At 37.4% G+C, this 72,089-nt stretch overlaps 3 protein-coding genes and 1 pseudogene across 6 annotated transcripts in view; 3 read left to right on the top strand and 1 right to left on the bottom strand.

Annotated features, from left to right (window-relative positions):
* The window catches only part of LOC131538760 (gastrula zinc finger protein XlCGF8.2DB-like), a 25,621-nt gene extending 233 nt beyond the window's left edge, over positions 1–25,388 (top strand). The window contains exons 1-5 of one of the 4 annotated variants that reach the window (XM_058772858.1): positions 4,135–4,217; positions 13,723–13,764; positions 19,897–20,007; positions 20,404–20,511; positions 23,564–25,388. In XM_058772858.1, coding sequence (XP_058628841.1) covers positions 20,427–20,511; positions 23,564–24,474 — 996 coding nt within the window. In that variant the 5' untranslated portion in view covers positions 4,135–4,217; positions 13,723–13,764; positions 19,897–20,007; positions 20,404–20,426 and the 3' untranslated portion in view covers positions 24,475–25,388. Of the gene's footprint in view, positions 1–4,036; positions 4,218–13,722; positions 20,193–20,403; positions 20,512–23,563 lie in introns of those variants that run through there. The other 3 variants (XR_009270670.1, XM_058772856.1, XM_058772857.1) reach the window with 3 other exon arrangements.
* An 11,050-nt stretch (positions 25,389–36,438) lies between these two features.
* LOC131538832 (gastrula zinc finger protein XlCGF49.1-like) lies at positions 36,439–38,609 on the top strand. Its single transcript, XM_058772982.1, has one exon. It carries the CDS (start codon positions 36,960–36,962, stop codon positions 37,488–37,490), a length of 531 nt encoding a protein of 176 aa, XP_058628965.1. The 5' UTR covers positions 36,439–36,959; the 3' UTR covers positions 37,491–38,609.
* Positions 38,610–39,445: 836 nt separating this feature from the next.
* LOC131538732 (gastrula zinc finger protein XlCGF57.1-like) lies at positions 39,446–71,717 on the bottom strand (annotated as a pseudogene).
* LOC131538739 (gastrula zinc finger protein XlCGF57.1-like) lies at positions 45,121–50,495 on the top strand. The gene is made up of 3 exons (XM_058772814.1): positions 45,121–45,483; positions 46,177–47,428; positions 47,637–50,495. The coding sequence occupies exons 1-3, from the start codon at positions 45,426–45,428 to the stop codon at positions 47,662–47,664; spliced, it is 1,338 nt and encodes a 445-aa protein (XP_058628797.1). The 5' UTR covers positions 45,121–45,425; the 3' UTR covers positions 47,665–50,495.
* Positions 71,718–72,089: the final 372 nt, after the last annotated feature.

The following is a 72,089-nucleotide window of genomic DNA, read 5'->3' as shown; positions in this document are numbered from 1 at the left end:
GAGCTTTTAACTCCGAGTCAACTGAATCAACTGCATCGCTAAATGATTCACTGATTTGAATCGCTCGAATCTGCTGCTCGAAACAGTCTAAATGCAACAAGAAAAACAAACGCAAACATGTAGCACAACTTCTTCAAAACAACTGCGAATGTTTTCATGAAAGTAGAATCTAATTAAATATAAACAGTAAATCAGTAAATACCAGATATCTTTACACAAAACTTTTATATACTTTTAATTATATATAATTTGTATTCTGAGAGCTAGTTTTGGTTGTTTTTGTCTTATCAGGTGATTTAAGGCCATTATCTATCACTCTGACTGACTCTCTTAAGCTGGGGACACACTACACGACTAGCGGAAACATCGACTACGTTTACATACGCACGAATAATGCGATTATTTCCAATAATCAGAGTAAGGACTTAATCGCATTTCCATTATTCACTAAGAATTGTGGTTAATTTTTTTACTGCCATTATTCGCCTTTTGTGGATGAGGATAAGGAACAGAGACTGGTGGCAGCGAGTTGTTTTCCCCATGCTTTCTTCCCCGCCATCGTTTGTAATCTCCGTATTATTACAGGTGCGTGTCACGTTCCTCATATATGTCACAAGCGCATGCGCACTTTGGTCAGAGCGGCAATACTGCGATTAAAGTGTTTACATGCCTGTATATTTCCATTAAAATCGGTGTACGCCACCTATGTTAATACGATTATGCTTGCTGCGATTACGAGCTTAATCGCATTATTTAGATCGAAGTATTGCGTTTACATGAGGTAAAGATTAATCGCAATATTGTCAAAATCGCATTAAGAGGGTGCATGTAAACGCACTCATTCAGTATGTTTACATGGACATCGATACTCCGATTTTAATACGATTAAGACAATACTCTGATTAAGAGTCTACCATGTAAACAGAGATTTTTGATGACCTTAATCCGGCTAAAGTCATAATCGAAGTAAACAGAAATCGAATTAAGACATGTGGAGTATTCCTATTTTAGTCGCATTATTGAAGTGCAGTACAGACATGTAAACACCTTAATCACACTATTATAGTCGTGTAGGACTTTTCGCCGCATTTTGCGACAGGAAACAACAACACGGCAGCGATCAACCGTTTGACAGCAAATAAAAGAGCTTCAACACCGCCGTCGTCTGTATGCACGTAAAATAATTAACTGCACTTGAAGCTTTCATAAAATTAAAAATGAAACACCCAAAACTGTATATGGCATCATCACGAAGACGAACGATATGTTTGTACATGAAATTCTGGAGGGGATGTCGGATAGCATCGCGTGGTGACGTAATGACGCATGCCATTAATCGATCTATGAACTCTTAACGTGTAAAACAGGAACATGAAAGGATTATTCTAAAAGCAACTCATGTAAACACCTTAATCATAATATTGTCTTATTCAGAATAAGGTAAATAATTAGATTACTGATGTCCATGTAAACGTAGTGATTGTAAGACTGACCTCAACACACTTTCCATCGTGTTTGACAGTCAGAGAGGAGCACAAACCTAATGACTGAGTCATTACACGACACACTTAACGACTGCAGGATACGACTGGATAAATTCTGCCGAAACCTAAAGAAAAAAAAAACACTCACGAAAACTGCAGCATCTACCCGCGCTTTTATGCACCTATGTACCTATACAAGCGCTTTTACCTATTGAAACGTTAGGGTTTGTTTTACTTTTCTTAGTTTGTGCTTAATATAACAGAAATTTTATTTCGTCATATTTGTGATTAGTTTTTTTTTTTTTTATGAAAACTTAGTTTCGAAAAAATAGAAGAATAGGCTATTCGTTATGTTCATATATTTGTCATGAAGAAAATTCGTTAGTCTAGCTCTAGCCTCTTCAGCTCTGGTGCAAATTTTGGATTTTTTACTGATTTTGGCATACCTGGATTTAAAAGAGCACCTACTCGCATACATTGGAGTAAATTGATAAAAATTGTCTCATTTAATAGGATGTTTTCTAAATTTTAACACATGGGTGGAATTATTAATATTTTTTATTGTAATATTTTCATAATTTTATGATGAACACAAATAAAAAATCAAATTTATTTTATTTATTTATTTTTTTTTTTATTAAGTTGTTATTTTAAAGTATGTTATTTAAGATCTGTTTGGTCCATATCCATGCAGAAAGTTTCTTTTGATTCCACTAGGTGCCAGTAAACAAGGGAAAAAAGAATTTTCTTTGTATCATTTATTTTTTTAAAGTTATGGATATTTAATTGAAGAGAGGCAATATGTCCACAAGGGATCTCCATTCTGCCAGATCAGGCACACCTGCATTTGACGTAATGGTCGCAATTTCGAGCCTTGATTATATAATTTTTAAAATCTCTTGCTACGTGTACTGCGTTAGGGTAAATGAGACTTGTTATAGCATTTGCATATCATTGCTCTTTTGTTGATTTTGATTGCTTCCATTGTCCTCATTTATAAGTTAATTTATTTCAATAAATTCTGGTTTAAAATTCAGTTTTCTTGCAAAGAAGACTTGTGTCTGTGTGAGACTTCAGTTAATTAGCTGCAGCGCTTCATGTCTGATGTGCTGTTTGTTTGCATCTGTTTGTTTGATGTTTGAATCAGGTCTCCTCTGTTGGAATAGATAGCGCTGTCCCAAAAAATAGGGTCTTATGCAGTCCTAGAACTGCAGCCTCCAGTATTACAGGAACATTGGGTTGTTTTTGTTCAGACCAATGTGAAAATCGACCCATGTTTTTACCCTGCAAACACGCAGAGCTGTAAATGTGAACTGGTGGATCGATAAAGAGATAATTCATTATAAAAATCTAAACAGTAAAATGTGTTTGTATGTTATTTAATTAATATAATAATTTATTGATAATTGTTTAAATTAATATAATAATACTTTTGACTCATCCATTTACAAAATGGTTTAAAGGCTGAAATGTGAAGTGTGTAATTTTATAAAACTTTTTGTTTTTGTGAAAACTTCTATCTGAACTGTAAATCATGCTTTTTACAGTAATTTTACGGTTTACAATAGACATTGCCCTACCCTGCTCATATGGTATTAATTTTATTTGTGCAGGTCTTAAAAAAAGGTCTTAAAAAGTCTTAAATTTGAGCTTAAAAATCCTGCAGCAACCCTGTGAGCTGTGGCGGTCTGACTGGGCGCGATGAGCTGCCAATATCTAATTCTATTCATAATCGGCCTGACAATCATGTAGTGTGTTCTCCGCTTTACTAGTGCACTGCCTACTGAACTAGGGATCTGATTGAGACACACCCACAGATTTAGTTTGGATTTAATTTTCTTTGTTAATTATTCTGCAAAGTGTTCAAACACAGAAAACTCCTGATGAACCATTTATTATAAAGATGGTGTTTATTAAAGTCCATGTAAAGTCAATATTAAATGTGTTCTGAGTTTGTCACACCACCGAAAAATGTGTTATTAACCACCCAGCCAAATTTGAATGCTAAAAAAAAAACGCAAAGTAAATAAAATAAGGTATCAAAATCTTGAAAAAATAAGCCGTATTCTCTGCTCTCAAACGCTGGGGGCGTGTCCACTGGCGGCACTGAAACCACGCCCACTCACGGGAAAGTTGCCATCTCTCTCAACTGTCTTTCTCTGCAGATTATTTAATAAGGAGACCGAGCTGTTTTGTAAATGATCGCAACCAGGTATTATGCATTTACATGCGCTGCAGAACGATCAGTGTATGACATCAAAGTACCGCGAGAGCGATTCGAAAGCATCAGGAGCGTCTGTTCTCTGTAGCTCTCACTGTACAGGTCTGCAGCGCTGCTTCAAGTCGAACACACCTAATAACTAGTGCAGTGGCTCGATTGCGTCATCGAGTGATGATTCAGCCCCACCCAAAAAAATCCTGATCACGAAAATAGTAAAAAGCTGTTTAACAGTCTAACTCCACAAATAAGTACTGCATACTTCACAGTCTTTGTAACATGTTTCAGCAATGCATTTCTAACATTTATAATGTGTTTACAAACAATTTTTCAGAATTGACTTTACACGGACTTTAAAGAAGAGAGTGAAAACATGAAGATTGAAGAAACATTCAGAGTCAAACATGAAGATACTGAGGAACAAACAAAGATGGCGTTTATTAAAGAGGAGAGTGAAGACATGAAGATTGAAGAATCATTCATAGTCAAACATGAAGACAGTGAGGAAAAAACAGGTTGGTTTCATTCTCAAAGCTGAACTCACTCATTTGATCCTTATTAAAATGTCTACTCTACAGAAATGAATGATATTGTTGAAGAAACTCATATGACTGTTGTAACTTAAGAGGTTTAATTTGTCATGGAGCGATGTTGAGATCACGTGACTACACAAAAGGTGTGTTCGACTTAATGCGGTGCTGCGCAAATCGATCGAAATCTGACTTGAAGCAGTGCATGCCGGTTAGAAATTTTGTCCGACCTGAGATCGCGCCGAAGTCACGTGTGACATCAAAGCACCGCAAGAGCAGTTTCTCCAGAGCGACTGCAGGAGCTCTGATGATGACACAGCTGTTTCACGATTGGTCAAATTTACCGCATAACAACGATCACGTGTGTTTGGGGTTTATTCTAACCTTTTCAATTCCAATAATGCTCACAAATCTGTGTTTTTCGAACAGTAAAATATTTTTCTACTGTAGTCGCAATGTTATTTTGAGTCACGTTTATCAAAACACTGTTAAAAAAATATATCCCCCACTTTTAGTATTTAAATAGTATATGTTTATGTTGAACTTTATTCTTGAACAGATGGTGCTGTATTTTATTATGGATGCGTGCACTTTATTTTATAGTCCAGGTGATATGTGAAAAATAATCTTCACTTTTTCATAAAAGCATGGAACATGGTATACTTGTATAGTTTGTGGCCCTAAACATTTTCGGAAATGGAGCCATCGCAAAAATACCTTGTGGTTGCCATGGCGACCATTTTACTTTCCGCCATAACCAAATTATGTATCTTGTGTCATATCTCCTGAACCAAACATGATAACACAGAAAATGTGATGTTTACCCCTATGTTTTGATGGTGAAGGATTACAGTGATAACATATACATCAACATAAGCTGTTCAGGTGTAGAGTTAATGGTGAAATCAGCAATGTGAGAAGGAAATCACAGTATCTGATTATCACAGTATCACAACATTTACAGTAGTCCATTTTTATTTTTATTTACCTGCATGCCATGTGATCATTAATCAACATCAAAGAAACCGTGAACATGCAAATGTGACGCTTAATTATTGAAATATTTATTTTAAAATCTCAGGGGTACTTAAAGCAAATATATTTGGTGAAGAAAGTTTAGATGACTGCATTACATGTAACTAAGAAATAATGTTAATATGTGCATTTTAATTAGTTAGACTATAATTAATAATACATGGTTAAAATAATAAATGTAATAATTCAAATAAAAATTAATTAATGTTTATTAGTATTACAAAACGCAGACGTCAACGCAATCAGGTGACAGTTAATGGTGAACTCAGTGACTTCATGAGAAGGATTACAATGAAATCTCAGAAGATGCAGAGTAAAATTTCAAACATATTTCATGTAAACTTAATTTACAATCACTCTCTGGGGCCAGAGTTGTATATTATGTTGTCCACAAGGAGGAAGCCAGAGTCCTGCATGCGGGCGGGTAAACGCAGGTGAACCACTAATATTTGATGTAACAGGTGGAATAATATTTATGTGTAGGTTGTGGTGCGAGTGCAGGCCGGATGGTGACAAGCACGGTCAGGTTGCCGGTCCAATAACCAAGTCTATTTCGATTCGGTCCAGTACATGCTAAGCAGTGTAGCCAGTCACACTGCCACTGATTGACAGCTGTAGTGATTATATTAAAGGGAGTGCTCTTTGCTTGCTTTCTGAATTTAATCTATTCACAATTTGAATAAAAGTTTTAATAAATGAGTTTTATCTGCCTCATGCAGGAGATTTAATGCAGGTGCGGTTCGGGTCCCAGTTTTTATCTCAAATGGGTTGGGTATGGGATTAAATTAGTGTTGCTGTTAGTGTTGTCAAAAGACCCGGTACTTCGGTACCAAGTCGGTACTAAAAAAGTGAAAATGTCACGGTACCAGGTTTTTTTAAGTACCGGTGGTACCGAGTACCCGGTCAACCCGGTTCTTGACGCGTACGGCCCGATGATTTCCGCGATGCAGAAAACGCGGACGGAATCTCGGAATCCAGTTATAAAAACGGAATTTACAGTTTAGCACGGAATGTCACGGAATTTGTCAAAGTTTGGATGAATGAATCAAAAGTAGGTCATTGCACTTAAATCAAGTCGCGACGTGGACTAGTATCTGTAAATATTAAGCCGCAAAAGTCGATTCAAATATGAATCCCGCATGTTCTGCGAGTCTCTGTGTGAGTGAATGAATGGCAGAGACGCGCATTTTTTTTTTTCTTTTTTTTACTACATACACTGAAGCGCGCCTGACGCTCGCGGTGATTCAGCATCTGCCGTCTCAATGAGGACATAAATACATAAACAACATCTACAGAACTGCTCTGAGAGTCCCCTCGCGAGCATTTTACCGTTTCATTGAGTAAAACCAGCGTCATATCATATAGCTACACACAGAAATGTAAAGGTATTCACAGCAACCCGTCAAAATAAAAGTTCATCTTAAAGACATTGTGCCAGAAATATAATTTTATATATAATTTTTTTTTTTTTTAAAGAAGTCACAATATTTCTTCCATATTTTAATTTTAATAGTAAATCCCCTTTATTTACCAAAACAATACAATGTGTTTAAATTTAATTAAAAGACAAATTAAATTTGGGTGAAACTTGTTTACTGTTTTTCATACTTTTATTACTTGCAGAAAAAGTTGAAACACAATTTAAATAAAGTATAAAGAATGGCATTGATTTTTGTACATTTTTATTTTTGTTTGACTTTACTAAAAAGTGTGTTTTTTTTAATTAGCATGTGGTACCGAAATTGGTACCGAGAACCGTGGATTTTGACTGGTATCGGTACCGAATACTGAAATTTTGGTACCGTGACAACACTAGTTGCTGTCAGATAATGTGTCGGGGGTTCTGTTAATTACTGCGGGTGTGGGAAGACCATTTCAACAGCCAGGAAAGGTGAGCGAAAATGCCTCTCTGTGATGTTACCACAAGGCATCGCTTACTTGCCGCAACCGGGAGCCAGTGCAGGGAAATAAAGAGAGGTGTGAAGTGGGCCCTTTTGGGCTCATGGAAGGCCAGTCGTGCCGCTGCATTCTGAAACATTTGTCAAGGTTTGATTGTGCATGACGGAAGTTCAGCCAGAAGAGCATTACAATAGTCCAGCCTAGAAATGACAAGGGCCTGGACAAGATTTTGGAAGGGCCTGATCCTCCTGATGTTGTGCAATGCAAACCTGCAAGATCGAGCTGTCTTTACAATATGGTCCTTGAAGGTCAGCTGGTCACCAAAGAATAATTATTGATGAACCTAGCAGGATGATGAAATCATGCTGTAGAGTTGGAGTGGCAGGGAAATGAGAAGCTCAGTCTTTGCCAGGTTGAGCTGCAGGTGATGTTCCTTCATCCATGCCGAGATGTTCGCCAGGCAGCCTGAGATCCGTGCAGCTACTATTGGATTTTCTGGTTAAAATGAATGAAAGAGCTGTGTGTCATCAGCATAGCAATGGTAGGAGAAGCCATGTGCCGGTATGATGGGTCCCAGAGATATAGTGTATGGTGAAGAGGAGAGGTCCAAGAACTGATCACTCAGGAACCCGTGACCAGTTGATGTTCTTTTGATACCCCTCCTCCCCAGGAAACCCTGAAAGACCTACCTGTGAGATAAGATTCAAACCAGTGGAGTGCAGATCCTGTGATGTTAGACAGGAGAATCTGATGATTCACAGTATCAAAAGTGGCAGATAGATCCAGAAGAATAAGAACTGATGATGTGGAATCAGCTTTTGCAATCTGTAGGGCTATACTGACCGATAGTAAAGCAGTCTCAGTTGAATGGCCGCTTCTGAAACCTGATTGGTTAACGTTCAGTTGGTCATTCTGTGAAAGAAATAATGTAACTGTGTCTATAAATTGTGAACCGAATGGTACATTCCATTAGAATGACAAAGGAACAGCATTCCTCATGAATGTCTTGTAGATTGCAGGATCTCCAGTGGGAAAGTCCTAACAGTATCTGTTGTTTCTAGCCCTTTTGTCTTCAGATATAAAATTCTATTCCACAGACAGAACTTTGGGAGAAGCTAGGATTCATACAAGGGTTAAGATTGTTTGAAGGAAGACATGCTAACATCGCTATTGAAGAACTGCTAAACTACCATTTTCATTAAATTCTTCTCCCCACACAAATTTTGGTCAAGCCTACTTAAATATTTTGTATTAGAGAAATCTAGTACATTGGTGAGCCCCCCAAACGACTGCTCAGCAAAAATATAGTAAAGATGATGATACATGGGGCAACTTTTTAGGTTAGAAGGAGTAGTATGCACTGGCTTGTCTAGACAGATATTGTCTTGACAAGAAGTTAAAGTGGATCATAAAGTGTCAGTTACTGTATTTACATCCAGAGATGAGAAATGGGTGGGTGAGGGAAGAGAGGATGACACTACAGAGGAAAGATGAAAGGGTGAGAGGGAGCATAGGTTTCGCCTAAAAGTAACTGGTAGAGGAATTAGTGGAACACAGGTAGTAATATGTGGGTTAAATGTAATAAAGAAATGTGCAGAGATGTCTAGAGGTTTTACCAAAATGTTGTCTGTTATATAATATCGTGTGTAAATTAAGTCAAGTTGATTGAGTGATTTGTTAGTGCTTGTGGTGGTAAGCCATTTGAGATCAAATGAAGCTAGGAGTGGAAGAGGAAGTCTGCAGTGTAAGGCTTCTCCAGATGGATTTTGAAGTCACCAACGACTGCAAGTGGACTGCCATCCAGAGAATGAGATCAACATCCCATACAGCTCATCTATAAAGGTGCCCAGTTGACCAGGAAGTCGATAAATCATTACAATATGGAGTTTAGCAGGAGCTGTTATCATAATAGCATGAAACTCAAAATAATTTTTAGGGATAGGGAAGAGTGGGTTGAGTATTTCCAATTATTAAAAATGAGAAGACCAGTACCCTTCCAACCTGATTGGGGGAGTTGTTAGAGAGAACAGCAGGGGTTGCTGAGTCTTCTGGACGAATCCAGGTCTCAGTCAAGCCCAAGATACTAAGAGTAGACTGAGAAGCAATGGCCAGAATGAAGTTTGTTGACAGCTGACTGACAATTCCAGAGACCCAGAGAAAATGACAGAGGTGCAGCAGAAGAGGTGCAGATAGGACGCAGGTTAGCAAGATTTTGTTGCCGTCTGCGTGTGATGTTACAGCATTGTTGAGAGAGAACAAGAATTATTGGAAACACACTACCGCCTGCCTGAGAGGTAAGGAAAAATGCACTTACTTGAGATGATTTTTTAATATATCTCTGTTTATATGATCTTTTTTATATGGCTGTATTCTTGAAAACAATCTTTTATTGTACTATTGAATAAAACATTAGTTAAGCTGGTGTGTGGTGGGCGTTCTGGCTCAATATGGCTGCTGTCGCATCATCCAGGTGGATGCTGCACATTGGTGGTGGTTGAGGGGATTCCCCCTTCCATGTAAAGCGCATAAAAGCACTATAATGTAACAAATTAATAATTAATTAATTAAAACAATCTTTTATTGTACTATTGAATAAAATATTAGTTAATTATCAAAGAAAGAAAAAAAAATAGCCATACTATGGACTATTGTAAATGCTGTGATACTGTGATAATCAGATACCGTTATTTCCTTCTCACATTGCTGATTTCACCATTAACTCTTCACCTGAACAGTGTATGTTTTTGTATATAGTATCATTGTAATCCTTGACCATCAAAACATATGGGGTAGACATCACCATTTCTGTGTTATCATGTTTGGTTCAGGAGATATGACACAAAATACATAATTTGGTTATGGCTGAAAATAAAATGGACACCATGGAAACCACAAGGTGTTTTTGCCATGGCTCCATTTCTTTATGAAAAAAAGAGACAGAAGCAGCAGCTGTGAGTGGGGTGGCTCTGCCCCTGCGTTAACTGCATTAAATATTTTTTGAAAAACTGGAAAAATTAATGGCCTGCGGTAACAAGCTAATTTTGACAGCACAAAAAATAATACAGAAGTAGCCTAAATAACGTTATTTTCTGTAACATTAAACTGATTTAGCATTTCTTCTCCTGAAATCTTCTTCATGTTAAGACGCACAACAGAAATGAACAAACTTTTTACATTATCGAAATAACCTTTCTGTAGGCCGCACACACATTACATCCATAATGTACAAGAGATGCATGTCAGTTTGTTGTCATAAGCTGCGTTTCAGTTGATGGGCAGTAAGGGAGTGTGTTAGTGTGTGCCAGCGCCAGTCGTGTTTCCACTGTCACATCCAGGGCTTGATCAGGCCTCCTCTGGGCAGCAGACAGGGGCTTTTGTCCTGACTAATACCTTGGTCCAAAGCAGGCCAACTGGGGCTTGGAGAGTTTTCATGAACAAAGTTAATCTGAGTCAGATGTTCAAAACCACTGCTTATTTCCCATGTTTTGCCATTTAAGACATTTAAAACTATTTTCATTTCAAAACTCACTTTCAGACAGCAGTGACAACAACTTCCAATTGTGATCTGATGGTGATTCTGATCACTGTATGAGGAAATACATTTATATGCAATGCTAAAGACTGCTTAGACTACCACTTTTTTGTTGTTGTTGTTGAAGAAATGTTCATTCTTTCTAAAGAAATGAGTTGCAAACATGCAATTTTATCTGTAACATTTTTTTTTAATTCTAAGTATTTGCTTATATACAATCCGAATTCCGGAAATGTTGGGACGTTTTTAAAATTTTAATAAAGTGAAAACTAAAAGACTTTCAAATAACGAGCCAATATTTTATTTACAATAGAACATAGAGAGCATAAATGTTTAAACGGAGAAATTTTACACTAAATGAGCTCATTTCAAATTTGATGCCTGCTACAGGTCTTGGGGCGACAAAGGGCTGTAAAAGAATTTTTGAAAAGATTTGTAAAAATGGGCAGACGCTCTCCAATCTGTGAAAGAGTGTGTAAAAAGATTGTGTAATACTTTAAAAACAACGTTCCTCAACGTCAAATTGCAAAGGCTTTACTTTTGTATTTTGTATTTTTTTTTTTATTTCAAAGGCTTTTGCATAACATCATCAAGAGATTCAGAGAAACTTGAGAAATCTCTGCATAAGGAACAAGGCCGAAGACCTTTGTTGGATGCCCGTGGTCTTCGGGCCCTCAGACAACACTGCATCACTCATCGGCATGATTCTGTCATTGACATTACTAAATGGGCCCAGGAATACTTCCAGAAACCACTGTCGGTAAACACAATCCACCGTGCCATCTGCAGATGCCAACTGTGAAGCCATATGTGAACATGGTCCAGAAGCGCCGTCGTGTCCTGTGGGCCAAGGCTCATTTAAAATGGACTGTTTCAAAGTGGAAAAGTGTTCTATGGTCAGACAAGTCCAAATTTGACATTCTTGTTGGAAATCACGGATGCCGTGTCCTCCGGGCTAAAGAGGAGTGAAACCTTCCAGCGTGTTATCAGTGTTCAGTTCAAAAGCCAGCATCTCTGATGGTATGGGGGTGCATAAGAACATACAGTATGGGCAGCTTTCATGTTTTGGAAGGCACTATGAATGCTGAAAAGTATATAAAGGTTTTAGAGCAACATATGCTTCCCTCCAGACAATGTGTATTTCAGCAGGACAATGCAAAACCACATACTGCAGTTATTACAACAGCATGGCTTTGTAGTAGAAGAGTCCGGGTGCTGAACAGGCCTGCCTGCAGTCCAGATCTTTCACCTATAGAAAACATTTGCCGCATCATTAAACGAAAAATATGTCAAAGACGACCACAAACTCTTCAGCAGCTGGAAACCTATATCAGGCAAGAATGGGACCAACTTCCAGCACCAAAACTCCAGAAACCTCAATGCCCAGACATCTTCAAACTGCGGGGCCTGACGTTGTCCTAATGGAAGCGTGTTTAAGGCTGGTTTTAGGGTAGCACTGAGCCCCTTTTCCACTGTCGGGCCAGTGCGAGCCAGTGCTTTCATGGGCTGGGCGGGGCTAATGGCCTCGGATATTTAACACCAAGCCCAAAATCACACTGCGTTTCCACCGTCGGGCCAGAAGCTCCGCAGCGCTTCACTAAAACCTGCCCTTTACATGCCTCTCAGGAACAATGTCACGCAACCCCATCATTTCACCAACAAAGAGAGTTATCAGAAAACTAAACAGAAACAAATCACTGGAAATCACAAAACAAACTTGATAAAAGTGGCCATTCGGTATTCATCGTTACTTAAAGGAAAGATGACACATTCTGTCGCACCTGTTTCTGTTTATTTGTACACTTTTCTGCATACACACGAAACCACTGAAACCGACTCAAAATGTAGTATACATGCTAGACCAGTATGTGGCATTTCTTCAGGTTGAACGGTGGCTACTGCAGTTGAATTTTCCTATTGGACGTTGCATACCCGTGACGTATGATGGCACTTACTAACCACGCCCCTGCACGAGCTCACCACGCCCTTGGCCGTCAAAACCACTGAAGCGAGTCAGGAGTTGGTTCGTCCCCTGTCTCCGCTGCGCTCTGCCCACTTTTCCAGCATTTTTCAAATATTGCTAGTGGGTGGAGTTAGGCTCTGACCAGGGGTTTAGTTACCCTTTAAGTATTCCTAGTAAGACCTTGATTAACTGGTTTAAGTGTGTTTAACTAGGGTTGGAGTTCAACTCTGGCCACCGGCCCTCCAGGACAGAGTTTGGTGACCCCTGTTTTAAACAATTAAAATCAAATTACATTTATGCAGTTTTGCTGATAAGGTGAACATCATCTAGGATGTTTAAAGGCTAATTTAGTGGAAACAGTTAAGCATAGGGTACTTGTTTATTGCAGTTACTCAACGCATCACTGACAAAGTAGGCCTATTTCAGAGGTCTTCAACCCTGTTCGTGAGGACCCATTATCCTGAAGAGTTTAGCTGCAACCCTAATCAAACACACCTGAAGCGGCCAATCAAGCTCCTCAAGAGTGCTTGAAAATTGCAAGCAGGTGTGCTGAAGCTGGTTGGAAATAAACTTTCCAGGAGAATGGGTCTCCAGGAGCAGGGTTGAAGACTTCTGGCCTATTTTAAAAACGAAACGTGCAAATCTTTCCATTTTCTTCAAGTTGTATCTTTGAAATACAGTGGTATTTTTCATAATGTTGTGAAGATGTAAACGGAAATGTGTCCCTCTCATCTACTTGTCATTCAATAGACTGAAACGCTTCTTAATTCCAGGTGTAGACAGAGTATTGGTGTATTTATTCAGTAGAACAAACTAATTCACTGCATAATTTATTGTTTTAATCCATTTACTTCATTGTAATTCAAACTTTATTCCCTCCTGCTACCTTTGTCCATTCTCAAACTTTATTTTCTCCATTGCAGCAGCAGCTTATTTTGTCAGAGCCAATGAAGCTCCATTCTCCCCTCTGTCCAACACTGACACAGCCAAATCTGTTCACCATCATTCATCAAATATTGACATTGGGGTTAATTTGTATTTGTCTCTTTTTTTCCTCTTAGACCTGATGGTACTGAAAAAGGAGAGTCAAGAACTAAATGAAGGTGAACAGAAAAATCAGTATGAGACGCACCATGATTTCATGACTGGTGAAAAACCCAGACAAACTGAAAAGATTTCCTCACGAAAAAGAGCTCAGAAGACCAAACCTAACAGTTCTAATCGAAGACTAAAACAAAACCTTGAAACCCACAAGAGTGTTCACGCTGGAGAGAAGATGTTTGCATGTGATCAGTGTGGAAAGAGTTTCTCAGACATGAAATGCCTTGAAGTGCATGTAATAAGTCACTCCGTAGAGAAACCTTTCATGTGCCACCAGTGTGGAAAGACTTTCAAATTCAATAAATACCTTACGACTCACATGAGAGTTCACACAGAAGAGAAGCCTTTCACCTGCAAACAGTGTGGAAAGAGCTTCTCGCAAAAAGTAAATCTCAACACTCACTTGAAAGTTCACACTGGAGAGAAACCGTTCACATGTGATCAGTGTGAAAAGAGTTTCATTCGTAAAGGAGCTCTTAATACCCACATGAGAATTCACACTGGAGAGAGACCTTACAACTGCAAAATGTGTGGGAAGAGTTTCTCATTTAAAGGAAATCTTAAGACTCACTTGAGAATTCACACTGGGGAGAAGCCGTTCACATGTGATCAGTGTGGAAAGAGTTTCAGATGTAAAGAAACACTTGATTGCCACATGAATATTCACTTAAGGGAAAACTGTTTTATATGTCATCAGTGTGGAAGGAGTTTTACAGACAGAAATCATCTTGAGATTCATGTAACGACTCACACTGGAGAGAAGCCTAACATGTGCCATCACTGTGGAAAGAGTTTCACAAAACAAGCACACCTTCAGACTCACATGAGAGTTCACTCTAGAGAGAAGCCATTCACCTGCCATCATTGTGGAAAGAGTTTAAAATTTAAAGGAAACTTCAACAGTCATATGAGGTTGCATGTGTAAAATTTATTCTGCCATTACATTTAGAGATGCACCTGCAAAGTCATGAAGGAGTTTTAAATGACATAAAATTGGTAGTGATTGCAAGACCTGAATTGAGTGTGTCAGATAAGGATAAGGGAGACACAAAATGTGCAGTGCATGGGGTCCTCCAGGACAGGTTTGAAAACACCTCAAAGAAAAAATGACTATGATCGGGTTTTTTGTTTGTTTGTTGGTTTTTGTTTCGTTTCAGTGAAGCTTAGCTTCCATCGGAATTAACTGAATATACTTGCTTTGCTCCACTCACTCTGTGCCGTAAAGCATATGTCTTCAACCCTGCTTCCCCCGCCTGTTGCATGAAGCTAGATGAACAAATTCAGAGTAGGTTTAGGGTTGACAAAACGAACCAAATCCAACTTGGTTTAGATCAGGGGCCTGTACCATGAAGCCGGATTAGCTGGCTAGCCAGGTAAGTTTCAGTTTAGTTTGCACCAATCCTGGGTTTTAGGTACCATGAAAGTGGCTTGGCTTTTAGCTGTGTTCATTGCCATAGTAACTTACACTCCACAGCTAGCCTGCTCCAGGGCAGGTTATGTTCTGAGTTAGAGATCTCAAACTGAAATTGGACCAATCAGATGTGAGCGAAGTGACACATGTCTGACACAAAAAAGTCACTCCCCCAGTTTCTCTTGCTCCAAATTAAAGGTCACTTGTACTAAAAAAAATTGTCTGGCCAAAACGAAAAATTTAGCTATTTACATGAATTATATGATTTATATTATAATGAATCCATTACTCACAAGCAATTTTAGTTTAACAGTTATTATAAATCATTTATTTTAAATGAATGTTAATATATACAGATCATATATAATATAAATAAGCTGTAGAATCAATAGATAACACTTTAAAAATGACATGTTCGAGTCTCTATCGTTGTATATTTCCAACTAAATTAACTTAAGTTTCACTTGTGACTGCACTGATTAAGCAAGATAATTTCTTTTATTTGTCCTCTTTCACGAATAAGTACTATTTTCATTGTAAATGCATTTAAATTCATCTCATTCTTCAACCTCTTAACCTTCAGCAAAACCTTTAACCAAGGCTCGTGATTGGCTGTTTGCCAGTGATGTCACACATTCATGTGCACGTGCTCCACTAACTCAAGATCAAAGCCTGAGTTGTAGTGATGGAAACTTTAGCCGCTTTTCCACCCAAATTACCTGGAACAATTTGTTCCAGGAACTTTTTTTTACCCCAGACCTGTTGATGTTTCCATTGTGGTCTAAAGTACCGAGAAAAATAGGCAAAAATAGTCTGCGTGCGTTTCTCAATACCAAGTACGCAAATTTTGGACTTGCGTCCTCTGTAGTTCTGACTTCGCGAGTTCGACTTGGGAGTGTGAGCTCCTGCGGACGGGACGGCGCAAGTCCGGTAATTCTGAAAAGAGCAGCGTACTTGATAACATCAGTCAGCTCGCCTCGGCAACTGCAATTTTCCTCACTGTATTTCGTTTTCATTTAAACATAGTAATAGCCGCGGAAATGTAGTTCAGGGAATGTACATTACAATGAAACAAAATATTATATCAAACAGCATTGCCTCTTTTCATTTTCATTTTAGATTTACCCAAAGCGAATTATAGCTCATGTTTAACCACTACAGAGACATCAGAGCCAGAGGTTATGCTGCTCTCAGTGGGTTACATGAGCACTGAGCGCCCAGTGATCGCGTGGAGCTCACGTCTCCGAAATCGCCGAAGCAGATTTTCAAATAGGCGCTGTCTTTATAAATAAACTGCAGATTTGAGTTTTCAACAACTACATTCTTGCCAGAAATACTTTTAAAACTACATTTCATGACACAATAATAGTTATGAATATACAACTGTGCACTGTACATGCACAGTAATGCGCTTTGCATCTGCTTTCTGCTGATTGCTGAATGAGACTGACTCAAATAACCGACCACATTCGTTCACAAACGACATGTAGTTCGTTCAATACGTTCATGAACGAGATCTCTCTCGTGAATGAACCAGTTGTTTATCGATAATGATGGCGAACAAAGGTCGGCTCGGGTTTGGCATATTTACAGCAGAAATGTACACTTTTTCATCTCAATGGTAAAGTGTAAATTTCTTTCTTTGCTGAAAATATGCCAAACTACACGAGTCGAGCTCTACTGGTTCTTTTCATTCACAAATTAGATGTACCAGTTCATTCAACTCGTTCACGAACGAGATCTCTCTCTCGTTCAGACTCAAAAGCAAATCGGTCAGTGAAAGGGCGTATTCGTTCACTACATTCAACAAATCACATGCTCCATCTCATACTCGAAGGCTATTGGCTCGAGGTTTTTTCATTCTTTGACAGGATGAAACCGTCCACAGAGCTAATAGCGCCACACTGCTGTGGAGGGAGGGATTTCAGTGAACGAAGAAATATGAGTCAATGGATTACGAGAACGATTCGTTCACCTAAAAGATTTGTTCAAAAAGAACGATTCGTTCACGAATGTAACATCACTACTGAGTTGACAAAAGAAAGTTGATGATCAGCATCATGGTACCAACAAAGCCAGATTGGAGTGGTTTGGTTTTGTCGACTCGAAACTAATCCTGTAACTCTGAATTTGTTCATCTACCATCATGGTACAGGCCCCAGATTCAGAGGGCTCACAACAGTCAATAGGTCTGTAAATGTTTTGCCATCTCAGCATTTGATCCAGAGTATGTGATTAAATCTGGAGCACAGGCACCTGAAAGTCACGCGGAACATGGAGAGCGTCAATTTGATTCTCTTTTTCCCCTGAAGATTAAGAGATATTGTTATTAAAAATGTAATTGTGACATTCTGCCTGTGTATGCTTTTGTTTTAATGGACTTTTAGTTTGTATTTCCTTTGTTCCATTTTCCTGCCAGACATTAGTCACTGTGGCTATTCTTTAATTAGTCTCATTAACTGGTCATCTTTGAGCTCAAGCCTGTGTATTGTTTCTGTTGAGAGCTAGTGTGGTGTTCTACATGGTGTATCTTTGATGCTTTTTTCTATTGGATTTCCTGAATTTACTTTTGTTTAATAAATGAGTTTACTTTAATAATGTTCCTCTGCCTTCATCTTCATTCGACTCAAAACATTCATGACCATGAAAAGTAAGATGGAGATCGCCTCCATTAATGTGGCTCCGATGAACAATTGTCACAGCTGTGATATTTATGCCATCTGTGACGACCAGACACTCATGAGCTGCTTTTCCACTGTTGAGCATTTAAATGCTTTTATTTACATAAATGCATGGCCTAATAGTAGTAATGGCCTAATGGTTAGGGAGTTGGGCTTGTAACCTGAAGGTTGCTGGTTCGATTCTCGCACCGGCAGGAATTGAAGGTGGGGATTGTGAATGAACAGCACTCTCCACCTTCGATACCATGACTAAGGTGCCTTGAGCAAAGCACCGAACCCCTAAGCCAATCATGCAATGGCCTCCGGTCTCTTTCCTGCATACCACCAAAACTGCAGTGTTAGCATTGGCCCTGTTATGCTTTTTTGGCTTAAGGTTGCAGGCTTTGGTCCAGTGGCTTTAACAACAGCAACATGATGCCTAAGAGAATATGGATGAGATTTTGATCAGTGAATCAGTGACAAGTAGTTAGAAAACAATGCTCAAATCTTAAAGGGTCAAGTGTTTTGTTTTTTTCTATAAAAAAGAAAAAAAACTGACAAAATAGAATTAGAACAGAGAGAACTAGAGTTTCTGTAATCTGCACCATACTTAGTTATGGTAATGATATCTATAGTAATGAGCTAAAGAACAATTCAAGAAATATCATTACAAACAATAGGGTACTTATTAAGCTCAAATACCCATTAAGCACACTTCCATTTTTGAACTCCGATTATAAAAAGAAAAAATAATTTATTTTCCTGCTTGATGTCTTTGATAAGTTGATATGTTTGTTACTATATACCTCCTATAATTTCAAGTCAATCAGATCATTGTACACTGAGATATGAGTCTCCATGTGTTCACACTGTCTGGCAGCCATTTTGAAAGCTGTCTGAAAACTTTCACCAAAAGAGGAGTCCCTTAAATGGACAATTTTTAGATGTTTAAGCCTTTATTTTGGGTAAGTTTCACTACTTACTGTAAAATTAAGAGATTAATGTTCAGACTTTTGCATATTATAACATGGAACTTGAATGTGGGAAATAAGTACATTTAGATCCAAAATATAGTTTTAGCAACACAGCACAGTTGCTGCAGAACACAGTTAGCTGACTAGCTGTATAAGATTGTGTGCTACGCTAAAATATTACTTCACAGGCATTACTGGCTTGTGCTTTTAAATCCATAATATTATAAATTGACAGTTTATTGCTGGTCTGTGGTTTTACAGTGCTGTAATTTTTAAATTTTTCATATTATTTTAAGGTGAGCTTAAAGGGTGCACTACTATGAAAATCACACAGCTTCAGTGTGACATAAATAAGAAAAAGTATAATTTCATAGATATTGTTAATAATAGTTGTTCATATTAAAATACGTGTGAACTTAATACATGACCTAGATTATTTATTTAGCAAAATCTTGTCATTTTAATAATTATTACATGAAATTTATTAAAAATTGTTACTGCACCAATTAAGCTAAGTGTGCGCTAAGCTAAGTGTGTACTTTTTTTTTTTTTTTTTGAATATGTGTTACTTGGTTGAACGGACTAGTCTAGATGTTGCGATGTGCTTAAATGACACTTCATTATGAATATACTATAACTGATCAAATTGAGTGCCTTGTTGCTTGATTTTAGTGTTCTTTTTTTTTCTTTTTTGTGATTGACTTTGTACCTTCAAATTATTATTATTTTTTTTCAATTATTCTTTAAAAAGGTTGTTTAAAATAAACAATTTTAAATAAAACATTATGTGAGCTTAATGGGAACAGGGGTGTGCTTAAAGGGTACCCAGGTGAAAAACAAGTGCACTTTCATAATGTACTTAAAGTGCTCTATTTTTGTCCCATTACTTTAATTGATGGTCTTTGTTCATGCTAATCAGTCTCTGGGTTAAGTGTGATGTCTGTAGGTGTGACCTTCCCTGATCTCTGTGATAATGAGTGTTATAGTTATGCTGATTGGATTAGAGTTGCTGAAAATCTGGGTAAACTCCTGTAACTGCTTACATTCTTTATATTCTGATGACCTCCTGAAATCTGTTTAAAACTACAGTGATTCAGTGCTTTAGTCAGTCTTGATGACTGCAGCGTCACACAGTACCATCTCAATCAAGAATCTGATCTTCACTTCTGAGTTTACTACAGGCGTAAAGGGATATTGCAGGTATTTTGTCTCAAAACTATAACTTCATTAATACTGTACTTTTTTAATACCCTGTGAAGGATATACTTCTACAGTTTAAGTGTTTCTAATAAAGTGCTTAATGCATCTTATATTTAGAAACTGAACATCATTCACTCCTAACAATGATAGATGAGGAGTAACACCTGAGTATGCTGCCATATTTTTGCTGGTTGATAAAGCCAAACATGAACAGCTTTAATCAGTGAACCATATTTCTTTCTTATGAAAAAAATGTTTATATAAATATACTTGACTTAATTCTTAACTGAAAATATCACAAATGCTCTGTAGTGAATTGTGAACATGTCACACTTGCTTATATAAGAAGATCTGCGTTATTGATAATTTTAGGAATTTGTGATTCTTCTCTTACAGATCCACATGACACTATTATAAAGATGGCATTTATTAAAGAGGAGAGTGAAGACATGAAGATTGAAGAAGCATTCAGAGTCAAACATGAAGATACTGAGGAACAAACAGGTTGGTTTCATTATCAAAGCTGAACTCACTCATTTGATCCTTATTAAAATGTCCAGCTCTATATTTGATGATATTTTTGAAGAATGTCTTATCAGTCTTGTAATTAAAGTGGTTTTATTTGACATGAAGCGGGTCGACTCATGTGGACAGACATGTTGAGATCACATAACCCATTTCCTTGAAATGGAGCATTAAAACATACACAACTAAGATTATACAATTGCTCTTTTTTATCATCATCATTTCGAATAATGGGAATTATTTGAGATTAGGTTTTGAGATTACATTTAACACCTCCTTTAATAGCTTACCCTTACCAAAAAGTAGTATAGTTCAAGTTTATTTTATTAAGTATACTTAAGTTCAAGTATATTTTAAGTATACTTTATGTGGTAAGTATACAAATATCAGTGTACTAGTAATATACTTGTAAGTGTGCTATTTCAGTACTCCTTGGGACTAAATTGGACCACTTTCTAGTATATAAAAGTACACTTTTAAGTATAACAGTAGTAAACTTTGAGTACACAACTAGTTTACATCAATGTTTTTAGCTTGTACTGCAACTATACTAAAAGTGAACTTATAGGTATACTGATAGTTTACTAATTAAATACTTGTAGTTGCATTTTAGTGCACTTTTATGTATAGTCTCAGTAATCTACTAGTTTACTAGTTTTATACTGCAAGTATACTCATAAGTTTTCTTTAAGTGAACTTTATATCATACTTTAAGTATACTACTACTGTATGTCCCTATTTAGGTATTAATTTGTGTATATATTTTGTAAATGAATATCTGAACATACAAAACATCAAAAGAAAGAAAAGAGTATCTACTTGTAAACAAAAACATTTTATTCTAGATTCATGCATTCTTTTTTAAACACTTGAATGTGAGTAAGTTTCATAAATATAAAATTAAGAAATAGACTACATTTTGAAGAAAAAGCTGAAAAAAGACTATGAATTGGATTCAGAATGATAATCAAAACGTAGATGGAGCCGATCAACACCCCAAAGCTTGACAGTCATTATTACCTTCATCGGTCGACATTGTATTCCATAACTTTACACAGTTTTGATGCTGTTTTATATCTGATGATTGTGTTAGATTATATTTGGAAGCATCTGTTGTTTCAGTTTCTTCTTCACTTGAGTTTTTTTGGGGGGAAATTCTGTACAGAAGATGTGTACTAGCGCCCCCTACCATATAACAATGAAAACACGGATTCTAGGAGCACAAGTACAGGTGCTGGTCATATAATTAGAATATCATCAAAAAGTTGATTTATTTCACTAATTCCATTCAAAAAGTGAAACTTGTATATTATATTCATTCATTACACACAGACTGATATATTTCAAATGTTTACTTCTTTTAATTTTGATGATTATAACTGACAACTAAGGAAAATCCCAAATTCAGTATCTCAGAAAATTAGAATATTGTGAAAAGGTTCAATATTGAAGACACCTAGTGCCACACTAATCAGCTAATTAACTCAAAACACCTGCAAAGGCCTTTAAATGGTCTCTAAGTCTAGTTCTGTAGGCTACAAAATCATGGGGAACACTGCTGACTTGACAGTTGTCCAAAAGACGACCATTGACACGTTGCACAAAGAGGGAAAGACACAAAAGGTCATTGCAAAAGAGGCTGGCTGTTCACAGAGCTCTGTGTCCAAGCACATTAATAGAGAGGCGAAGGGAAGGAAAAGATGTGGTGGAAAAAAGTGTACAAGCAATAGGGATAACCGCACCCTGGAGAAGATTGTGAAACAAAACCCATTCAAAAATGTGGGGGAGATTCACAAAGAGTGGACTGCAGCTGGAGTCAGTGCTTCAAGAACCACTACGCACAGACGTATGCAAGACATGGGTTTCAGCTGTCGCATTCCTTGTGTCAAGCCACTCTTGAACAACGGACAGCGTCAGAAGCGTCTCGCCTGGGCTAAAGACAAAAAGGACTGGACTGCTGCCGAGTGGTCCAAAGTTATGTTCTCTGATGAAAGTAAATTTTGCATTTCCTTTGGAAATCAGGGTCCCAGAGTCTGGAGGAAGAGAGGAGAGGCACACAATCCACGTTGCTTGAGGTCCAGTGTAAAGTTTCCACAGTCAGTGATGGTTTGGGGTGCCACGTCATCTGCTGGTGTTGGTCCACTGTGTTTTCTGAGGTCCAAGGTCAACGCAGCCGTATTCCAGGAAGTTTTAGAGCACTTCATGCTTCCTGCTGCTGACTTTATGGAGATGCAGATTTCATTTTCCAACAGGACTTGGCACCTGCACACAGTGCCAAAGCAACCAGTATCTGGTTTAAGGACCATGGTATCCCTGTTCTTAATTGGCCAGCAAACACGCCTAACCTTAACCCCATAGAAAATCTATGGGGTATTGTGAAGAGGAAGATGCGATATGCCAGACCCAACAATGCAGAAGAGCTGAAGGCCACTATCAGAGCAACCTGGGCTCTCATAACACCTGAACAGTGCCACAAACTGATCGACTCCATGCCACGCCGCATTGCTGCAGTAATTCAAGCAAAAGGAGCCCCAACTAAGTATTGAGTGCTGTACATGCTCATACGTTTCAGTTGGCCAAGATTTCTAAAAATCCTTTCTTTGTATTGGTCTTCAGTAATATTCTAATTTTCTGAGATACTGAATTTCGGATTTTCCTTAGTTGTCAGTTATAATCATCAAAATTAAAAGAAATAAACATTTGAAATATATCAGTCTGTGTGTAATGAATGAATATAATATACAAGTTTCACTTTTTGAATGGAATTAGTGAAATAAATCAACTTTTTGATGATATTCTAATTATATGAACAGCACCTGTATAGCTCAAATATATTTAGATTTTTCTAAGTATGAGTCAATTATACTTTCCTATTTTTAGTTTAAAAGAAGTATACTAATAGCACACTTGAATAAACTTCTTTTTCGTAAGGGTAGTGCATATAAGATCTACATGTTGTTGGTTTTGATGTTTGTTCTTTGTGCCATTAAAAATTGTGTTAATTTGGATTTCTTTTTTTTTTTTGCATTAGACCTGAAGACACTGAAAGAGGAGAGTCAAGAACTCAATGAAAAGGAAGATAATGTTCAGCATGAGAAATATGATAGTTGCTCACATACTGAAAAGACTTCCCAAAAAAGAGCTCAAAAGACAGCAAACAGAAGTTATTTCACCTGCCAACAGTGTGGGAAAAGTTTCAACAAAAAGGGAATCCTTGAAGTCCACGTGAGAATTCACACTGGAGAAAAGCCTTACACTTGCCAACAGTGTGGAAAGAGTTTCATTCGAAAAGGAAACCTTAATTACCATCTGAGAGTTCACACTGGAAACAAACCCTTTATTTGCCAACAGTGTGGAAAGAGATTTACTGAAAAAGGAAACCTTAATCTTCACATGAGAATTCATACTGGAGAGAAGCCTTTCACCTGCAAACTGTGTGGAAAGAGTTTCATTCAAAAATCAAACCTTAAAAGACACATGACTCTTTATACTGGAGAGAAACCTTATGCATGCTCTCAATGTGAAAGGAGTTTTACAGATAAACAACATCTCAATGACCACATGAGAATTCACACCGGAGAGAGGCCGTTCACCTGCAAAATGTGTGGAAAGAGCTTCATTCGAAAAGCACACCTTAAAAACCACATGAAAATTCACAGTGGAGAGAAACCTTTCGTATGTTCTCAATGTCCAAGGAGTTTTTCACATAAACATGGCCTTGATGACCACATGAGAATTCATTCTGTAGAGAAATATTTCACCTGCCAACAGTGTGGAAAGAGTTTCAACAGAAAGGAATTCCTTGAAGTCCACATGAGAGTTCACACTGGAGAAAAGCCTTACACTTGCCAACAGTGTGGAAAGAGTTTCATTCGAAAAGGGAACCTTACAAACCATCTGAAAGTTCACACTGCAAAGAAACCCTGTCTGCCAACAGTGTAGAAAGAAATTATACTGAAAAAAGAAACCTTAAGAAACACATGAAGGTTCACACTGGAGAGAAGCCGTTTACATGTGATCAGAGTTTCAGACGTAGAGTAGCTCTTTAACGTCTACAATCACACCAGAGTGATTACTGTTCAGTGTGTCATGTGATTAATTGCTAAATTCAAATATGCTTTTGTGCTTTGGCTGGTGCTGAGCCAGAGATGGACGTGCTCAGCGCTTGTGTAACGGGTCAAAAATGTGCTTCCACTTGCTATATTTAATGTTGTGTATGGCCCTTTAATCACACTCTACCTGCACTCTCCACCCAGATCTTGATGTTTAATGAACTGGTTACAGTAGGATCATTTACATTAATACCAGCTGAGAGATTGAATGGCGTAAAATAGACATGTTTAGAAGTATATTGTATGATTTGTGTTTGTGCCACTGTTACATGTGTGGTAAAATCAAGTTTGATGTTCACTTTCATTATAGAACATGAACGTGTGATTTCCGAAACTGATCACCACTGTTGAATGTGTTGCCGACAGAATAAATGTCTCCACAAACATGAGACTGGTGTCCATTGCAGTTTCAAGTCAAGTCAAGTCACCTTTATTTACAGTACCGTATTGTCCCGAATATAAGACAATGTTTTTTTCTTGGAAATACATCTGAAAAAACGCGGTCGTCTTATATTCGGGGTCTAGACTTTGACTTGTCTGTAATACACCCACAACAATAGGTGGTGCCAAAAACGCATATAACGAGTGTGCCATGAAATATGTAATGTAATGTGTGTTGTAAAGATCGCTAGCGAAAACAAAACAAAAAGAAAAGCTTACAGCGGCACGAGTCGTGACTGTCATGTTAACCTGATGGAACCAAACTTACTCTGTAAGTGATTTTAAAACATAAGACAGTACCCAGATTTGAAGACTACAATAATATTTCACTTCTACTGATAATAAAATTTTGGTTGGCTACTATGAGATGGATAGCCTAATGTTATATAATTCAGATGGGCTACCTGTTATTTCAATGGTATATCAAAAAGTGTATATTTTTCAATGTCATTGTTGGTACATTTTACCAGTATTTACCATACTTTCAAAACAAAAATTAAAATAGGAAAAATATGCAATTTGAAAATAATTTAAGAAAAAAATGTGTTTTACAGAGAGAAAAACAAACAAACAAACAAGAAAACAAGATTTGGTACATCTGTAAAAAGGGGGGTCGTCTTATAATCAGGGTCGTCTTATATTCGGGACAATACGGTAAGATTGTGTCAAAGCACTTAACAGTATCAAATTGAAGGATAGAGTGTCAGTAATGTATGATGATAAGATTAAACACTCAATTTTCAGTTAAAGACATTTCATTATTGAGTTCAGAGATGTCATTGTCTAGCTCAGTTTAGTTTAAATAGTATCTGTGCAATCAAATCGACGATAATTGCTAGAAATTAAGTGTCCCCAACTGAGCAAGCCAGAGGCGACAGTGGAAAGGAACCAAAACTCCCTCTGACAGAATGGAGAAAAAAAAAACCTTGGGACCAGGCTCAGTCGGGGGGCCAGTTCTCCTCTGGCCAGACGAAACCCGCAGTTCAATTCCAACTGCAGCCATGTCAGATTGTGTAAAGGGCTTATCTGATTCCCGTGGTCTTGTCCCGATGGAGCATTTTAATTTATAATTTAATGTATTTGTTATATTTGTGTTTTATTCATTATTTTAGTTTCTACACAACACAACACAGAGGCAGTCCTCTTACACTTGTCATGCGCTTTAATAAAAACAAAAGGAAGTGTTAAAATGTGCCTACAAATTTTAAGTTGAATTAAATTCAGAAACGTCACGGTTACGTATGTAACCCTCATTCCCTTTCAGTCAGTCACATTCGACGTAACGTCAAGTGACTGAAGTAAATGGGATCCCTATGAAAACGCCACTATTGCTGACCCCCTCCAGTGCCCTGCGGAAGCCAGCAAGTCCCCCCACACCAGTTGGGACCGAAGATAGGACAGGGCTTAGGCAGAGATGAGAGGCACTGCAGTTCCATACAGTGGGTATGGATAACACTAGGAAAGCGTACCCAAGTAGGGGAACGCTACGGAGCCACATCCTGCATAAAGGAGGTACCATGTGGAGATTACACATATGGACTGGCCTAGGGCAGTACTACATATGGAAGTCTCTGAGGTAGACTCAGCCAGCCCGGGGTGAGATCAATACACAGCAGAGACGGCAGAAGGTCTCCTCAGAGGAATTTGCCAAAGAGGGGCTGTCGCGAGGAGCATCAGTTCTGGGAACCAAGTCCGATTGGGCCAGTATGGCGCCACCAAAAGGACTTGCTCCTCGACCTCCCTGAACTTGCACAGGGTCTGCGCGAGAAGGCTCACTGGGGGAAATGCATATTTGCGTAGGCCCCGAGGCCAGCTGTGTGCCAGCGTGTCCGTGCCGAGGGTCTCCTCGGACAGGGAGTAAAAAAGCTGGCAGTGGGACGTGTCCGGGGAGGCAAACAGGTCTACCTGGGCGTCCCCTAAGTGTCTCCAAATCAGCTGGAGTTGCCATTCTCCCGGAAGGGCGGGCTGACGTGAGAGCTCGTCAGCTGCATGATTGAGCTCGCCTGGGACATGAACTGCGCGAAGCGACCTCAGATGCCTCTGACTCCAAAGGCGGGCAAGTTGTGACATGCGATGGGAACGTAGACCACCTTGGTGGTTGATGTACGCAACGGTCGCAGTGTTGTCCGTACGATTTGAAGCGGCGCAGAGCAAGCCATACTGCTAGCAACTCGAGGCAGTTGATATCGGTTGCACATGGTACCCCAGCCCATGGCAGAGGCATCTGTTGATACAACAACATGCCTGGACACTTGCACTAGGGGCACTCCTGCCCAAAGAAAAGCAAGATCCAACCATGGGCTGAAGGTCTGACGGCAGGACGGAGTGACTGAGACCCGGTACGTGCCACGTCGCCATGCCCATCTCTGGACCTGGTTGTGAAGCCAATGCTAAAGCGGTCTCTTATGAAGCAATCCGAGCGGCGTGACAGCGCCTGCGGATGCCATATGCCCCAGGAGCCTCTGAAACTGTTCCAGTGGAACCGCCCTCTTGCGCTAGAAAGATTCCAGGCAGCTCAGCATCGACTGAGCACGCTCTACAGAGAGACGTGCTGTGAGGTTGACCGAGTCCAACTCCATGCCGAAAAAAGACATCCTCTGCACAGGGGAGTTTGCTCTTTTCCCAGTTGACCCGAAGCCCCAACCGGCTGAGGTGGCTGAGCACCGTGTCCCTGTGTTCGCACAACTGCACTCGAGATTGGGCCAGTATGAGCCAGTCGTCGAGGTAGTTGAGAACGCGAATGCCTGCTTCCCTTAATGGAACAAGGGCTGCCTCCACAACCTTGGTGAAGACACGAGGCAACAGGGATAGCCCGAAGGGGAGGACCTTGTACTGATATGCTCGCCCTTCGAATGCAAAGTGAAGAAACGGTCTGTGTCGAGGGAGGATTGAGACATGAAAGAACGCGTCCTTCAGGTCGATCACTGCGAACCAATTGAAGGGACGGATGCATTGAAAGATGCGTTTCAGCATCAACATCCTGGACGGGAGCTTGTGAAGGGCCCGGTTCAGAACGCGCAGGTCCAAGATTGGTCGTAACCCACCGCCTTTCTTGGGTACGATGAAGTAGGGGCTGTAGAACCCTGACTTCATCTTGGTTGGAGGGACCGGCTCTATCGCGTCCTTCGCCAGCAGAACCACAACTACTGCACGCAAAACAGGAGCATCTTTGTTCAACACAGAGGTGAACCGAACGCCCCTGAACTTGGGAGGATGCCGGGCGAATTGAATCGCGTAGCTGAGTCTGATGTTTCTTAGGAGCCAGCGAGACGGCCTGGGGAGCACTTGCCAGGCCCCCAGAGACCGTACCAGCAGGACCAGGGGAGCCACCGACGTACCCGCGGTGGGGCAGCGAAGAGGAGCACAGGGACCCGACTCGGAAGGCACCATCTCCTGAAGAGCAGGATCCAAAGATTCGGGGTCGCCCGTTTCAGGGACGCCGCTTGCCCTGGCACTTCACGGGCTTGGCAGGGGCGGAGACGGGCTGCCCCGCTTTCCTGCGGCCAGCTCCACACTGCGGCCATTGTGAAAGCTGCTGCTGGGGCCGAGCTGGAGGGGAGGTTTTTTTTTTTTTTTTAGGTGCACTCCAAGACCTAGTCACCTCCAGGAACTTCCAGGAAGAAAGTCATTAACTTTAAAGTCGCTAACTGTCATTGGCTTGTTTTGTAACACTCGAAGGTGATTGGGCTCTCGGGCGAGATCCCATTTACGTCAGTCACTTGACGTTACGTCAAACGTGACTGACTGAAAGGGAACTGCAAGTTGTTAAAACTTAAAAAGTTAATTTAAAACAACTAAACTGTAATTTTTTCTTTTTTTTTTTTTTTAAAAATTTTAAAATATTTGAATGATTTATTGAACAAAAAAAATTTTTTTTTTACAATAAACAAAAAAAGTAGAAACTTTGCTTAAGTGATTGTTTTGAACAAGTATGAATTTTTAGTATGAATTTAATTGGTAAGCAAGTTTGGTCCTATTCATTAAATGATAAGCTATTTCCTCACAAAAGCTGTTTATTCAGCATAGTTAAGCCTCACCTCCATTGACATCAGTTCAAACTAAACCGCCTCTATTCTCCTTCCCTGCATATTTCCGAAGCGGCAGCATTAGGTATTGCGCTTTTTTTGGCTGAAGGTTGCAGGCTTGCCTTCCAAAGGCTTTGGCCTTAGTAATCCTGAAGACCTGAACCCTCAAGCTGTGTTCAAATACTTGTGGTGTTCCCAGTCAAAAATGTCCAGGGCACAAAAAAAATTGCTTATAAATCTTTTGTTATGCATAATTATCACCTAATATTGGTATCAATCTTTTTGTCAGCTTGTTTTCTTTCAATTAGGACTGGTTTTGTGTTTATTTTTGGAACTGATTTATCGTAGGCCTCATTAATCTGAGCTTACGTACATCAGTTTTTGAGTGATGTTTGTGGATAATTTTGTCAATATTAAATAAATTCTGAAAAAATCACACTATCACACTCTAATGTTTAACCAAGAAATTTGTTTTGAAAAGCTTTTATTTTGTACAAAAAAAAAAAAAAAAAATCTAACTTGTGTTGTTCCCAGTCAAAAATTACCGGGGTACAAAAAAAAGCTTATAAATCTTTTGTTATGCAATATTATCACCTAATATTGGTATCATTCTTTTTGTCAGCTTGTTTTCTTTCAATTAAGACTGGTTTTGTGTTTATTTTTGGAACTTATTTGTTGTAGGCCTCATTAACCTAAGCTCACAAACATCAGTTTTTGAGTGAAAAAAGCATTATTTTGTGGATAATTTTGTCAATATTAAATAAAATATGAAAAAATCACGCTGTTTATCACATTAGCATGCTCTAATGTTTAACCAAGAAATTTGTTTTGAAAAGCTTTTATTTTGTACAAAAAAAAAATAAAAAATCTAACTTGTGTTGTTCCCAGTCAAAAATTACCAGGGTACAAAAAATAGCATATAAATCTTTTGTTATGCAATATTATCACCTAATATTGGTATCGTTCTTTTTGTCAGCTTTTCTTTCAATTAGGACTGGTTTTGTGTTTATTTTTGGAACTGATTTATTGTAGGCCTCATTAAATACAGAAAGACATTTCCAGAAGTCAATAGCCCACTCCAGACTGATCGTCTTTTGAAAGGATGTCTGATGTCAGAAAGTCGCCATTAATCGATATAGATATAGGCATGGTATCATGATTACATGCATCTTGTTTGTTTTGGGGTAGTACTATGTAGTTCTTTCTTGTTGTACACACGGCCGAAATGTGTTGCCAGGTTCAGTTTATAACGGTTTATACTATTGTTATTATCTGCGTCCAATTTTTCATCCTCGCAAGTCAATTATTGTCTGCAAATCTTGACGGCTTTGCGCACACATTATTTGTGTCATTTGTGACAAATTTCAGTGAATTGTTTTGTCCTGAATTTGTTACTTACAGTGTTCATGGGTTAACCCATCTTTCAAAGGATGTTCAAATGCACAAAAATCTTGACCTAATATCTGGATTTCCATTTGAGGATTTCCATTTTGAGCACTATAGCATCCACATGTTTACCTGGTTTAACCGCGAAGGGTTGAAACCTGACACGCACATCAAGAGTTGTCTACCTTAAGACATTGGCAAAAGCTCAGAAATGGGTGCGGAGGAGGCGCTGTACACTCTAATACACAAGTAATACATTTATTTCATATTATGTATAGGTCAGAGTTATTAACATATTAACTGACATATCGCTCGAGAATTATTGATATAAAAATTACAATTGAATTTTACTTGCAGTACTTCTTGTGTACAATGCACATTTCCTAATATTATGCCTAAAATGTGTTTTAATTGTTGAGGATTGTATGATCTTTGAATAATATCTGTCTTTAAATGCAAGCTATTTAAAGTGTAATGTGTACTTGCAATAGTTCCACTTTAGTTATTAGCACAATTAAATATACTAGAGTGTATCTTTAGACAGAAGTGATTTAAGTACAAAATTAGTTGTTCCAATTTAGCAGACTTTAAGTATACAAGTTTAGTATATTAAAAGTACAATTGCAGGATAATTTTATTAAGTACATAAATATGTTAATGTACAACCAAAATTCCAGAAATGTTTGGACGTTTTTTAAATTTGAACAAAATGAAAATGAAAAGACTTTCAAATCACATGAACCAATATTTTATTCACAATAGAACATAGAGCACATAACAAATGCTTAAACTGAGAAATTTGACACTTTTATGCACAAGATGAGCTCATTTCAAATTTTATGCCTGCTACAGGTCTCAAAATAGTATCTATATAAAAATATAGGTAAAACAATATATAAATGCTGTTCAGTTTCTCGCACAAACCGATTGTTTCGTGTCTTAGGACATCAATGTATCGTCACGAGCCGCAAGGTTTAATTTGGATTTGTGTGTGCATGTTTTTTTTTCTCTCAAAGATTCTGTGCCCATTGACTGGCATTATAGGACTGACAGAATGCAAAGGTTTGAGTTAAAAATCTTCGTTTGTGTTCTACTAAAGAAACAAAGTCACCTACATCTTGGATGCCCTGGGGGTAAGCAGATAAACATCAAATTTTCATTTTTGGGTGAGCTGTCACTTTAAGTATAGCAATAGATTGCCCATATACTGTGCCTGTAATTAAAACATATCTTCCATCTGGGTCATTAATCTGATTTTCTAAAATAAAGGGGAAATGCTTACTAATTAAAATAATTGTGCCTCTCTTCCTGGTGTTTGCTTTACAAGATGAAAAGAATATCTGTCCAACCCAGTCCCATTTTAGTTTTAGGTGTTCTGAATCAGATAAATGTGTCTCTTGTAGTATAGCGATAGTAGTTCTCTGCTTTTTCAGATAGGTTAATATTTTTTTCCTCTTAATCACATGTCCTAACCCTTTAATATTCCATGTAATAACCCTGGCCGTATTATACATAGTCATGAGATACAGAAAAGTAAAAACAAAAAATGCTGTAAATTTAAGACTGCATCATACCTAACCTAAGATATATACATTGGACCGACGAAACAGGTTTTTGCATTTTTTCCCAAATGACGAGGCACACCTCGAGAGACAAAACTTAGGTCACTGTACCCGACCGGCACTGAGCATAAGATAATAACACCCCATACCAAGTAGTAATACAGAGTTATAACCATAGCGCTACAGACCAGTTCCCTTCCCGTGAGTCCAATATCCGAGGCTTAAACATTTGGCCAGTAGTCTGTGTGCACAAAAAAGTAAAGATAAGATAATGCACTGTGCTCTATGCACTGCATTCACTTTAAAGCCTGTGTGACGGAGTTTGCAGGTAACACTAACAGCATTCGCCACCGAATCTACACATTTTAAACTCGAGAGCTTGGTTAAATACAGAGAGAGTGCCAAATACAAGAAACGCAGGGACAAGTGTGTGACAAAATGTTCAGGATCATCAGGTTCAATCGTTAAGGCCTTTAATCGTCAGGATGCTCACGTAGGGGTCTGTGAAAATATTGTAATTGCTGTTTTAACAATGTGCGATTTGACATTGAGTATATTGCAAATACCAAACAAAACACCTACAGAGAGTGCACGCACACATGACGTGATGAAGTCTAGTAGGTTGCAGACCTTAATGTCGATCATGGATCAATCGATCCACCATCACAAACAGTGAATATATTTGTGCTGTTTAATGCATTTGAGATATTGTGTTTTCCTCAGAGTATAACGGAGATGTCACAGTTATATTCTTCTTCTGTATATGTTAGAAAGTCATGAAAATATTTCCATTTTGCTGTCAGGAATGGGCGAGGCTTACACGAGTGCTGCTGCGCGCATGCGCTAAACAGATGGAACGCAATAGAATAATAGCGCAATAATTTTGAGTAAAATATACATTTTTCTAAAATAGTTGTTGTTGGACATTAAATGTGACATGTAGAATTTGAATCATACATATAGGCTAAGTGTAATTTTATGATAGTAGTAACTGTTAATTAAATGTAAGCCGGCTTATACAGCCCTAATTAGGCCTACTAGCTCAGATGAGTTGATGTGTATTCCTCTTAAAATGTCTGTTTTCTATAATTTATTTTCATTTTTAATTCAGTGATTTTAACTTTTAATTTACTGTTATTAATGCTTTAAAGAGCAATTTTAGATTGTAACGTTTTAATGTTCTAATAACCATAAAAGGTACAGCTCTCATAAAACCCTAGAGAAAGGCTGCATGGCTAGAAACTGCTGATCAACCGATGCTAAAATGTTTTCATATATCTTAAATAAACATAAATAATATAAATAATATAAATAATAAAATGGATGAGAACAGAGTTTATTTCTTGGGTTTATATATATATATATATATATATAATATGTAACTGTCATTTGATGGTGGATGTGGTGAATACGCTGCCAGCGATCAAACTATTAATTTTGAAGGCACTGAAATGGTGGTTTTGCGAATATGTTTGAGATTGCGAATATGAGTCAGATGCTGAATGTACTGTGGAAGTGCGCTCTGACGATGACGGCGATGGTACAATCATCTGCTCAAATCGAACCCTTCTAAGTTTCAAAAGGTAACGAAATATGCTTTATTTTATTCTTCTGTAATTGTTCTTAAAATATCAAGAGAGTTTTGTGCTATTGCAGCAGTTAGAGATCCATCCATGCTGGATATATGGGTCTATCGCCAAAGACCCGAATATGTTATAATGATTGGCGAAACATTCATGCATTAAAGGGTTAATGAAAGTAAAGATCCATGTTTAATAATATTGTTATATTAAATAATTTTTAAAAAATGTTTAAGACTTTATTGTTCAATTTATATATTGTATTATAATGTCACAAATAATAATATCAAGGTTTACAGTATTTTACATGATTCTTGTGTACTGTGGGTTTAGTGAAGAGTACTAAAAACAAACGTATGTGTCCTCCAGTTTGACCCACAACCTGATCAGTTTGTACATGAAATAAATTCATTTATCAACTCGCTTTCAGATAAACTTGATACTAAATTCCCCCTCCCATCAGGCACCATTTGTGGATCCTCAGATCCTAAATGTTGTTAAACAAAAATATTTAATAGCTCTCCGTATAGAAACATGAGATTTGTGCCTATAATATTTTAAAACTAACAATTTATGCCTGATGAAGGTCAGTGGAACGAAACGTTGCTTGTGCTTATAACAATACATTTCAATATTTAGCAAGTACTGACAGTGTGCGGGATTGCATCTTTTTATATTTTGGATTCGTGTTGTTGGACTATTTTTCCTACGCACCTATAGTTTTTTCAGGTGTGCTGAGTTTGTGTTGATTGAAAGTAAATTTCACAGCAAAACCCGCCCAATCGCTACTCAAAAGTAGCCCAATCGCTTTTCAGGGGGATTCCTGGTAAAAATAGTGTTCCACTGGGTAAAACACGTTTTTTGGCAGGGTTCCCCTGGTAAAAGTCGCATTACAAAATTTAGCCACGCTAAGCGTTTTAAAATATCCCGGCAGCCGGAAGTGCCGCTGCTTCCTTTTACACTGTAATGCCTTCCGTTTGCACTGAAAAGTTCACGCACATCCACATATGAAATCACTTGCATATAAACAACTAATGCATGCGTCTTTCTTATCAGAATTGTATACGTTTGTGAATTTTATTTTGTATGTTTGCGCGAGTGATTTATGGGTGTATGTGTGCATCGAGTTTATATGTATGTGCGAGTGTTTATGTATATATGCATGGATCAAGTTTATATGTATAGGTGTGTGTGCATGCAGCGAGTTTATATGTATATGCGTGTGGTGTTATAAGTGTATATGTATGCGTCAAGTTTATATGTATATGCAAGTTATTCACAAGTTTATATGCATTCATTACTAACATAAAATGTATTGGTGTGGATTTCATAATAATGTGCATGTGTATTTCATATATATTGAACATCCAATAGTATACATGTATATGTGAGTAATTTATAGGTGTATATGCACGTGTTTTATGTATGTGTTGATAAGCGAAGTTTGATTTAAATCCAACATGGCACCTCATAATGTTCCCTTATTCCCTATGCCGTTTGCAGTGCCCTTCCAACTGAACGTGTTTGCTCCCTTCAGAATGGAATCTCACTTAAGATGGCGGAATACACTGTGAAGTCCACTTAGCAGTCCACTTACGGTCGAATGGAACGCTCCTTTAATCTTCAGCAGAAAAGTGAATTGCGCTGACTCTCACGAGAAATGAATCCAGCTGATGCTTTGCTGATGCTCTCCACGTTCCCTGTGATTGGCTGTTTGCTTCACGTCACACTTTCAGATGCACGCACTCCAGACTTAATCACAAACTCTGGTTCAAAGTTGTTGTCAGAGAACGTTTATATCGTGCTTTGTGAGCCCCCTGATCCTGACCTAAAAAAAAACAGGTTGGCTTTATTGGGTTTTGTCAACTCAAAACTTACTCTAAAACTCTGAGTTTGTTCATCTTGCTTCGTGCTACAGGCCACAGAAACCTGCAGAATAAAACAGGAGGAACAAGGAGGTTGGTGTTTATTCTTCATTCATCTTTTATGAGTTTGTATATACATAGGCTTACAAAGCTTTAACCCTCTGGGGTCTGAGGGGTTTTGGGGCCCTGGAGAAGTTTTGACATGCCCTGGCATTTGTGTTTTTTTCAGTATCTTAAAAACATATTAATGACTAAAATCTGATAACACTGTAATCAGCACAAACTGATTACAAACTGGGCTACAATAATACATGAGCAGCATGAATGTAGCCTACATGCTTGTGTTTTTGAGAAAACGTTTATGCGTGGTTATTTTACATTTTTAGGTCACTAAAATAAGGCCATAAAACACAAACAGAACATTTGTTCACAAGACTTTTGAGAACTGGATGTGGTAGACTAGAGTTTTAAAACCCATTAACATCAAGTAATGTCTGTACCAAAACTGTTTTAATAGTCTTCTGTGAACCTAGAAGTTGACTGAGCAAAGCCAGAGAAGAGCAGAAGCAGGAGATGAAGTGATGATGATAAAAAGGAAAAAAGAAAAATCTTAGCTTGCATATGTAGTTGCATATGTTTCAATGCTCAGACTTAAGCACCAAGTAGTGTTTTACCAAATACAATAACATCCCATAAACCTTGAATTTCCATAAACATTCCCTCTTATCTCTTATTCATTCAGACAAAACAGTTAATTAAACATCAGAATCATCAGATTAAGCAATGAAAATGCATAAGCAAGGAAAATAAATAAAACTATAAAACATAAATAATCAAATGATATAAATGGTAAATGATAAAAAAAAATAATCAAACAATAAATTACATAAATGGCTAATCATTATATGAATAAACAATTATAAATTAATTAACACACATGTATGGTTGCTCTCTTGATGTAACACACAGTTTGTATTTGTGGATCCTCAGATCCTTCATGTTGTTGATCAAACGTATTTAATAGCTCTCCCTATAGAAACATGAGATTTGTGCCAATAATATCTTAAAACTAATAATTTGAAAAGCAGTGTACCTCATTCATGGAAAGTTTCAGGGACTTATAATTTATAAAATATAAAACTGCATCAAAATGATCACAATTTTGTAATGCATTTGTCTACTTTTTGCTGTTATATCAGGGTTAATTTTTATCTCCTTTCACTTTTCTGTATTTTTTTAACGAGTTACTGACAAATGTACTGTTTTTACTTTTGTTTCAGAGTTGATTGAAGACAATGAGGAGAAAAAAGAATTAAGTGAAGTTGAGAAGAAAAATCATGTCAAAAATGGAGAAAAACCCAAACAGAAAGATTTAAAGAAAATAAGAGGCAATAAATATTTCACCTGCACTCAGTGTGGAAAAAGTTACACATGCAAACGTAATCTTGAGCTTCACATGAACATTCATACTGAAGAAAAACTGTTCACATGTGATCAGTGCGGAAAGAGTTTCACACAAAAACGAAACCTCTCAGCACATATGACTGGAGAGAAACCGTTCACTTGTGATCAGTGCGGGAAGAGTTTCACACAATCAGCAAATCTTAAGGATCACATGAACATTCACACTGGAGGAAAGCGGCACGCATGTGATCAATGCGGCAAAACATTTTTGTGGGTTTCAGTCCTGAAGAATCACCTAAAAGTTCATACAAAGGAGAAGCCGCATTCATGTTATTTGTGTGGAAAGAGTTTTTCATGTCTACACAATTTGAAAGTACATCAGAAAATACACACTGGTGTGAGAGACTACATGTGCTTTGAGTGTGAAAAGACTTTTACTTCAGCTAAACATTTGAAACGACACCAGATGATCCACACTGGAGAAAAACCTTACAAGTGTTCACACTGTGACAAGAGATTCAGTCAGTCAGGAGACCTGAAAACACACGAGAGGATTCACACTGGAGTAAAATCTTATATGTGACCCTGGACCACAAAACCAATCTGGAATCTGATTTTTTTCATCTGAGGGTGAAAAAAAATCTAAATATTGAGAAAATCGCCAGTAAAGTTGTCCAAATGAAGATCTCAGCAATGCTTATTACTAATCAAAAATTATGTTTTGATATTTACGGTAGGAAATTTACAAAATATCTTCATGGAACATGATCTCAATATCCTAATAATTTTTGGCATTAAAGAAAAATCGATAATTTTGACGCATACAATGTATTTTTGGCTATCACATATGTGTTCACACTGTGACAAGAGATGCAATCAGTCAATAATCTGAAAACACATGAGAGGATCCACACTGGAGAGAAACCTTATCACTGCACTGCCTGTGGGAAATGTTTCAATCAATCATCTGCTCTACACAGTCATACAAAAAACAATCACAGTTAGGGTTGGGCAGTATGATATCGTTATAGCGGAATTAAACGTCTACCGTAACGATTTTTTATTCTGTGTATACCACTTTCATTCCAAACCTCCTCCTGCCCAAACTAACTCAGCTCTCCGTCCCCACCTCCGTCTGTCAGTGGATCATCAGTTTCCTGACAGACAGGCAGCAGCTGGTGAGGCTGGGAAAATACACATCCAGCACCTGTACGATCAGCACTGGAGCCCCTCAGGGCTGCGTTCTCTCCCCACTGCTCTTCTCCCTCTACACCAATGACTGCACCTCTAAAGACCCCTCTGTCAAGCTCCTGAAGTTTGCAGAGGACACCACAGTCATCGACTTCATTCAGGATGGTGACGAGTCTGCTTACAGGCAGGAGGTTAAGGAGCTGGCTGTCTGGTGCAGTCTTAACAACCTGAAGCTCAACACGCTCAAAACAGTGGAGATGATCGTGGACTTCAGGAGAAACCCCCCTGCTCTCCCCCCACTCACCATCATGAACAGCACTGTGACTGCAGTGGAGTCATTCAGATTTCTGGGCACCACCATCTCTCAGGACCTGAAGTGGGACGCTCACATTGAGTCCATTGTGAAAAGCCCAGCAGAGGTTGTACTTCCTTTGCCAGCTGAGGAAGTTCAACCTGCCACAGGAGCTGCTGAAACAGTTCTACTCCGCCATCATTGAATCTGTCCTCTGCACTTCAATAACTGTCTGGTTCAGCTCAGCTACTAAATCTGACCTCAAAAGACTACGGAGGGTAGTCTGGACTGCTGAGCGAATCATTGGTACAACCCTCCCTACTCTCCAAGAACTGTACTCATCCAGAGTGAGCAAAAGGGCTGGCAAAATCACTCTGGACCCCTCACATCCAGCACACTCCCTCTTTGAACTGTTGCCGTCTGGTCGACGCTACAGAGCTCTGAGCACCAGGACGACCAGCACAGAAACAGTTTCTTCCCTCAGGCAATCCATCTCATGAACACTTGACAATAAACGTGTAACACACACTATTTATACACGTATTTATCTAACACATACTTAGTCTACATTTCAATTTGCACGTAATATACCTGTACATGCCCAGGTGAAAAATAAATATATTTAAATTGTGCTTTTTCAGACACACTTAATATATTTATATTATACTGTACTAATTGCATATTAAATGTATTATTTTGAAACAACTTTAAGTATATTTGAAGATATGCTTAAGTTCAATTTTAATCTATATTTAATATATTGAAATTGTGTTAAATTGGAACCACTTTAAGTATATTTAGTGCAATTTAAGTGTATTTTTAAAAATACATTTAAAATGTACTTGTAATACTTCATGAACTACAGGTAAGGAATATTTGAAGCATCGTTTTAATGTGCTTCAAGTACATTTCAATTGTATTTCAGCTCATTAGAAATGCATTAGCATTACACTACTAGTATATTATATTTATTAGTATTATATTTTTCAATATATACACGTACACTTTGATATTTAGAAAACTTTAATGTATTATATATTGCGTACATTACAAATATTCATGAAGTACATTAAAAAAAGTACAGCAGCATATATACTTTGGTGAAAGAAAAAAAAACATACTATTAAATGTATTAAAAATGCACTTGAAATACAAGTATGTTTATAGTATTTTTGTATTACTACAAACATACTCAAGTACATTTTAAAACATACAAAAAACATAAATGAAGAAAAGACTGAAATGCTATGGAAGAGCCATCTTATCCATTTGTAGAGCATTTCAGTTATACCTGTATTACTGAAAAGTACAGAATTTTACATCAATGAATAAATAAAAATTACAATGCAATTTTCTGAAGAAAAAAAAAACATGTAAAGTGAATAGATGTGTGTGCAAAGACTGAAGATGATAAAGTTCAAGCAACAGAATAGGGAGGGATGGAGGGGTTTCGGAGGTGGACAAGGAGATGGTGTAGGGATGGTGATGAGAGGATGACGATGATGCCCTGGCGGCTTAGATGGTGTTTGGCACATGGCACAGACCCAGAGCATCCCAGTGCTGACAACACACGGCGGAGTCGAGGGAGGGAGGAGCCAAGATGTAGATGGTGTGGCTGCCGACATCTGGGGGCCGACCGATGGAGACAGAGTTGGTGGATCCGAAGCCGCAGACTAAGGGCCAATGGAGCTGAGAGTCGTCGCAGGTTCCGGAGACCTGGGCACAGCCTAGTCAGTAGTGTCTTGCAGCTTTAGAAAAAAAACAAAACAGAAACAAAATTAGATAACAGATTTTTACATGAATGACTGAAAGGAAGCACAAATTAGCCACCTGGAATGGACACATTCCTAACGTTTTTCTTCCAAGATTGACCGAATCCCCCTCCTTTAGGCCTGATTCAAAAATCTCTATAACAGAGGAGATACGATATTAAAATATACTTACTATTCCTTTGCTTGTCTCTGCACTCAGATTTCATTTTGTCTTCTATAGCAGCTGATCTGAAAAACAACAAATGTTAATATTTCTTACACGCACACACACAAAAAAGGCAAATGATGATTGATGATTTGTTTTCTATTTAAGAATGACAGAACAATGTACCTGGTCAGAAATATAGTAAAAAACCTTCCCAGCCTCAGCAGTTTCAGATGTACTGTATGCTTTTATAAGCAACCCTTCTTACTATTTAATCTTTGTTCTTATCTGTAATGAGAAATATATATATTAGAAAATAAAGTTATAAGGTTGTCAAGCTTGAACAAATATAGACACCAATCAACCAACACTACCACAGTTTGCTGATCAGCTCAAGACAAAGTAATTGTATGTTCATAATCATGGTTTTTCAAAGATCATTAACCTCATTACAATGAAGCCAAATTGTTCAGGAAATCAGAAATAAATATACTTCATGTTGCAAATAAAAGAATGTTAATGTTAACTAATTTTATTTTATTTTTTTCTGCCAATGCATGTGTCAAAAACATGACTGGTACAGACAAATAACGTTAATTAAATACAAATCTTACCTGAAGTCACAGTGAGGTTCTGAAGCCAGACACCATATACGCTCGCAGAAGCTGCTAAAAATAAGAACATACTGCTTTATGCCATGGTCTGTCTGAATACTGGATTCTGATTGGCTGGCAGGTGTTGATTAAATTCGTTGAACTGCACAGGTAGTTCCAGTAATACTTTTTAAATTTAGACTTATATTCACATTCAAGGGACATTTGCACGCACATCATATTTGATTTACGAAGCTCTCTGCTGCGAGCTCATTATCATACGAACCAATCAGAGCCGTTCAATGGCTCTGGAACCAATCAGGTTTAGTCTGTGTTGTTTGAATTTAAACACAAATAAAGAAAAAAAATTTGTTTTTTTTTCTCATTTCAGATATGATGTTGAAATCCTTGTGGGAATTTCAGAAATGTATATTAGAAAATAAAGGCGTCAAGCTTGAACAAGTTTATAAACACCTAGCTTATAACAATTAATGTATCATGTAATGAACAACAGCCTAATCAACCAAAGTAGCATAACCCATATTAAACAACATATTTTAAATATTGCAATGGTTAATAATATTTGACAAAGGTTTGTACATTGTAAATGTAAAAAATGTTTTTCAAAATATCGTACTTTTCCAAATATTAAAATTATAAATACATAAATATTTAAAATATAACCATGTGTAGGCCTACTGCAATATAAAGTACATTAAAAACTTACTAAAAGTGTAATCATTTTGTTATGTTCTTACACAAAGTACACACAAAATATATTTGAAGTAAGAGTAACATAAGTGTGTTTTTTGTAAATACACTAAAACGTCACTAAAAGTATGCTTGTGTTTAGTATATTCCTTAAAAGTGTAACTAAGAATATATTTATTAACATAGTATTTCTAGTATACTTTTTATAAACACATTAAAAGTATGCTTCTGTTTAGCATATTTCTTAGAAGTATAATTAAGCATATATTTAATACAAAAGTACTTCTAGTATACTTTTTAGAAATATATTAAAATGCAATTCAGTATATTTTTAATGCACTTCAAATAAGCATGTTGGGAATACAAATGTATTATAAACACACTACTTGAATTTCAAGTATATTTTTAATACATTTAATACTACGTCTTTTTCACCTGGGCATACAATTGTCAATTTGCATATTGTTATTCCCTATTTATTTGTTTACATTTTTTATTTTTTTTTAATCTGTGTTTTTGTCTCGTCGCTGTCATTCTGTTGCACGGTGGAAGCTTCTGTCACGAAAACAAATTCCTCGTATGTGTAAACATTCCTGGCAATAAAGCTCATTCTGATTCTGAATTGTAGGTGCCTGTCTTAACATCCAAGAAGGTTTAGAGGAATATGAAATAAGTTTAATGTTATTATAGATTATAATTTTTTTTTAATTAAATATATCTGAAAGGTCATCTATAATTACCATTATTATCCCCCTCCTCCTTTCCAAGCTAGAGTCCCCCCAGTGAATTTTGGCCATTTCCACCACTGTATATACAGTCTCACTTACACAGATCGTTTTTATTTTACAGCACAATATAATGTAATATTTTTTTTAAAATGTAAATAATGGTAAGCATTTAAATTGTTGAAAACAAACACAGAAATGCATCTACAGATTTGTACCAACAAATACCCTCAGTATTGACACCAGATCTCCTGTAAATTGCCTTAAAACTTTGAAGACATCAGCATGAAAATGAGGTGAAAACAGGAACTATTGACATGAAATAAAGAGTCTTTTCAGCAGCTGTTAATATTGATGAGCCTCAGACGATCAACACTCATTCAAGACATTCAGGTTCATCAGCAGATCATCTCACTTTTCAGGGTGTTTGCTGCTAGAAACCGATTATTTGTGTCAGGATATATGATAAAAGTCTGTAAGTCTGTAAGACAATACTGGTATTTCTCACAATGTGACATAATAGCAGCAGGTAAATACATGTCTATCCAACAACACCATAGCCTAACATGTCCATATGAATCTTAATATAGTTCGGCTTTCTACTAACTACAGTATTTGTAGGAAAGTAATTAGATCATGAACATTTGACAGTTTTTCATGTACAGAAACTGACAATGATCATAAAACTTTTGTGCGTTCATTTGTGTGATTGTTTCAATGTTTGAAGAGAGAACTGCTACTGAATGTCAAATCAAAAGTCAAAGTTTGAGATGAGGGGAATTGATATCAAGTGTTGAGCTGTGATTTTATTTCTACTCTACTGATATTTGATGGATCAAATTTGTTACATTATTCCATGGTCTGTCTGAATACTGGATTCTGATTGGCTGGCAGATATGCAGTATAACAGTTTAATGCACAGGTAGTTCCAAGTCAGTTTAATCACCGTTCTATATTATTAGAGAGAGAGAGAGCAAATTGTGCTGCACACACACACACATAAACTTCCAAAGCTTCCCTGCGATTTGTATTAATAAAATAAAAGATAGATACTAGATCATACATTATATGATAAAATCGCAGTTTTTTAAGTAATTTTTTGTAGAGAGACGCGCAGACGCAGCAAGCAGATACACACAACTGTCCTCTCCTCTCTCTCTCTCGATAATTAATTGAAGTACATGCTATAATTCATTCAAATAAATGTGGTCTTACCGCACTATTTCATCTGTGTCTGATTTGAAGCGAGCAGAATACTAGGCTAACGAGCCGTAACTGACGAATATAACTGTCATTTTTACCCATTCGTTCAAATATTGCGCTGCAAAAAGCAAGACAACTTTTAACTTGTCTATTACCGTATTGTCCCGAATATAAGACGACCCTGATTATAAGACGACCCTCCTTTTTCCAGATGTACCTTTTCGAAAAAGGCTTTTTGAAAACCAAATCTTGTTTTGTTTTGTTTTTTCTGTAAAACACATTTTTTCTTAAATTATTTTCAAATTGCATATTTTTCCTATTTTAATTTTTGTTTTGAAAGCATGGTAAATAATACTGGTAAAATGTACCAACAATGACATTGAAAAATATACACTATTTGATATAGCATTGAAATAACAGGTAGCCCATCTGAATTATATAACATTTAGTCTATCCATCTCATAGTAGCCAACCAAAATTTTATTAACAGTTGAAGTGAAATCTTATTGTAGTCTTCAAATCTGGGTACTGTCTTATGTTTTAAAATCACTTACAGAGGAAGTTTGGTTCCATCAGGCTAACATGACAGTCACGACTCATGCTGCTGTAAGCTTTTCTTTTTCTTTTGTTTTCATTCGCGATCTTTACAACACACATTACATTACGTATTTCATGGCTCACTCGTTTTATGCGTTTTTGGCGCCACCTATTGTTGTGGGTGTATTACTGACATGTCAAAGTCTAGACCCCGAATATAAGACAACCACGTTTTTTCAGATGTATTTCCAAGAAGAAAACATCGTCTTATATTCGGGTTAATACGGTACTTGGCAAATGACCATGGAATAAACGGAATAATCAATGGCTTGCCGTGCATTAAAGGATTCGCGTCAGGCGGTTCTTTGCCTCCACGTCGTGCATTAAAATCCTTTAATGCACGGCTAGCCGTTGATTATCCCTTACTTGTTAAAATATGGAACAAAAACTGCTAAATAATTTACATTGAGCCTATAATGAGCCACGTGAGACATTTTAAATCTGTTAATATAGATAAATATGAGAAAAGTTTGACAATGGAAACAATATATTTCTTGTGCTGCTTTATTTTAAAAGGTTTGTGATATTTATCTTTGATCTAAGTTCATTATTGAAATGCATGTAGTCAGACTATAAAATCAGACTATATTTAGATTCATGGACTGCTGTAGTTATTTAGCTGTAGTGGCTGATGAAAATGAGTGTCATTAGTGTTTGTTTTTCCATTGTTGATGTTTCATTCAGGTCAAATTGTGATAGTATTATAACAGTATTATCTTTTGTCATATTCTGACTTAAACAGAATAAAGTGAAATGATATGCTGATGATCCTGAATGTCTTGTTGAATGAGTGTTGATCGTCTGAGGCTCATCAACATTAACAGCTGCTGAAAAGACTCTTTATTTCATGTCAATAGTTCCTGTTTTCACCTCATTTATTATGCTGATGTCTTCAGATCTCCCGAAAATGGCCACTTCACGCTCATTTAATTGGTATCAACATGAGGCTATTCGGTTGAAAATCTGTACATTTATTTCTGTTTATGCTTTCAACTGGTTTCTTACCACTCTTTATATTTGGGAGAATTTACATTTGTATATTCTATTATCAATTTGTGTAAAAACAAATTGATATTTTTGATTTTGGTAGATCAGCTTCGTTTACTGCAACCACATCTTCAGTGAAGCTCCTCCCACAACAACCACATTATCAGTTAAGCTCCACCCACTGCAGTTCACCAATAAATTCTGGAATACTCGCATCAGTTTACAAGTGAAGACGAGCGGAAAATCATCAGGAAGAGCTGAAATCTGCAAAGACCGAGTTTATTAAAGAGGACAAAGTGAAGATGAGAGATCCAGAGCTCTACAGAATCCAACACACTGAAGATACTGAACAACAAACAGGTTGGTGTTTAATCTTGAAGAACATTCATGTTATAAAGATTCACACTTCATCAGGGACCGTATGCATAAAACTTCTCAGAAATGCTTGTAAAGGGTTACTCTACCACAAAATGAACATTTTCTCATTAATCACTTAACCCCATGTCGTTCCAAACCCATAAAATCTTCGTTCGTCTTCAGAACACAATTTAAGATATTTTAGATGAAAACCGGGAGGTTTGTGACTGTAAATTACAGTAAATTACACTGTCAAGGTCCAGAAAAGTATGAAAAGCATCGTCAGAATAGTCCATCTGCCATCAGTGGTTCAATCTGAATGTTACGAAGCGACAAGAATACTTTTTGTATGCAAAGAAAATAAAAATAACGACTATATTCAATAATTCGTCTCCTCTGTCTTTCCGCGTCACCGTAGCACCTTTTTGGAGAATATTCACTGGATGCAAACTGCGTACGCTCTTCTGTGTCAGCCGCAACTACGCTTGTTTACGCTTCAATTTGAACAAAAATAGCGCATCCTTTCGGAGCGGCTGATACAGTCTTGGCCAAAATCACACAGAGACTGGACTGGACCACAAAACCAGTCTTACTTTCTGCTGTTACATTAGTGCTGACTTTCGTATTTCTTCATAGATTTTTTTCAAATTATTACTTACAAAATGAAATTAAACTTTTTTTTTCCTTTCATTTCAGGCCTCATAGAAGAGAACGAGGAGAGTGAAGAACTGAGTGAAGTGGAGGAGGAACATCATGTCAAACCTGGAGAAAAACCTTCGAGTCAATCGAAGACTAAAAAGACATTTTTAAAGAAAAGTAGAGGCAAGAAATCTTTCACGTGCACTCAGTGTGGAAAGAGTTTGACAACCAAACGTATTCTTGAGTTTCACATGAGAGTTCACACTGGAGAGAAACCGTTCGCCTGTGATCAGTGCGGGAAGAGCTTTACACAAAAAGCACACCTTAAAGAGCACATGAAGATCCACACTGGAGAGAAGCCATTCGAATGTCATGAATGTGGAAAGAGATTTTTTTGTAAATCCCATCTTGAACGTCACATGAGAGTTCATACTGGAGAGAAGCCGTTCACATGTGATCAGTGCGGGAACAGTTTCCCACAAAAACAAAATCTGGAGCTTCACATGAGGATCCACACCGGAGAGAAGCCGTTCATGTGCAATCGGTGTGAAAAGAGATTCTCAAACAAACAATGTCTTGAGCTTCACATGAGAGTTCATACTGGAGAAAGGCCGCACACTTGTGATCAGTGCGGGAAGAGCTTCAGACAGAAAACACACCTTAGGGGGCACATGAGGATCCACACCGGAGAGAAGCCGTATGCCTGTGATCAGTGTGGAAAGAGTTTCACGCAATCAACACATCTTAAAGGACACATGAAAATACACTCAGGAGAAAAGTCACATGTGTGTGAACAGTGTGGAAAATATTTCATAAACAAACAATGTCTTAATATTCACATGAGGATCCACACCGGAGAGAAGCCGCACACTTGTCATCATTGCAGCAAAACATTTCTTGCGGCATCACAGCTGAAGACACACCTGGCAGTTCATACGAAGGAGAAACCACATTTATGTTCTGTGTGTGGAAAGAGTTTTTCACTGCTGCAAAATTTAAAAGGACATCAGAAAACACATACCGGTGTAAAAACTTATATGTGCTTTGAGTGTGGGAAAACTTTTACATTTGCGAGCTGTTTAAAACAGCATGAGATGTTTCACACTGGAGAAAAACCCTACAAGTGTTCACACTGTGACAAGAGATTCAGGCAGTCAACAAGTTGCAAAAAACATGAGAGGATCCACAGCAGAGAGAAGCTGCACACGTGTGATCAATGCGGAAATGGTTTCGCTTTTAAAAGTCACTTAAAGATGCACAAGAAGATCCATGCAGTGGAGAAACCAGATCACCGCAGTCTGAAATCACGGTAAGCAGTTCATCTATATGTGCTGATTAACAAAGTCTCTTCTGTGCAAGAGCTGTGATGAGCGACAGGCCGTTTTGTTGGTTGCTTGGTATCTGTTTTGTAAGTATTGGTCCTAACCTATCTGATATGCAATTTCCTGACCGACCCTCTAATAGGAACGTTAAGAAAAGATCAGACAAAATAGAAATTGATTTTGACGATTTTTTAGTTTAAGGGATACAACGAAGCTGGAGTAGGGAGGTCAAGAAACAGGAGAAGAAGGAACGTCGCAGACGGGCTCAAGAGAGAGCGGGAGGACCAAAAGATCATCTTCAAGATGAAGGCAATTCTGAGGTTGACTAGAAAGCAAGAATCAACAAATAAGAGAATAATGAAATTGATCAGAGAGATGATTGAATTGTGATTTTTCAGCTGAATTACAAAGATTGACATATTATTTAGAGACGTGAAACTCCAGACTCCTGTTATGAAAATATAAGTGTTGAAAGCTGTGTAAAAGTGTATCCTATGTCGAGATCACAGACAATGATAACTTTCTAGGTCTAACTGCTATACGGTTGCTTTGCTTATTTTTGTAACATAACGGTTAAAAGCAAGGGGATGCATTTTGCAATTCGAATGCAAAGTGGAACTTCTTGATAACCGTGGCATAAGATGCTCTTAACACCTGCTAGAGGTGTTATATTGTGGTTTAGGCATATGTGCTTATGTATTGTTTATGTTTGGGAAGGTGTTACAATTTTTTCCTATAGTTTAAAATAGAAACAGACACGCTTGCTATCTAGAGATGTTATAATTTTTCCTTTTGAACTCTTGACACTGTCTTGTGCAGACTCTATGATAAAGGTCATGCTTCCTGCCTGAAAGGGAGGAGTCAGTCACAAGCAGTGGAAGAGTTATGGGAGGTTTTAGTGAGATTAATGCAAATGATATGCAAGAAGTATATAAATGCTTGTTAGACTATTTGTCGAGGCCGACATTTTGTGGTGAAGACTACTTGCTGTTATTTTTGATATTTGCTTATGAGTTATTTGTTTTTTTAATAAAACGAAACCAGTGTTTTGGTGATTCATTAACTTTTTAAAAGAAGTCTCTGAGTGATTAATTAATAATAACTAGTTATCTGAACCTGAACACAACCTCATCGAGCTCCAAGTGGTCCGGACTCGACTGAGCCAGGACGGTCACCTGAAGGAAAACGTCCAAAACTCCTAACAACATCTATCCAGACAAGAGGTAATTATGCATTCGTTGTTTGCGAGGTAGTTATGGATGATGAAGATGTGAATTATGAGTTTTTGGACCTTTGAACCGGTATAGAAACACAACAGCTTCAAAAGTTTCCCTTTATTATGAGGTTTTGAGTCATAATAAACTCTTTCCTCGCAAGTGGTTTTGAAAAAAAAAGTTGCCAGCCACCGCCAGCATTTTTGAACTTTTTCACTAAAATTTCATGGCCCCCAGAATATTTCATTGCATGAATATCTGAACATGCAACACATTAAAATAAAGAACTCTAGATTTTTTAAAATCGGTTTCATTTTAGCTTCAAGATTTTTTTTTTTTTATTGACACTTGAATATAGATATAATTTAATAAAATCATAATTTTGATCAAAAATGAGGAGATGTTTTTTAACAAATAATACATCTGGATAATATTCAATACAATGATCAAAGCAAAGATACAGTAGATTGCTTTCATCAGCACCCCCAAATCTTCACAGGCCTTTACCACTTCCTGGATCCACATTTCACTCTGTAACATTAGACATTTCATTTAGCTGTATGTCATTTATTGTTGATGATTGTATTATTTTTCATATGCATCTGCTTACATAAGAGAGAGTTCGTTTCTGCGTCTTCCTTATTTGTGTTTTTGATCGGGACGTTCTAGACTCATTCAGGAGATATGTAATAGCGCCCCAGAGCGTCTAACAATGAGAACCTGGAAACCCGGAAAATGCTCTGTTTGACGGGGAAAGAGTTAAGAGAAAGTATCTCATTATTATGGACAATTATCTCACAATTACAAGAAAGTATCTCATTATGAGATAAAAGTCATTATTATGAGAAAGCATCTCATTTTGAGAAAGTATCTAAAAGTATCGTATTATTGAGATTTAAGTCGTTATAAGAAAGTATCATATTTAGTCATTATGAGAAAGTATCTCATTATTATAATACAGTATCTCTTTGTTACAAAACGTTCTCATTATAATGAGACGTTAAAGTACCCCATTGAAAGATTTATTTTCTGAATATTATAATACATAACTCAATATTATGAGAAGGTTTCTCATTATTCTGACTTAAACATTTATTATACTGTTTACTAGGGGTGGGAATCTTTCTGTACTGCACAATTAGATTCATATCGATTTTTGGGGTCATGATTCAGTTAAAAATCAATTCACAAATTTTCGCTTTTTAATTACAATTCACCATTTTTCATCAATTTTTTTGTGCACACTAGACATCAAATGCACCAATATTTTAATAAAAAAAATAAAAAAAAACACTCCAGGCTATGTGTGGGTAGTCCTGACTAAAGAAATCAGTGTTTCCTATTAACTTCCTAATAAATCAATAATATTGATCACGTCCTAAAATAACAAGAGTTAGTGATGTGACATTTGAACCGAGGCATCGGAGCTTGCATCGAGTATAAATGGGTGTACACTCTTGTACACCCATTCGACGCTTGTGTTGTTAATGTCGAAAAATAGTTGTCGAGCAGATTTGATGGGATTGAAATGACTCTTGAACTCAGTGTTCTTGATTTTAGGCTTCACTTTCTCTCTCATTTGAAAACTCACATGATTTAATGTTTCTTTTAGACCTGAGAAAGGAAAACCAGAAGCCAAAAAATCTGTCACCTGAGCCGACGATTAATCAAACTGTGCTGAGGAGTTCACACCTTCTCCATAATGTCCTTCTGACGTGGCTGATCATATCTAAATGAATATCTGAAAATTCTTAAATCAAGAAGGATTTTCTAGACGAGTAAAAATTATTGTCTTGTTTTCAGAAAAAACATGTCAAAATTAAGTGAGTTTTTGCTTGAAACGAGCAAAATAATCTGCCAATGGGGTAAGAAAAATAATGTTGTTTTCTGTTTGACATAAGATTATTTTTCTTACCCCATTGGCAGATTATTTTTTGCAGTGGAGGAATTTAGTATCAGGTTTATCGGAAAGTGACGTGGAGTTGATGAATGAATTAATTTTATGTACAAACTGATCAGGTTGTGGGTCAAATTGGAGAGGACACATGAAAATGTTTACTCTACATCAAGCCCACAGTACAAAAGAATACCTGTAAACCTTGATATTATTATTTGTGACATTAAAATAATGAAAGTATAAATGCATGCTTGATGAGCCTAAGAGTCTGGTTTCAATAACATTAAAAATAGTAATATTTATAAACTTTTGACTGTATTTGTAAATATGATAAAAGAACAAAAATAAATTAAGCACTTTCTGATTGACTCCGCCACTCATTCACTGACAGTGGTCCTTGACAATTAGACATTATACAACAGTTAGCCCAAATCTGATTGACGGTTCCCACCAGACTAAGGGGTACAGTGGTGTCCCAAATGTGGTATTGTTTAACCCTGCGAATGACCCTCTCTACACGGACTCTCAGCCTGGCAATGGCCTTGGTATGCAGTGCGTCTTCCTTAGTGAACTAGGATGTACGTTTGAAAGGTGGGATGATCAGGCCTGCTCAAACATCCTTCAACATCTTCTCAATTGTGAAGCCCTTATCTGCCATGACACTATCGCCTGGTTCAAGGAGGTCTAGGATGTAGGGCTGCAACAACGAATCGATTAAATCGATAAAAATCTATTACTAAAAGCGTTGGCAACGAATTTCATAATCGATTCGTTGTGTCGCGACGCCGGAGACGTTTGATTATTAAAAAAAAAAAAAACTTTAGTTGAGCGTGGAGCGGAGTGAACACACTCGGTCTCTCTCACAAGACGGATGGTAGCAGAGTTTGGCGCCTCATAAAAAAAAAAGTAAAAAAAAAAAAAAAACGAGCGGAGGTAGAGATAAGATACATGGCGGAGGCAGAGAAATCCGTGCGACCCAAGTCATCCAAGGTGTGGGAGCAGGGGCGGCGTTTGCGTATGAGTCGCTTATAATTCGTTTTTATTATTTTAAATCAGAGAGTTTTAAAAATAGTAAACCAATGATAAGCATTAAAATAACTTGTCAGTAAAACTGTAACGCCATTGGATCATCAAGCTCTCAACGAAACCTCGTACCTTCACCCCGCCTCCGTTCAGATTGACGCCGCGCACAGCCTGGAGAAGATGAGATCTCTGCTTTTTCGCAATGCAAGGGTGAATAAATAATTGGTGTTTGAATAGTACAGCGTTTTCTTTACTCAAACACTATGTCAGTAAAGGATAATGTTTTTGTGTGTTTGAAGAGTGGAGAAGAATTAGTTATTTGCTGTCTATATACGTTTTAAATATCCTGTGCATTATGTGCATAAGCGCTTAATTTGAGATTTTGGCCAAGTGTATTAAACGACAAGAAAAAACTAAGCGCCCATATAGCTACAATCAAAGTTATATAACCTGTAAAAGTTGATGAAAGCATAATGCACTTGCTGCTTCAGATAACAGTTACAGCCGTTCTAATGACAGACAAAACACTCCATCTCCGTCATTCTCTGGTCAAAAACATTATTAACTCCATTTGAGCTTGATTTTCATATAATGTTAAGTGCAAGTGTCTGATACAATACCAACGCTAACGACGCAGTGTTGTTAAATTATTTAATTTTTGCACCCCAAAAAGTCTATATATTTGGCAGATGTAAAGCATACATGTGTATGTTTTTTGTGTTAGTCCATTTTATTTTATTTTATTATTATTATAACAGCTCAGGGATGTTCAAGGAGCAACATGTTGGTGCACTTTCTAAAGATTTTAGTTCTGTTTTTGAATAAAGGGTTGGAAATGAATGCTTTTCTTTTTTCTTAAATCCGATTCATCGATTAATCGAAAAAATAATCGACAGATTAATCGATTATTAAAATAATCGTTAGTTGCAGCCCTACTAGGATGCCAGATAACATGGTCAGTTCTTTGTCAGAAATAGAGCCAGTGTAGAGCCTTGAGACAAAAGTTATTGTGCCATTAGGAGCAATTCCTATCAAAGATTTCAGAGTGGTAGTGTTCTTGTACTGTGAAAAAGTTTCAGACTGAAGAGCGAGTGATGAAGGGTTCTCACATTTTATCTCGGTGCAGTCAAGGATCACTCGTAGATTTGGACAGTACTCTTTGTACTTTATAGGCATAGATGCATTTACCTGCTCTCTAGTGGCCCATATGGGGATGGAGCCAAGCACGAGGTATAAGTAATTGGCCCATGTAATATTTACCCTGCTCACAGTTGATACACTGACACTGAAAAGATCAGCAAGTACCTTCTCTTTCAGGCCAACTGCCATTCTTAATTAAATGCTTTCTCAGATGAAAATCGAGTATAAAACCTGAAGTCTTCATCTGTTCTGCAAAAGCGGGTGATGGCAAGAGGACTCTGGGAAAGGTACTGGACTTGTTCATTTAGCTCACGGATCTCATTTTCAGTTGATACCTTCAGCTGCAAGACCTCTTTCTGTAGCTCTTCAATTCTTGCATTAGCTTCATCAAGTGCACCTTCATAAGATAAAAAATAGTTAACAACAATATATGTATATTCAAAAAATACTCTAAAATTCCCATCTTAAAAAAAATGTACTTAAAAGATTATGTAACACTATATCAAAGTAGCTTTTTGTATATAAATGTATTTTAGTGATAGTATAACGATTTATACATTAGGTTTAATGTAAACAAGTTGTGAGAAAAGAACAGGAAATAGTTAAATGTATTTTAATAAAAGTTATTAGGTATTAGTATAACAATTTAATACATTAGGTTTAATGTAAACAATAATAGGTGTGAGATAAATCAATACGTACAGATTCGTTTATTAAAGATATAAAATTTTGGAATTAATTGCAAAAAATGAGGGTACAGTTAACAAATCTATGAGTAGCAATTGGTTAAACTAATACATACCTGGCGGGGGGTGACTCTCGTAGTCATGGTCATGGAAACCAGCCGATGATGATGTAGGATGTGAGGAAGTAGAGGGATCAATATCTTGCTCTGTCCGACGTTTAACTCTGTCAAAAACACACACTCGTTTCGGCTGTGATGCATAATCGTTCCACTGAAACCTTGAAGGTACAGCTCCGCTTTCAAGGCGTTTCACAATTCCACCTGTGAGTGACTGTTGAAAGTCTTCTTCGTGAAAATGTTCTCCACAGACGAATGTGCTTCCTCGTTTAATCACAAAGTTCTGGCTTTTTTTACGCCTAATTGCTTGAACCCACCTCCCACAAAGTTCTGCATCTTTAGGAAATTCATGAAAAGACAAATCCGGACGTTTTCTTTTAGAATTTCAGCAAAGCGGTACACTGGCTATTATTGAACTTTACAGTCGCCGCCATATTTTACCCAACTATGACGACTTCCGCTTCGTGAATGCGGAAGTGTGAAAAGGGTCCAGTGCAGGCACGAAGTAAATAAGAGATATTATGATATTACACAATATTATGACGTAGTCACTTGCATATACCTTTATATTTATATTGTACAGTCCAGTCTCATGTATTGTCTGTGGTTTCGTGTTAATTGTCTAACACCTAATTTCCCTGTATGCAGAAAAATACAATGAATAAAAGCTATCAATTAAATTTAAAAGTTTTTAGAAATTTAAAACAAAGCTCAAAACATCATGACTTTCAACTATTAAAACTAAAATTATAAAATTACTTTTGTCCCTATGCAAATACAATCAGCAGACCATTAAAGTTGTTGATAAAATATAAAAATTAAAGATAATGTATTAATAAAAAGATAACATTGAATAATTACAGAATTTACACTTCAATTATGAGACTACAGTGTTCTTCATACATTCATTTATTTGTGGCACCCGCAACAATATCAAAACTGACCGCCACAAATAGACTGGACTGGGATTGGGAACCGCTGCTGTATACAAACCCAACACAACAACAAGGAAAGTTAGTAAAGTTAGTAAAGCTTCTGCAGCACGAACACAAACATGAAGTCTGCCATTGTTATTGATGTTGCTGTTATGTGAAGTAGCGGTGTCTGACTAGGGTAAAGATGTGGGGTGATGAGTTCGTAGGGGTGGGCGATATGGAAGAAAATGATTTTTTTTTTTTAAATAATCACAAATTTATCACTTTTCTTTGTCATGTTGGTTGTACTATTTTACAAGTTGTCTGAGCATAACAGCCAAACTAATTTCCCTATTATAAAGAAAAAGTCTTTCAAGGTAACAAAAAAGGCAGATATTTAGGCCAAAGTGGGCAAAGATAATCTTTGTCATTATTTTATCTTTGTTATTAAAAACAACTACACATAATATACAAATAAAACAAACCATGGCTTACTTTCAGGTTCAATAGGTGTACTTAGCAGGAGCATTCAAGAAATGTAATGAACAAATCTAAAGATAAAACACTATGTAGCGACCCACTCTGACTCTAATTAACCCAACCAAAATACCGACTACGCCACCTCGGGAGTTTCATCCAAGGAATTATTCCCCAAGGCAACACACAGGTTCCCCACCCAAGGCAGTTACTAGTAATGGGAGACACAGGCTTCCGTACAAAATTACTAAATTTTATTTTAAGACAAATAAATCGAATAAAAAAAAAAAAACAGCGCTTGCCCTCAAGCTGGAGCACACACACAGACAACCCACAGGGCTGCAGTCTTACTTCGGGATAGACTAGGCCAAAGATCAATTCCTATTCATACACACGCACAACCCCGTGCACACGGCAAAGCACTGCAATCCGTGAGAAACACCACCACCGCAAAAGAGGCTAGCCACACACTCTCGTCCCGAGTAAACCTGCAGCTCCTGGGAAAACACACACACACGCAAAAGGAAAAGAAATAATTAGTAATCAATAAAATTGGATGTTACAACCAAACAATTAAATAGGCTATAGCACAGGAAAAGTTCAAATTAAACTAAAACAATCATCAACATCTACCTCAAATTAAATCAACAAACCAAAATTACTTGACATAAGGTTACAAAACCCGTTGAAAAATCAGCCACAGCAAATAATATTTCAAGCACAACAAAAAAACAAAGAATAGATTACCAAAAGGGAAAAACCGATTAACAACTTAGAAAAACAAAAATAAATCAAATATCAATATATAAACCAAATTAAACAAACAAATGCCCTGCAAGGCTCAACCACACCGCCACCCCCAATGTCCCGGAGGCCTCGATGGACAATGTAACACTCCAGACTCAAGGCGGTCAGATGAAAACCAACGCTCGACAGAGCATTCCACGTGGGAACAAAGCAGCGGCACAGTCGCGGCAGAAAAGCCGCACTCCTAAAATGTATACAAACACCCAGTTAACAAAATAAAATACCATAATACACCATTCACCCAAACTTAAGACGATCAAACATTCTCCACTTACCAGCAAGTCGTTGCGGGACTCGGAACGTAGTCAAAACATTCAAACGTTCCATTTAGCGGGAATCATCATGCATCCGCATTTGCGTGCACTAAAATCAGGCTAAAAGTCATTCACTTTGCCAAATACTGGAACACTACTACATGACCAAGAAAATCAACGGCAACATACGTACCAAGCAGAGAGAAAGAGAAGAACACATGCCAGGAAACTGAAAGACAAAGAAAGCAGACACGCGCTGGTATGAAGCTCGCTTGTAGGCCAACGAAGCCACACGGGGAGAAGGATGGAAAGTAGAGCTGAAGCACGCCACAGCAGACAAACAACCCAGCCAGGAGGAACAGCCGCATCCCAGAGGGGAGTCGCATACCTGAGCTACCGGTATGTGACGCTTATATACGTGCATAACATGGCGCTAATTACTGACGTCACAACCCGCAACCATAACGCATGCCACAACTATATAGACTGATTCCTAAAGCAACTGTATTACAACTGTTCTTAAGTCAAGAATAGTGAGTGATTTTTCTCTTTGCGCTTTGTTTTATTATCCTTAAAAGAATAGTTAACCCAAAAATAAAAATTCTGTCATCTGTCTGTCAATTCTGTCATAGCGCTTTATTTTTATACCACAATTTACTCACTCAAAAGTTGTTTTAAACCTGAACGAGTTTCTTTCTTCTGCTGAACATAAATGCTATTTTGAAGAACATGGTAAACCAAACAGTTGCTGGTCCACAGTGACTTGCATAGTATTTTTTTTTTTCTTCTATCAAATTCACTGTGGACCAGCAAATGTTTGGTTAGCCACATTCTTCAAAATATCTTCTTTTGTGTCCAGCACAAGAAAGAAATGAATACAGGTTTGGGACAACGTGAGGGATCAAATAATAAGAGAAATTACATTTTAGGCTGAACTATCCCTTTAATGACAGTCAGCTGCATGTTTAGTTCTGTCCCTTTAAGACCTGCATGCATCTAATATGCAGGCGCACATCCGTTTTGCTCTCAACTGCTTACTTTCATTTTAGACAAACCAACTGAGTCTATTTGTAAACCTTGTGTGTTTTGACAGTATTAGCGCGCACGCTTCGGGTGTACACGGCGCTCAGAAAAGGCATACGTCAGACCAGCGCGTGAATGAAACATTTAACCAGCAAGGCTTTAAAGCACATGCAAATAACGTACTTTTGTGACTGCGAATAAGAGCAGTGAGCCGTGAGAGTAACTCTACTGCCGAGTTAACACTGATGTGAATGCATGTGGTGTTGTACAGTACAGTACAGACAGAGACACCAGAACTGCAGCTGACAGAATGTATGCTGTAGCATGATACTACGATATTTTTTCAAAAGCAGATCGAGACATTTTTATCATTCACAATCAAAAATCATCATATCGCACACCCCTACTTCATCGTTTCACAAAATATATGGATTGGCTGTACACACAAAAATGCAAAGGTGTCGTTTTCAGATTTATCCACTCTGGGGCCCGGTTTAAAAAAATAGCTGTTTCAGGCTGCCAAAACACCGGATCCGTCTAGAGGAAACACCAATATGATACAACATTTTTACATATACAGCTAAACGCATCTCCGTTTGTACAGGGCCTTACTGTGATAGTTTTTTGTATGCCCGTGTAGAGCAGATGAATGACTGAAGCGCTTCCCACATTCAGTGCAGTGATACGGTTTCTCTCTAGTGTGGATCCTCTCAAGTGTTTTCAGATTTGATGACTGACTGTATCTCTTGTCACAGTGTGAACACTTCTAAGGTTTCACTCCAGTGTGGATCCTCTCATGCTGTTTTAAACAGGTTGCTGAATTAAAAGTCTTTTCACACTCAAAGCACATGTACTCTCTTACACCAGTATGTGTTTTCTGATGTATTTTCAAAATTGAAAAATGTGAAAAACTCTTTCCACACAAATGACATGAATACGGCTTCTCCTTTGTATGAACTGTCAGGTGTCTCTTCAGGTCTGAAGCTCTCAAAAATGTTTTATCACATTGATCACGAGCACAGTTTCTCTCCAGTGTGGATGTTCATGTGATCCTTAGGTTGTGATGAGTGTGTGAAACACTTCTCACACTGATCACAAGTGTACGGTTTCTCTCCAGTGTGGATCCTCTCATGTGTTTTCAGGTCTGCTGACCTATTGAATATCTTGTCACAGTGTAAACACTTTTATAAGATTTCTCTTCAGTGTGGATCCTCTCATGTGTTTTCAGATGTGACGACTGTCTGAATCTCTTGTCACAGTGTGAACACTTATACGGTTTCTCTCCAGTGTGGAACATCTCATGTGTTTTTAGGTCTCCTGAAGCACTGAATCTCTTGTTGCAGTGTGGACACTTATAAGGTTTCTCTCCAGTGTGGATCCTCTCATGTTTTTTCAGACTTGATGAATTATTGAATCTCTTGTCACAGTGTGAACACTTATAAGGTTTCTCTTCAGTGTGGATCCTCTCATGTGATTTCAGATGTGCTGACTGAGTGAATCTCTTGTCACAGTGTGAACACTTATACGGTTTCTCTCCAGTGTGGATTTTCGTGTGATCCTTAAGTTGCGATGAGTGTGAGAAACACTTCTCACACTGATTACAAGTGTACGGTTTCTCTCCAGTATGAACTCTCATATGCTCTGTAAGGTTTCTTTTTCGTGCAAAATTCTTTCCACACTGATTACATGTGTACGGTTTCTCTCCAGTGTGGATCCTCTCATGTGTTTTCAGACTCGATGAATTATTGAATCTCTTGTTGCAGTGTGAACACTTATAAGGTTTCTCTTCAGTGTGGTTCCTCTCATGCGTTTTCAGGTATCCTGAGTGACTGAATCTCTTGTCACAGTGTGAACACTTATAAGGTTTCTCTCCAGTGTGGATGTTCATGTGTCCCTTAAGGGTTTTTAAGTGTGCAAAACTATTTCCACATTGATTACATGTGAACGGTTTCTCTCCAGTATGAACTCTCATATGTGCCATAAGGCTTCCTTTTTGTGTGAAACTCTTCCTGCACTGATCACATGTGTGCCGTTTCTCTCCAGTGTGGATGTTCATGTGAACCTTAAAGTTTGCCGAGCGTGCAAAACTCTTCCCACATTGATCACAAGTGAACAGTTTCTCTCCAGTATGAACTCTCATGTGAACATCAAGATTATATTTGCTTGTCAAACTATTTCCACACTGAGTGCAGGTGAAAGTTTTCTTGGCTCTTCTTTTCTTTAAATCATTCTGTTTGGTTTGAGAGCAACTCAAAGGTTTTTCTCCAGTTTTAACATGATTTTTCTCCTCAACTTCATTCCATTTTTTGTTCTCCTCACTTTCTTCAATAAACTCTAAAATAAAAGCAAAAACAGTTCACTTGTCAATACCTTGAAAAATAAAAAAATAAAAACAGGAACGTGAAAGTACATAAAAGTTTGTTCCTTCTGATGCAATTTTATAAACTAAACTTCCCTGAAAATATCAAAATATCATTTTTAAAACATTTACACAAACCCCATGTTTCTATAAGAACTATTCAATATGTTTAAATCAGCTACAACATTATCTAACATACATTGTTGGAAAAAAAAAAAAAAGTGTCCCCCTATTTGCTGCTCCATTTATATTATTCAACAGCTCTAAAGATTGTTTCAATTACAACAAATGATCTAAAACTACTTGAAACTTTATAACTTTATATGATGATCGCAAAAATAACAAAAAATTATCCGTTATTTTTGATCACACGGATAAGAATAAAGTATCATTTGAAACCGCAAAGGGGCTACTTTTATTTGTGTATAGTCATATCAAAACAATGTGCGTTTGCAAAATAAAGAAAATAAACAAGGTGCGCTCTCTGCCATCTGTTTCCTCTCTTCACGACACGTAAATCAAACATCCTGAATCTCAGCGAATACTTGTATTTCACATGTCTATGAGGCATGTATAGAAAGCTTGAAAATCTGCTTTTAAATGACGTAAGTCACATGGAAAAAGACTGGGCAATTCCATGCAAAAGTCATCCTTACCATGAAAAAATAAAGTTTTTACCAAAAGAATAAAACTCTGTTTTACTTGTGCATTTAGGTCTGTATTTTACTGCATTAACGTACTTTAATAGAAATTTGAAGGAAACCACTGTTTATCAACCACATATGAGGTGTGCACCTAAAGTAAAATTACATTTTCATTTGACTGTATTTCATGTTTTCAAATGAGAGATCAAAGACTTCCCTATTTTTTAACTTGACAACAGAAAGTGAGTTTATTTACTTTTCAGACAGGCCTCCAACTTTCTACAAAATACTTAGTGTAAACAGCGATGATTTTTGGATTTATAAGGGCTACATTTATGAGGTCTGGATGCTTCAGCACTGTCACGTCCATAACATTTTAAAGATTAAGTTTATATCTTATAGCAATTATTAATGCAATTAACTTGAAACTTTCTATACAAAGCTAATTTATGGCGATGCTAATTAGGAACAACAGTTCTTCTCCATTCTTTGCTCTTATCCACCATAAAAATGCGTTACGGACGTGACCATTACAGACGGTACATATTAAATCATATGCACACTGGCACACGTTTACTTCGTTGCTGATTACTTATAGCCTGTGTATGGCTATACTGCTCAGATCCATTTCAGGCTTTCCGTATCATAACATTTTAGAAATGAATTCATTCTAACATGTAAGAAATTGCATTCTCAATGAGAAAATCGCGGAGATTGAGCCTACTGTGCGGGCCAGAAATGCACAGGCAGACTGAAGGACAAATCGTCAAAACTTTTTAAAGAGTCATATAAATGTTCATTGTCAATATTATCTTATTTAAACATTCAATGTGTTTTAAATAACTTGTGTCTCGAGTCTATCTACGCTGCATTCATGCAGAGAGCAAGATTTTACGTGTTCGGCGCGCATGCTGCTGAGTGTGACGCGCAAGAGATGTGCTGTGGGTTTACATCATTCTTTCTTATTTGTCTAAATATTTGTCTTCATTACAAATATTGTTTGGTTTTATTTTGTATCATTGAATGTTAAAAATAATTCACTATGCTATGCATATGCAAAATGTGAAACTGCAATCTTATTCGTAGTCTATAGCATTGTATTATTTGTACAATAGCCTGTCAGCAACTTAACCTGTTCTGTATCTGTGTTATTTAATGCATAAGCGATTTATTAAAATTAGTTTATGAGACTCATTAAAACAAGTTTATGACTGCGACATCCATTTAATCTTAATCCAGTGTTTCCCAACCTTTTTTCTGCCGCAGCACAGTTTTAATATGTAAAAAATCCCATGGCACACCACCAGTGTTGGGGATAGTTACTTTTAAAAGTAATGCATTGCATTACTCCCTAAAAAAGTAACTAATTACGTTACTTAGTTACTTTTTATGGAAAGCAATGCGTTGCGTTCCTTTTTAAATATGAGCAGGGCTTGATTGTTTTTAATATTAAGAAGTTCTATTCATAGCAAATGTAAAAGCCCTTTCACACCAAAAAGTGTAATGAATAAACCTCAGGCTGAAGGAAAAGTAAATTCACGTCTGTACAGTAGAACGCAGGAGAAGAAGGTTCAACACTTTTCAGCAATACAAAAAACAATGAAGCACAATTGTTAGTTTATCTAAAGTCATTTTTGCTCATTAGTATGATTGAACTGGATCAAAGGTCAGCAGCAAAGACATTGGCTAATAAAATAGGATTAGATACATTTGTGTTATTTAACATTTAATTACTGCAGGTTTACGTCATATTCTGAGTTTGCATTTCACGGTTTTAATTCATTTTGATGAATACTAAACCTTTTTTTTTTTTTTTTTGCGAGTGGAATGAATTAATGCACATTCACATTTAATTATACGTTACTGACACTCTATCCTCCAATTTGATACTGTTAAGTGCTTTGACGCAATCTGTATTGTTAAAAGCACTATATAAATAAAGGTGACTTTACTCCACTTGATATAGAACTAGAACTACAGTAACATCATGTTCACACAGCGCACACAACGCATCTGCACTTCCGATTTCTCCAAATATGGGGACTGGAGACTTGTCAGTCAATAAATGGGAAAATAAAGTCTCCCCCCTACCGATTTAAAATAATAATAACAAAATATAATAGAGATATGGAATTTTAGATAATTTTCCACGGCACACCCGACAACCTGTCACGGCACACTAGTGTGCCGCGGCACAGTGGTTGGGAAACACTGTCTTAATCAACAACAATGATCAACGAATTGGAGCAGCATCACCCGTTAGATCATTTTAAAACATCAAATAGTCTTCAGTTTGCAGGTTATAACTGCATCTGTCTCGGATGTAGATTGATGAGGATTTATTTTAATGCGGATCCCACACTCATAGCGTTAACCTAATATAAATGTGCTCTAGGCTATTATTCATATTCATGGCCATCACTACAAGTGTGCCAAATTTCATCATTTTCCTATGTTCCCTTCATAGGGCTGCCATAGAGCCCCATTGGGTAAGAAGAAGAAGAAACGTACAGATACAATAGGGGCTACAGGCCCTTCGGGGCTTGGCCACTAATAATAGCAATGTTGCAAAACTGACAACAGCAGCAGAATTCATTGCAAACAGATTTCTAGTTGTTCCTTTTCTTTCTTTTATTCAACAACTAATGTGTGCATTTTACTTAATTTTTCTCCTTCAGTAACTTTTTTTAATTTTTTTATTGCAGTCTTTTTTCCACTGCTATTGTTTTCCTTGGATTTGCTTCTCAGTTCCATACAAGTTTGCTTTTTTTTTTAGAATTTTTTAGAAACATGGTTAATTCCATGTTTTATAGCCAACTTCTGTCATGCTAATTTAGATTAGCACAGTTGGTTTTAAATGAATCTAGTTTATTTTACTTCAGGACTCCATAGCCCAGGAGTTAGCAATCTGTACTTAATCTGGGTTTCAGAAAGCCATTTTTAAACCATGATTAACTATTCTAGATTATGCCTGGCTTAATTTAAACCCTGTCTGGGAAACGCCCCAGAATTGACCTCAGAAGAAGAAAGCAATGTAATGTGATGTGATGCGACATGCAGCTTGATCCAGTGGAGGATATCATTCTGATGAGTAGGATTATTTGCGTTAGTTACGTTATTGTGATGTAACTTGTACACATTTTACTAGTTACACTTTTCAAAAACTATAGATCCTGACCACATATATGAAATCAAGTGAAACATTTTGAAATGTGTGTCATTTCGTTGCATCTAAATGTTTCATGATGCCAGGATGCAACATTCTTTGTTACCTTCCTCACAGTCACATTACTGACTGATGGCTCATCAGGAGAGGGCCCTTCATCTCTCATGTGTGAATCATTAAATATTCATGGCCATTGTCACTCCCTTGCCTACGACCTTTCTAAAACAAAACGTCTTAGAAAAGTTAAATCAATCTATTGTTTTCTGTGAACCGAATGATTTTCACATCGTTTTTGTAGCAAGAACTAGGGCTGTGCAATTCTGTCGATTTCAGCCTCCAATGATCATGAAAATACAATAATCAAGAAAAAACGATTATTGCACCTAGGGATGTTCATTTTAACCGTTTAACCGACCGATGAGAATTTTGACCGATTAATACAATCAGTTAAACGGTTTAAAGTCACTTTATTTCTTTATTTTACAGTAATTTATCAAAATATTTTAAAAGGTTTGCTGCATGGTTAAAATAAGCTACGCGTATATATAAAAAATAATATGTTTTTTAGAGAGTGAGAGAGAAAAAACATAAGTCTCCTATTAGTCGCATTTTATTATTTCATTCAGAAATAGGCCGACGCGAATTACAAACATTATAATAAACACTGTAAACATATAGGCTATTTTAGTTCCCATCACTCCTCAACAAATCCTTTCAATTATCAGGAGGCTATTTAGAAAAGAACAAGAATTAAAAATGTAAGAAGCTATAGGCCTAGCTATATAAACGACAAACCAAAATGAATTCATTTAGGCTAAAACGAAACTGAAACCAATGTTGGGTCTCTCATTCAAACAAAATCAAATGTTTCCGTCTTCGTGATGTATTTGAATGCCAAAATATTATTTACCTTTTATGTAGCCTAGGCCTACTTCACTCACGCTCCAATATCCACGTAAAACAAAACGTTTTGCATAACTTCACGGTGGTACGGTGATAACGCTTAACGGCACAGATTTTACTACACATTTAAACTGAGCAGTGTGTTTGTTTGTTTTTTTCTCCATATGTTTGACTGATTGTTTTTTATAATGATAATGAACAGGCTGCATTGTCAAGGTAGAATGCTTAACTGTGTGCGCGCATGCAGCACAAGAGCAATCATTTGATTTTTTTCACCTTGTAACAGTGGAAGCAACTACTCCTTTTAGTCATGAAGATAATCGGAATTGTAAAAGGTTTGCTTTTATTTGTGTACATTCACAATAAAAACAAATCTTTGCGCTTTTGTAAAATAAGGCAAAAAAAAAAAATAGGCCACTTTCTGCCGTCTGTTTCCTTTCGCGCTACTTGTTGCACAGTTTTTCTTTAGTTTTCATAAATTATGATTTAAGTGAAAATATATTTCTTGTATAGGCCTATTTATTCGTCATATATATATATATATATATATATATAGCGCCTAGCTTTATTATGTTTTTCTCCACTGCAGAAGCGCTGCAGGAGCGTGATGTGATGCTATGATGACCATGTGAATCCTCATGTTCTGTTGTTTGCTGCTTTTTGCGCATGTTAAATTAATCCCCGCAAAACAAATGTTAATATTTTTAACGGGTCACAGACACTTATTCTTGCTAATTTAATTAACGGTTAATAATCGGTTAACGAGTGTCGGTTGTCGGTTAGGAAAAATAACCAATATGAACATCCCTAATTGCACCCATTCCAGTGGTGCGCGTTCACTCCTCCACAAAAGCCCAATTTCACGTGCAAATCAGTAAAATCACGTAACACAACTTTTGCAAAGTGGGAGATGCTTGATTTATTGAAGTGCATTAGATTTATTCAGATTTTAAAAGCGCAAAAGGGAACTTGCACTGTTTCTCAGGAGGATTTCTGTGCCTGTGCTAAGAGACAGAACAGAACATGGACATGTAAGTCATCTTTTAGTTTAAAGTGCACACCTTAATGGTCAAATACATACAAAAATGTGTCAAAATGCTGCGCTTAGTGATTATTCACGCAAACCCTTGTCGGTTATGTAATAAATTAACATAAACAGTTGAGAATGAAAATACGTGTAACAGTAAATTGTATGCGTGCAGCTCTTAAAGTGACAGCAGGCTATATTCCTCCTGCCGACTGTGCGCTTAATGAAACAAAAGAAATTCAAAATCACTAACTGCTCTTGACTAAAGGACTTTTTGTAGCTTTAATAAGAAAATTTAATTCTTACAGTGAAGACTGCTGTTTTTATTTTACATTTGATTATTCATTTCTGTAGGCTATTAATTGAATACTTTAGACTTGCATTAAAAAAAAAAACTAAAATCACAATTTCTTTTATTTGTATCCTTTTATTCTATTGTATTTGTTCTTTGCTTTTTCTATTACTGACTGTTTCATTATTTTTAACAACTTTATTTGTTTTTTACTTTTATTTGTTTTTTATCTTACAAAAACACATGGATTCGCTACAGGAAGCCTTTATTCACCCCCCGGAGTCATGTGAGGCACGTTTTATTATGTTTGTGCACACTTTATTTAATGTGTTTTGGACTGTTAAAAGGAAACCCCCGCCCACTACAATGATAGAGCTTAGAAGTGCCAGGACAATTCTTATTATAACTCCGATTGGATTCGTCTGAAAGAAGAAAGGCATATACACCTAGGACAGTGGCGGCTGCTGGTCTTTCAAAGAAGGGAAGCTCATTTTTGGCCTACATCATAAAAATTGTCCATTTATTTATACGTAAATTCTGCCCTACGTTGCTTTTCAAGAAAATGCTCTGCGACCCTGTCGCCTACTAGCCTGGTAATACCAAACTCTGCTACTTCGCTTTGCTTCGTAGACAGAGTATGGAAGGGCATAATTGACAAGCGTTTTCTTTCTCGTGGGCGGGCGCTTGTCTGAAGTTTAAACTCATTGGTGTACCCGTAAGTCAATCACTTAACGGTTGGTTATGACGTATGTTACGTGCTGCCTCGAACTTCCGCTGTAAACATAGGTATGCGGCGAAAACAAAACCATCGAGCGAAATACCGGAGTGAAGATGGCTGTGAACGACTTTTGCAGATTATGTGAAGTAATAACATCACACACACACAATCACAATTATTGCCTTGCTGGACTTTGGCCTCCCCAGTTTCTCGCTGACGATCGGTCAACATCACCTCCATTCGAAATGTGAACCACTCTTCTTGTTCGGGCTTAAGTTGGCAAATGCCGGGAATATTCTCCACACACAAACGAAACAAAAACAGCACTCCTGCTCGTGTCGTATTGCCTAAGTGTCAGGAGCATTTTTTGCTCGCATATCTTGAAATTTCCGAGTTAGCAGCATGTATATTAAAACATAACATTATAAATGAATAAAGAAAATATATAATGATTGATAAGAACCAAGTGCAAACCCGCTTTTAGACTGAGCTCGAATCACTTCAGCGTTAGTGACTTTTTATAGTACAAAATCGCTGTCAATCAAAAGGAGATGCAGTCTTTTGACAGACCCTCCAATCATCACGCAGAAGCCCGGAGTCCAGGCCAGCCCACTCCTCCATTCACCCCCAGAGACGCTGAGAGTCCGTGGGCGGGACATAATCGCAGCATTTATCCAATGACCGTCTATTTTCGAAGCACTGAATAAACTGTTCAAAGCAGCCCCATTGAAGTCAATGGACGCTAGGCTTCAACAGAGAAATACACTGATGCTACGGGAATGTATGAGAAGAAAATCGAGTCAGCCGACCTGCTATATGTAGCTGATTCTGAACGAACTCGTCTTCGAGATGAACGTGTTCTAACAAATTTTTTGTCAATAAAATGTTAACACAATAGTACATATTTGACCATAAATTTTTGACATTATAGGGGAAGCCGAGCTTCCCTTGCAGTCTTAAAGAAATCCCCACTGACCTAGGATGGCTTGAAGGTGAGTAAAACACATGTAAATTTTCATTTGGGTGAACTAACCCTTTAATTACCTTACTACTCTGCTGTGTGGTATTGAGAAAATGTAGATGTCATGGCAACCTAATAGAAAAAATATAAATAAAATAATAATAATAATAATATTATTATTATATCACTATCTTTAAATAAATCACTCATATAAAGTTTTGGACATATGGCCCACTCATAATCGTGTTAAAGGCAGGGTAAGCGATTTTTCAAAAACGTTTAGAAAACTGAGTCGGGGCCAAGTACCAAAACAAACTTGTAGCCAATCAGCAGTAAGGGGCGTGTCTACTCATGATATGGAGGAGAGCGTTCAGTGAACAGCCGAGCAGAGTGACAGAAAGATAGAGATGGCAGATAAAAAACACAAGAGGAAAACGTCTGTGGAACAATAAGGCAAGAAGTAGGACCCGTGTAAATATCGGATCAGCTTTCCAGCGCTGGAGAGAACTCAAGGAGCGGAAGGCCTGCGATCGGACGCCGAGGTTGCTTTGTTTTTTCCTGATAGGTGAGTAACACTGTGTCTATACCGGACATGCTGCGCCGCAACAGCTAAAGCCTGCCTACTATTGTTGTCAAAAGACCCGGTACGTCGGTACTAAAAAAATGAAAAGTCACAGTACCAGGTTTTTTTAAGTACCGGTGGTACCGAGTACCCGGTCAACCCGGTTCTTGACGCGTATGGCCCGATGATTTCCGCAATGCAGAAAACACGGACAGAATCTCGGAATCCAGTTATAAAAACGGAATTTACAGTCTACCACGGAATGGCACGGAATTTGTCAAAGTTTGGATGAATTAATCAAAAGTAGATCAATACACTTACATCAAATCGCGACACAGACTAGTATCTGTAAATATTAAGCCGCAAAAGTCAATTCAGATATGAATCCCGCATGTTCTGCGAGTCTCTGTGTGAATGAATGAATGGCAGAGACGTTTTAAAAATTTTTACTACACACACTGAAGCGCGTGTGACGCTCGCGGTGATTTCAGCATCTGCTGTCTCAATGAGGACATAAATACAAAAACAACATCTCCAGGACTGCTCTGAGAGTCACTTCACGAGCATTTTACCGTTTCATTGAGTAAAACCAGCGTCATATCATATAGCTACACACAGAAATTTAAAGGTATTCACGGCAACCCGTCAAAATAAAAGTTTATCTTAAAGACAGAAATATATTACTATTATTTTGTAGAATGTATGTGATACTATTACAACTGTTAAAAAAAAAATAATAATAATATTTTTAAAGAAAATCACAGAATATTTCTTCCATATTTTATTTTTAATAGCAAATCCCCTTTATTTACCAAAACAATAAAACATGTTTAAATTTAATTAATTAAAAGAAATTAAATTTGGGTGAAACTTGTTTACTGTTTTTCATACTTTTATTACTTGTGGAAAACCTTGAAACACAATTTAAATCAGTATAAAGAATGGCACTGATTTTTGTACATTTTTATTTTTGTTTGACTTTATTATTAAAAATAGTGTTATTTAATTAGCATGTGGTTACCGAAATTGGTACCGAGAACCGTGGATTTTCACTGCCATCGGTACTGAATACTGAAATTTTGGTACCGTGACAACACTACTGCCTACACTGGACACGTGTATTTCAGGCGAGAATGTAGTTGTTTAAAACTCAAATCTGCGGTTTATTTATAAAAACAGCGCCTATTTGAAAATGTGCTTCGCCGATTTCGGAGACGTGAGCTCCACGGGATCCCCGGGCGCTCAGTGCTCATGTATCCCGAAGAGAGGAGCATAACCTCGGCTAGTCCTTCTGACATTTGCTGCTGGCTCTGATGTCTCTGTAGTGGTTAAACATAAGATATAATTAGTTTTGGGTAAATCTGACAGGTAATCTTTGGTCTTTATTCTATTGTTCTATTAATATGTTAAAATGAAAATAAAAACAGGCAATGTTTGATATAATATTTCGTTTCATTGTAATGTATGTTCCCTGAACTACATTTCTGCGGCTATTAATGCATTTAAACAAAAATGAAAAGAGGCAGTGGTGTTTGATATATTTCATCCGTAAATACAGTGAGGAATATTGCAGCAGCCGAGGTGAGCTGACTGACGTTATCAAGTACGCTGCTCTTAGCAGAATTACCGGAGTCGAACTCGTGAAGTCCAAACTACCGAGGATGCAAGTCCGAAATTTGCGTAGGCTACTTGGTATTGAGAAACACGCGCAGACCTAACGTTAAGTCACCAGACTATTTGCCTAATCTTCTCGGTACTTTAGACCGCGATGGAAACGCAGACAGCAGCATGTCTAGGGGAAAAATACTTCCTGGGACATATTGTTCCAGGTAATTTCGGTGGAAAAGCGGCTTATGTTTCACAGAACGAATTGTATATGTGGGGCAGATCTATCAAAATAGGGGCGTGTTTGTTTTGGTGATTTCAAATATTAACATTGGCTTCCAGAAATCGCTTACCCTGCCTTTAAATAGGCCTAATCGTGATTACAATATTGACCAAAATAATCGTGATTATGATTTCTGCTATAAACGAGCAGCCCTAGCAAAAACTCTAGTCTACCACATCCAGCTCTCAAACGTCTTGTGAACAATAGTTCTGTATGTGTTTTATAGTCACTAGTTTATTTTAGTGACTTAAGTTTTATTTTTTCACTAACCATGTTATTTTCTCAAAAACACAAACATGTAGGCTACATTCATGCTGCTCACATATTATTGTAGCTCAGTTTCTGCTGATTACAGTGTAATTAAACTTTAGTCATTAATATGTTTTTAAGATATTGAAAAAGCACAAATGTCCAGGGCATGTCAAAACTTCTCCAGAGCCCCAAAACCCCCTCAGACCCCAGAGGGTTAATGCTTCGTAAGCCTAATGTACCTCAAACCAGGCGCGCAGATGGCACTAGGGACGGGGGACATGACCCCCCCAAATTCATAGTGACCCGATCCGTCCCCCGCCCTCACTATCCCTACGAAAGGCGACACAAATCGGTAAAACAGAGGATTAACCAGTGTTTGCACTCTCTCTGAGTGACGCCGCCGGGGCGCGAATCTTTTTTTCCCAGGATGGTATGGGAAGGTCCCGCCTTTTTCGCCTCTGATTGGCTAGAAGGGTCTCCTCCTATTGGGTAGGTTTAAGGGTCGCGTTAGTGTAGCCAATCGGAGAGAGCCCTTCTAGCCAATCAGAGGCTATAAAGGCGGGACCTCGTGCCTGTATGAGCGGTAACCATAGTGATCATATACAATTTATGACTGAGCTGAGTCTGTGATTTTCTGAACTGAAAAAAATCGACTGCAAATGCCACATAAAGGCAATGAAGAGACAAAAAACAATCACCTCGTTTTTTCAAAAAACAAACAATGTAAGTATCCTATGCCTGTTGACTTTCCCAGATTAGATTTGTTAAGGGGAATAACTAGTCTGACAATAATGGCAAGAATGCTTTTGCACTTAGCAAACACACCAAAAACTATTTATCGTCAGGAAATAATGTTTTATCTTATCATTTAACCCATTGTACTGTATAAATTGACTGAGGTATGTTCACTGTCGTGTAAGCCACTATAAAAATAATTATAAGTAAATTTGTGTGGTGGAAGGTTTATGCAAACAACAAATAAAGGCCTACATAAACTTTTGACATCCTCTTATAGCAGGAAATCGGAGGATATAGATTCTTAAATTATGGACTATGAAAAACATTTCATTTTTTTTGTTCATAATGATAGACTTTGTATGCTGAGATAAGCAAATGTTTAAATAAAACATACTTTGCTGAAGACATGAAGTTTTGGTGGGTGATTGGCATACTAGTCAAATAACAGTCTGATCATGAATTGCTAGTGGTGATCAGGTAGGCCTTTGTTTACCTTTGTTCATTGTTGTTTATCCATGATTTCAAATAAGAATCCCCCAATGGCTTTTTAGTGCAAATCATTAGCCCAAATTACGCAAAGTAACTACTTGAGCACTAGTTAAAGCCCAAATTACGCAAAATAACAAATTGAGTTTAAATAATTTGCTGACAGCTTGGTCCCCCCCAGTTAAAAAATCACATCTGCGCCCCTGCCACAAACAGTCATTAAATATGAATAAAGAATAAAGACCAACCTCCTTGTTCCTCGTGTTTTATTCTCCAGGTTTCTGGTTCCTCGTGTTTTATTCTCCAGGTTTCTTGTTCCTCCTGTTTTATTATCCAGGTTTCTGGTTCCTCCTGTTTTATTCTGCAGGGTTCTGGTTCACTCATGTTCTCCTCACTCTCCTCTTTAACAAACACCATCTTCACATTCAGCTGATACTCCTCCAGATATTACCTGCTTGCTTCAAAACTTAGTCACGACTATGAGGATGAGAATATTACAGTTATTTACTGACCTGATTCAAAAACTGTATTTTTATATTAACAGAAACATTTCTAGCAGTTTGTATTAAACCAGCATCACGACAAAACAACAGAGAGCGCGTGAAACTGAACTTCTTCCTCTGAGGTTTAATGGTGTTTGTCAAACAAGCGCTGTGTTTTAGCGCCACCCGCTGGACTGGAGTGAAGCGGCGCGAGGAGGGAGATAATCTTCTCTTCGGTTTTTTAACGGCGGCTGGTAACCAACGTAAATAGGTGCATTACCGCCACCTTCTGCTCCGGAGTGTGCAACAGAGTTTTATATTCTATTTATCAATCTCTTCTCTCTAATAAAATCAAAGAAGGCTTTACTGTTTACTTCACTTGGCCATTTTATTAAAACCTTCAAAATTAGCTCCTGAATTCCATTTTTCCTTAATTCTTCTATCATTTTTCCTCTTTCTTGTTCATACTTCCTACATTCAGTAAATATGAGGTATTGTCTCTTCAACATTGCAGTATCGACAATCCATTTGGATGTTTCCCTATTATTTTAAGTGTGCTATTTAAATTTGAGAGCCCTAATAATATTAAAATATTAATGTTAAAGATTACCTCCTCCTT

Source organism: Onychostoma macrolepis, chromosome 04 (assembly GCF_012432095.1).
Source record: "Onychostoma macrolepis isolate SWU-2019 chromosome 04, ASM1243209v1, whole genome shotgun sequence".
Taxonomy (NCBI): Eukaryota; Metazoa; Chordata; class Actinopteri; order Cypriniformes; family Cyprinidae; genus Onychostoma; species Onychostoma macrolepis.
This window is presented reverse-complemented; position numbering and strand designations above follow the sequence as displayed.

Coding starts and splice junctions, on each gene's coding strand:
- LOC131538832 (XM_058772982.1), top strand. CDS start 36,960: ATGAACATTCATACTGAAGAAAAACTGTTCACATGTGATCAGTGCGGA.
- LOC131538739 (XM_058772814.1), top strand. CDS start 45,426: ATGAGAGATCCAGAGCTCTACAGAATCCAACACACTGAAGATACTGAA. Junction 45,484..46,176: donor AGATACTGAACAACAAACAG/GTTGGTGTTTAA, acceptor CTTTCATTTCAG/GCCTCATAGAAGAGAACGAG. Junction 47,429..47,636: donor CACCGCAGTCTGAAATCACG/GTAAGCAGTTCA, acceptor ACGATTTTTTAG/TTTAAGGGATACAACGAAGC.